Source organism: Lolium perenne, chromosome 1 (genome assembly GCF_019359855.2).
Source record: "Lolium perenne isolate Kyuss_39 chromosome 1, Kyuss_2.0, whole genome shotgun sequence".
NCBI lineage: Eukaryota > Viridiplantae > Streptophyta > Magnoliopsida > Poales > Poaceae > Lolium > Lolium perenne.
Genome location: NC_067244.2, coordinates 128058589 through 128130677, shown reverse-complemented (window position 1 = coordinate 128130677; position 72089 = coordinate 128058589). Strand labels below are relative to the sequence as shown.

General features: G+C 42.0%; 2 protein-coding genes across 2 annotated transcripts; both read left to right on the top strand.

Moving 5' to 3' along the window:
* Positions 1 to 44636: 44636 nt before the first annotated feature.
* On the top strand, positions 44637 to 66706 carry LOC127301645 (myosin-8). Its single transcript, XM_051331919.2, has 39 exons — positions 44637 to 44961; positions 46166 to 46294; positions 46692 to 46835; positions 47344 to 47489; positions 47576 to 47732; positions 47926 to 47984; positions 48106 to 48265; positions 48794 to 48943; positions 49026 to 49162; positions 49242 to 49388; positions 49478 to 49579; positions 51157 to 51214; positions 51313 to 51414; positions 51862 to 51899; positions 51983 to 52109; positions 52938 to 53105; positions 53188 to 53319; positions 57359 to 57468; positions 57553 to 57613; positions 58496 to 58673; positions 58768 to 58973; positions 59572 to 59691; positions 60196 to 60294; positions 60849 to 61058; positions 61773 to 61912; positions 61986 to 62094; positions 62257 to 62295; positions 62376 to 62456; positions 62555 to 62725; positions 62852 to 63001; positions 63673 to 63846; positions 64083 to 64232; positions 64310 to 64380; positions 64465 to 64564; positions 64720 to 64776; positions 65303 to 65359; positions 65479 to 65559; positions 65996 to 66081; positions 66192 to 66706. Exons 1-39 carry the CDS (start codon positions 44959 to 44961, stop codon positions 66304 to 66306), a joined length of 4524 nt encoding a protein of 1507 aa, XP_051187879.1. The 5' UTR covers positions 44637 to 44958; the 3' UTR covers positions 66307 to 66706.
* A 1601-nt stretch (positions 66707 to 68307) lies between these two features.
* LOC127301652 (putative ripening-related protein 5) lies at positions 68308 to 68880 on the top strand. The gene has a single exon (XM_051331930.2). It carries the CDS (start codon positions 68308 to 68310, stop codon positions 68878 to 68880), a length of 573 nt encoding a protein of 190 aa, XP_051187890.1.
* The last annotated feature ends 3209 nt before the right edge of the window (positions 68881 to 72089 follow it).

The window sequence follows — 72089 nt, the reverse complement described above, 5'->3', positions numbered from 1 at the left end:
TTGTATCCCTTATTTGACAGTCCCGAAAGGTTACTAAGAGCAGGCCAATCGTTGATGGTTACGAAAAGCAACGCTCGTAGGTCAAATTCCTCTTCTTTGTGCTCATCCCACACACGGACACCAGGTCTGCCCCACAGCTGTAAAAGTTCATCAACTAATGGCCTTAGGTACACATCGATGTCGTTGCCGGGTTGCTTCGGACCTTGGATGAGCACGGCATCATAATGAACTTCCGCTTCATGCACAACCAAGGAGGAAGGTTGTAGATGCATAGAGTCACGGGCCGTGTACTATGGCTGGAGCTCTGCTCGCCAAAAGGATTCATGCCATCCGTACTTAGACCAAATCTTATGTTCCTTGCGTCAGCTGCAAAATCTTTGAACTCTCTGTCGATCTTTCTCCATTGCGTTCCATCTGCGGGGTGTCTCAACTCCCCGTCCGACTTACGGTCCTCTTTGTGCCATCGCAACAACTTGGCATGCTCTTTGTTCCCGAACAGACGTTTCAACCGTGGTATTATAGGAGCATACCACATCACCTTGGCGGGAACCCTCTTCCTGGGTTTCGGCCCTCAACATCGTCACCAGGGTCATCGCCTCTGATCTTATAACGCAATGCGGTGCATACTTGGGCATTCATTCAAATTCTCGTATTCACCGCGGTAGAGGATGCGGTCGTTGATGCATGCATGTATCTTCAGAACCTCTAAACCTAGAGGGCGAGACAACCTTCTTTGCTTCGTACGTAGTGGCGGGCAACTCGTTATTCTTTGGAAACATATTCTTCAACATTTTCAGCAAGTTTTCAAATGCCGAGTCAGCTACACCTGCCTGTGCCTTCCATCTCTCAAAGCAAATCCGAGTGTGCAGCCCAGCTTTTTCGGACCATCATCGCATCCGGGGTACAGCGCCTTCCTGTGATCCTCTAACATGCGATCCAAATTCTCCCTCTCTTTTTCGGTTTCGCAGCGTCTCCGTGCATCGGCAATGGTCCGACCAAGATCATCAACGGGATCATCACGTGCCTCTTCTTCACCTTCCCCTTCACCTTCCCCTTCACCTTCAAAGATCCTCCATGAAAGTATCACCGAAATGAGCAAGATAGCTTTCATCGATGAAATCATCCCCTTCTTCATCTTCTTCCATTATAACCCCTCTTTCTCCATGCTTGGTCCAACAATTATAGCTTGGCATGAAACCGTGCCGAAGCAGGTGCATGTGAACATCTCTTGAGGAAGAGTAACCCTTTCGATTCTTACATTTAACACATGGACAGATAACAAAACCCTCCTGCTTGTTCGCATTAGCCACTACGAGGAAATCTTTCAAACCCGCACTGAACTCGCCGGAGAGTCGGTTACCGTACATCCATTGTCGATTCATCTGCATTATTATAATATAAAATATATAATTAACCATCATGCATTTGTTAAACTAACTAGCTACAAACAATATAAATTAAACAATGAACTACACACACATGCACATTTTATCAACGACACATCAAAGGTTCAAGTTGCTAACCGCGATCGAGGAGGAAAAAATAAATGAGAAAGCTCAAGTGTGGCTCCAACACTTCATATCATGTTTGTTTCATGCTCTTGGGGCATTTCATCAAACACCTTATGTGCATAAGAGGAACCAAAAGCAAACCTAACACCCACTTGTGAGCTTGTGAAGAGAATGGCACCAAATGGCTAAGTGTTGGCTGCTGGATGGGTATATATAGGGGAGGGGCTTTAGTCCCGGTTGGCCTGGCCAACCGCGACTAAAGGCCTTCGGGCACCTTTAGTCGCGGTTGGCCTGGCCAACCGCGACTAAAGACCCCCCACGTGCACCGGCTGGCCACCGAGCGCCCTGGGCCCAGGCCTTTGGTCGCGGTTCTCCTCCCGAACCGCGACTAAAGGTACCATTTGTCGCGGATCCTGCAGCATCGCGACTTATGGGGCTCACCCGAAGCCTGTTTTTCCACCAGTGTTTCCTCAGCCGGAGCCGCTTTTTTCTACCGCTTCGAGTAACCAGCTACCTCCCTCTGCAGTTTTTCAACCTACCTTAGAGGATCTCGTTTTTATTGATGATTATTAATAGATTGGAGGAATTTTCGTAAAAAAATGACAATATTATTACTTGGATTTTGTGGGATTTGATTGGATCTTATTTGGATCTTTTGTTGAATGATGCTGCATGATATCCTTCTCTACTACTTAAAAAGATTAAACTGGTTCCTTATTCTGCCAACCAAAATACGTTTCGTCGTCCTAGCTAATGCATTCAAACCCTTCGTCGTCAGCCTAATAACTCGTCCATCTTCCCGCACCCCTTCCTTCGCTGTCCCCGCCCGTAAATAAAGCAACAAATTTGCCCGTAAACCAGGAAACAAATTTCAACCGCTGGATAATCACTCGTCGCCGACGCCCCTCACCACCAGCACCTCGGCGGCTCGGCCCTGCCTCCGCCCCGCTCGCCGTCCGAGTTAGGCCGTGCCCGACGCCCCTCACCTCCAGCGCCTCCGCCCTGCCTCCGCCCCGCCCGCCGTCTGAGCTGGGCTGCCGCCGACGCCGCTCACAAGGGTGGGCCTCCACGCCGTCCGCCACCCGCTGGCCCCAGCTCGGACGTCGCCGACGCCCCTTCACCTCCAGTGCCGCCTCTGCCCCTCCCAAGCTCAGGTGCCTCCGCCCTATCTCCAAGAAGTTGTGTTCCAGGAAAGCCACCGCCCAGCACAGCCATCCCTCACCCAGATCGACAGCGTACTGCCCCTCACCCATATATTGCTTGCAATCGACATCATGAAAATGCATGATTTCTAGGGCGAACTCATAAACGTTAACTGGATCCGCCTATGCGTGAGTGAGATGTTCGACAAAATGCCATATAGGATTTTTCTCATGTTGCAAACGTTCATCAATGTGAGGCCACAACTTCGCATGTTCGTGCTGTGGTATGTCATCGAGGGTTTAATCATTACCCGGGTTCTCTTTTCTCATATTCTGAAATTCTGTGTTGCTAATCTGGTGTTATGTTTTTGGGATGAACTATTGAAGAACTCTGAAGAAGTAGAATATAGCATGTGCTGCTTCATTTACCTGGATTATGATCCTGGGCTCACTTAATTTTGATGCTTTCCTAATGAGAAATTACTTCACTTTGTATGTCTACATGATGCGTAGGAACAGAGCTTTAGTATCATCTTCTTGGAAGAGTCTGGAGCAATCAATTTAGAGGGTTTGAATGAAAAAAACAAGCATCAACCAATTGTTTACATTTTCAGAGGCTGCTCACTCAACGGTAAATGTTCTAACTTTTAGGTTAGGTTTGTGTATACACAATTCTATATCATTGTATATACATCTTATATTTTTTCTCTATGCTTCACAATTTACACACGAAAATCTAACATGATCTGTCCTCATGTGATGGAGGTAGATTAAATCCTGATAACCGAAAACCTATTATTTACGACTTTGAATGTATGTATAGCTTATAAGCATATTGCATATTTGTCCTTTTTATTCTTCCTACGCGACTTCTAGGATACCATATGGCAAACAGCCAATGGAAGCATGTTTTCAGGCACTATTGTTAGGTTCAAGTTTATTTTGTTTTCACCAAGAAAGATGGATGCTTTGGCTGATAATCCGATTGGTTAGATGTATTTAATCAATCATTATTTTTCAGGTAGTTTGGACTGTATTTGAGATGGCATGCTATACTCTCAGTTGTGCTCCACATGTATTGATGAGGTACTGATGCAAGATGAGCTTACCAAACTGTCCACGATGCTAGTACAAGGGGTTTGCAACATGCTTGCATCCATTAAGATATTCTAACTATCAGATTCCTGCTGCTTTACTTACTGTTTCTTGAGGGCCATCTGAGGACATTAATTATTATTTTTATCTCGAAGGATGCACATTGAGAGCCCTATTGTGAATTCATGCCAGCATTTGTGGTCAGTCTTGTTGATAAATTCCAACTGGATGAGGATCGTGGATTCATGGTTTGTGCCACTAGGAGTAAATGAACTGGAGAAATAAAAAAATTCATGCACAATTTGTAAATAACTCGATTTGTAATAAGAATCATAGTAATATTTTTTTGTGATAATTCGTTTTCTGTAAGACAAAGTACCATCGGCAAGCTAGGTAATAAATAGTTTTGTTACGAGAAATCATAGTTATAGATTTTTCTGATAGTTAGTATTTGGGTAAGAACATTTGATGAGTTGGAATAGGTTTTGGATAGCTTCAAACATGGAATTAGATTATCCCATAAGCTTGATTTGACATACTATTGCTGTAGCCCGATTCCTGTAATCTTTATTTTACAAGAAAATCAGTCCAAGAAGAAATTTTGTGGTGCAATTTTGTGTATCCTTCACTCTCAAAGTGTATCAGCTTAAGCACTCACTATTGTTTACTGAAAATCTGCTGAGATAAGTCTTAATTGTTATCTATGTCAGTGTCGTCCTGTGTCGAAAAAGCATCTGAAAAAGAACGACAGGGATAAGAAACAGCGGGTAATATTTAAAACGCATATCTCTGTTTTTCAATTCGATAGTACTTTATATATTTCATTTATTTTTTCTTGACTATCCCCTGCGCCTGTTTGATCTTAGTTTTGATTTATATTATTTTTGACACTTACCAACTTTTACTGTAGTTTATATCCTTCCAGACCATAGAGTGATTGTTGTAACCATCTCAGACTCTCAGTAACTCATTCTCAGGACAATAACTTTTACTTTAGTTTGATTATTTCCATAATGTCATGATATCAGGTTTCCCTATTTCAGAAGTAATCAGTCCAAAATATTCACTCAACATGGTAATTTTTTTATTTGTTTCAAAGGAGCATACAAATTACCTCTGCATATCTGTTTTAATAGGGTTGCCTCATTCGAAATTATTGTGCCATTTGAGTCTGAACTATCCATTTTGTACTTGATTGACGTTTATGTTCTATTACAGAATTCAAGATCTGGATGATGGGTCTCGCTCCAAATAATTTTTTTGTTTTACACTGTATTTTCCCGAATATCTCTTCCTGTGTGTTGATGATGAATCAAACGTTACAGGCACAGAGAAATAAAGTTCTTGGATGTGGTAAAGTATAATCATTATTGGAGTTAGGATTAAGATTCATTGATCATTACAGGTCTGTCCCTTTCAAGTTGAAGATTTTTTTTTCTTACATTGTTTACTATTTTACTTCCATCTCAAATCAAGAATAACTATAGTTGTATGATCAATAACGAGCTAAATAAAACCCCCTCCATGGATTAAAAGGAAAAAACTCATTATTGTGGACCAACAAGGAGGTGGAGACCAGCTGTTCCGAGGCCAAGGCGTTTGCTGCAGGTCCTCCTCTTCCTCCGTCGAATAACATGATGTTGAGTTCTTCCTCAAGTGAAAGAGCGAATCTTGCCCCCGCACCGGGAAGATCGACCCCGTCGCCGACATTATGAAGAGCGCGAGAAGGATATAGAGGACCACTGCCGCCTCCAGTTCGACTTCGTTGGTCGACAACCACCTCCCATCTCCATCCTTGCTCTTGCGTAAGTCCCTATCCACCTCCCACCTTGCCATTCCCCTGAACCAATTTCAAGGTTCAGAACCCTTAGTTCCTCTAATCCCCATTGTTTTACTATTCAGTGATGGATCGTCCCTCGTCTTTGACTATTTCAAGATGAGATAAATCCGAAATGAGAACAACTTTCGTGATTTTGTCTTTTCTTAATTTCTCTGTATGGCCTTCTTTTCAAAGGAGTATAACGAATGGGATCAGCAAGAGGATGTGTGAGTATGCACATGCTGGAGAGGGACGGTACTATGTCTTCCCTGCTCCACGTTTTTCTACTCAACGTCGTGATGATGTGTGCGATTCGAACTGGAGTGAAGTTTCAGCTAATGTCTCCGGGATGGTTGTGATGCGAGATACAGTGATCTCTAACTATGGGTATACTCACTTTTACTCAGAGATCTCTGATTTGGGCCATCGTCCTATTGCTCTTGCTGCTCAATGTTGATACATCCGCTTGTATACTCCCCATATGTGTTAACTGGTGGATCAGAGATCTGTAGCGCACTAGAAGAGGCTTCAGGATGTAGGAAAGACAAAAAAAAATGCTAGGAGATAATTAAATCAGGGTTTAGAAGTGACTATGTGCTTTGTTTCATGCACATACATCGCACATGGTATAGCTAGAAGAAATAGCCTACCCTGCTGCGATTTTGAGTCTTGTGCAACTCCATATGGTTTAACTGTTTTTAGGTTTAAGGAAATTGCTGCATTTGATGTCATGTTACACTATTTTTTCTGCCTTAGTTCCAAAGTACTACCAAAACAGAAACTTATGGGTTCCCTCTGATCTCTGTTCATCCGTGTACAATATAATCTGTCCTAGATGTACATTAAAGGTATTTTTGATTGTACCGATCCATTTGATTGTACTGCATAGGTCATCATATGTTCATAGAAGGTATTTTTGATTGTACATTATAATCTGTCCTAGATGCAACCGCATGAAATTGCAGGGAACTACTCCATGTCTCCATGTTTATCGCTCCAGTTTCTTCTGCCAAGGTATGACACAGCCACCGTTGTCTCTAACTAACACCGCCCAAATCCCGAATGTTACAGTGTGGTAATCCTTAATTAGCCTCCTTTGGTAATTCACTGTTGATTTTTTATGAGGGATGGCTGAAGATCTGTATAGGAACTTGTACTCAGTTTACTGTCTCTTGTTCATGGTTCGTCATATACTCAGATTTTTTGTTAGCAATTAAAATACTAATCTGCGTTTTATCTCGAGAAGCTGAATGAAGAAGCTAGCATTCAAATCAAACGGTTCAGAGTATCTAAACTAATTCTTTTAGGCTCCACAGTTTCATTTATTTGTCACTGCAATTTAAGGGGTGCTATCCTTCTGGTCTGTCACTTTCTAAATTACGATATGTGAGATGAGCTTGTTTCAGCTACTGATTGTTGTCTTTCTTATTTTAACGTCTCAGTTGTATCAATTAAAAAAGGAAAAGACTAAATTATAGTTAGACAGAAGTGCAATTACCTGTTTCTCACAAAAAATCATTTTAAGGCAACTTCAATCTGCACAGACCAGAAGCTTGGTTGAATAGATTCATATTATACTACAAAGAAATGCTCAGATTTCCATGACGCTTGGTTGAATAGATTCATATTTCCTTGGAACAGTGGCGTGTCGGAATACTTGGAAGGAGTAGACAGACCTCAGCGGACGGAAGAGGACAACCACTGCGCCGGCAATTCAGAGCATCCGGTGGCAGTTTGATAGTTATTTCACATTGTATAATTATTTCAAAACAAAATTTGGCTACTATTATTTCATCGGATTAAAATGGATGTTTTTACTAGGTGTCACTTGATCGCTGTTTTCCACATGCTTTCTATTAACCAACAGTATTGTCATTCCTTTAATGATCGCAGTGTGAGAGGTAACAACACAGTCGGAGTCAGGGGTGATTCGTGTCTCGGCTGAAAGATTTAAGTCTCAATGGCTACAATTCAGCCGAATTCTATTACAGGAAGTTCGTTTGTTTGACAGCATCTTTTTAAATTTTAGGATTTACAAAAATGCCAAAATAATTGTGTGGATCATACAAGGATCTTTTTTTTGCAAGTGTACTTATTTGAACTCCAAATCTGAGATTAATTCATAATCATGCTCGAATAAAATGCACCCAGTGATGATTTTTTATCATAATAATGCTTTATTAATTCAGTTGCAAATTTATATTAATAATACAACCCATTTCATTATCGTTGAATGCAAATTTATATTAATAATACAACAAATTTCATTATCGTTGAATGCTTTGGGACGAAGAGTTCAATCGTGCATCTGAAGTACTGATTCATAATTGTGTTGTGTAGACTCTGACATCTTTCTGAGGGTGTTCGCTGATGGTTGAAGTTTGTATTTTAACTATTTTTTTATTTGTTTTGTTACCCGTGGCAACGCACGGGCATTTTACTAGTCTCTATAAACCCAAGGAATATTTCTCGAACTCCCATTTGCCACTCTTGATTTCATTCATTAGGGTTTCTTGAAACCTTAATTAAAAACGTGGAATCTAAAACCCTAGCCTTGCACTTTCCAAAGCAACTGTTATTTTATTATGTTGGAAATATTCCCCAAAATTCCTGGAGACCATTATACACAAACATAACCCACTTATGCAACGGAAATATTGCGATGTCCGCTGCAATATTTCTAGAATAAAACAATTCATTCTATGCCCCATTTGGCTAATAAATTTCAATGCATATTTTATGTATTAAAAACCATGATTTTTTTGGATGTGATCTCTACCTTAATTTTTACCTTTCACAAATAATTTAGCTCTACTTTATTAGCTTAGCATCATTTTCATGCCTCAAAGATATTGGTAGAGAAGATGTTGACTAGACAGAAGATGATTAATTGCATCTTCAGAAAAAAATTCCATGATTTTGATGTGGCAAACAAAGCAAGTTTGATTGAAGTCAAGCCCTTTTTTCAGACTTAATTTTGTAAAGTTGAACATTGAATGTATTGTCTTCACTTCTGGTGGCCATAAATGTGAGAGGATAGGTTGTGCAAACTTTTCATGAATTTCAGTTTAGAAAAATTCCACAAATGATTTTACCACCTCCGCCATTTTCAAAAATTAGGAAATACAAATACATAAATACTCATAAAATATTTATTTTTGAATCGGGATAAGCTATAGTATAGTATCAACCTCATAAATGATTTCAAATAAATTATATTTTGGAAAACCGAATTATTTATCCTATAAAATCAAATTGCTGCCATTTTTAGGGGACGCCAAAATGTTTATTTAGTGCAACTAAAAAGTATCTCTAAACAAAAGTTATTCAAATAACTGATTCGATCACTAACAAAGTACTTCAGTTTGAAAAAATTAAATGACAAAAGGCCGTGATGATACTAAAACATACAAAAAGGTTTTCTGAAATACATTACCATCTATGACTTCAACTTTTGCATCTCGAGGTTCCACTTTGACAAGGGTAAAGAAATAAACCTTAGATGTTTTGGAGAGTATCTCTTAACATTAGAAACCAAGACCAATGGATGCCATGCGGTTGAAAACACGTCAATGAGAGAACTGAGGGCATCTCCAGCGGCGTGACGCTGAGCGACCGTTTGCGTCCGCCTTGATCGAAAATGCGTCTGACACCACCTCCAACGGCATGACGCAAAGTGACCGGGCCGTCCGCAGACGCAAACTTGGCGCATATTTGCGGAAGGTTTGAGTCTCTGCGGACGCTGCGCGGACGCGCAAACTATCCGCTCGCGTCTCCACCGGGCCCGCCTGGCAACGAGTCTGCATTGAGGGCATCGCTTCGGCGGTCAGCGCTTCCGCGTGTGCGACGCAACCTTCGCCATCAATGGCGTGGCTGCCTGTTCTGCGCGCGCACTGGTGGGCGGCGGCTGGGCTTCTGCGCCGCCTTCAATGTCATCGTATCTCGCGCGCGGCCGCCCTTAAAAGTCCACCGGCCGCGTTCCTCCTTCGCCCACACCTCCACTCGCACCACCACCGCTGCAGCGCCATGGGAAAGAAGAACGACTTCGAGGCCTCCGGCAGCGGCAGCAAGAAGGGGACGCAGAGGGTGCCGCTGCCCGTCACGCTGGGGAGGCTCATGCACGGCAAATGGATGCCGTGCGAGGCCTGGTCGGGCGTGCAACTGCCTGGCGGCTAGCGCCTCAGCTGCCGCCGGGTGCCCATCCCTCCCGTCCCTGCGCGCGAGCCTGATCGGACCGCGGAGATCCGGCGAAGCAGGCGGTACCTGCCGCCGGACCTCCGTGCCGATCCGGCGTACGCCATCGACTTGAAAGTTGGCGTGCCTATCTGTCGACCGAGACAGATAGGAGGAGGAGGGCGGGCTTCATGGGCGACAGTGATTTTCCCTTGTAGCGTCCACCGCCGACTCGTCCACAAAGCCAGCAGGCACCGACGCGTCGTCAGCAGGCGCCGACGCGCGTGCAGTACAACGACGACGACGACGACCACGACCACGACGCCTACGACGACGATGATGACTACATCGAGGCGCTCGTGTACCATAACGAGGAGGTCATGGACGACAGCGATGACTACATCGCGGCCGTCTTCCACGAATGGCAGTAGGCCATGGCGGAGGGCCGCAATTTTGAGTTCCCCGACAACATGACAGACGACGAGATGGCGAAGCTCGGCATCCTCATCTCCGAGAACGACCCGCCTGTGCAGCCACCGCTGCCCAGCTACGCCACCGGGCCTGTCGGAGGATGAAGCCCTTCGACAGGCGCTACAGGACTCGGTCGCGCCACAACCGCCGCCGTACAACCCCTGGGCTCCTCCTCCACAGCCACAGCCGCATCCCTGGGCGCCTCCACCGCTGCCACAGCCGCATCCCTGGGCGCCTCCACCGCCGCCACAGCCACAACCCTGGGCGCCTCCACCTCCATCACTGCCGGCGCGCCCGGCGTACGCTCCCCTGGATGACAACTGGCCGTGGGCGATACCGGAGCTCATCGTGCTCGACGGCGACAACGAGCAGCAGTAGGCGCACACGTTTAGGGTTTTTTTTCATGTGTTAAACTATGTAAATTATGTTTTCATGTTAAAAAAATGTTTCGGCCAAAAAATGCGTCGCGCCGCTGGAGCCACCCCCGACGCAAACGGACGCGCGGTCGATTTCGACCATTTCGGCCGACGCAAACGGACGCGCGCGGACATTTCCGGATGCTAAAATGCGTCGCACCGCTGGAGATGCCCTGAGGAAGATAGAAATGTTCCTGTTAGAGTACGTCGTGGGCCTGGGCCCGTTAGTCTTAGGGTTTGCTTAGGGGTCAAGTAAGCCTTGCTTGAGAGTCAAGTAAACCTCTCTATATATGGAGAGGAGATGTATCCGTCTAATAAAGCAAGAATTAAGAAGAAAATCCCTTCCCTCTTGCCACCGGCCGTGGGCAAGGCCCCCGGCCGGCCCTCGCGCGCCATCCCTCTAGCACCATAACAGTTCCACTTGCCCTAAAATGGCCACACTTATTACTCTAAACTTGTCCTTTGACCAACCCTCTCCACCAGGGCTCGATGGCCTTCTTTGTTGGGTTGGGCGTTTTGTTTTTGTTTTGTTTTTCAACTAGGTAAACCCGGAGAACCAACCAGTGGTTATGGTTAGGAGGGCAGTGGCACCCCTAGTCCACCAGAGTTTAAATTTGAGATTTGAAAATTTTGTCTCGTTAAAAGAGAATATTCTTTAGTGGGAGGCGATGTTCTTGTTAACAGCGAGGCAACCATGGTGATTTCGTCAATCTGAAGACCCATCGAATCAATTTCTTAGACTCGGTCTCTCGAAGGTGCTTATAGGGGGTAAGATGTGCGTGTGTGCGTTCATATGGATGAGTGTATGTATATACGTGTGAGCGTCTGTGTATATACTGGGTTTCGTGAAAAAAGAAATTAGGTGAACCCGCTTAACGGGCAGAAATACATGTTTAAAAGTTAATCATACCAAACCAAGATGGTCCATTTAATCGAACGTTTTAACTTAAAAAATTATCCAAATATATGCGATTAAGCCAATCTATATGAGATTTAAGCAACCACAAACACCTCACTAATTGCGAGTGTTAGCATGAATTCGCCCATGTCTCACCTCACACGGATTACCCAATAGTGTGTTCATGCACTTTTTGTCCATTCCTCGTTTGTCTTTCAATTTTCTACTTCTTATTTATTTTCTCATCATGCTTCATTTTTTTGGTTTTCTTTCCTTTTCTCTTTGTTTTTTCATCATTTTATTTTACCTTTTCGGTAAAACATCGATAGGTTTCTCAAGGAACATATCTTTCATTCGTTTTTAGTCATTTTTAATTATAAAAGTATTTTGAATGTTTTTTCATCACCTAAACATGATTTTTTCAAAACATGAACATACATTTCAAGGTTTACAGATTTGCACATACAACATGAATTTTGAAAATACACGAATTTTGCACATTACACACATTTATTTCATTGTATGAACATTTTTTAAGATACATATACATATTTAAAGTACAAACTTAACTTTTTATTTTGGAGCAACCGGCAGGAGCACTACCTTTTCATTAAGCAATAGGAAAAAAACCAAACCGCTATATAAAGAAAGCATGTTTAGTTTAAGGTGAAAAACATGCCAGAAACCACCCAGCTAAAACAACAACAAAAACTGCCTAGTCCGGCTTCGCTGGGTAGGTCACTCTAGCAGGCGCGAAAGCACGATGTCTTTGCACGATGCCTTCCTTTGCGATCGAAGCCACCTCAATGTAGGTAAGCCGATGACCTGTGAAGATGCACCTATTTCTTTCTTTCTAGGCGTTCCAAAGCACGTAAGGAGGCGTCCACTGAGACGACGCTTGTCAGGGACCGACTTGCCTTCAATAATGGCGTCCCACCAGGCAGAGGTGGACTCGGAGGTATATCCATGCAAGGCAGGGCCGTCGACGTCATCCTGATGAAGGAGGGTCCAGATGGCGGCAATAAAAGGGCAGTCCTTGCACAGATGAGCGGCCGTTTTGGGGGCAGAAAAGCATAAAGGACAGACTGGGTCCTGGGGCCACCCTCTGATAGCCAGCATGTCAGCAGTGGGAAGCTTAGAGTGTAGGGAAAGCCATGCAAAGATCTAGCATTTGGGCTCCGTGTGGGCAAGCTAGATCTTGGAGGCGTCAAACTTAGCGAAACTACCTAGGAATTGCAGGTGGTATGCCGAGCCAGCGGAGTAGCCCCCATGCGAGCTCATCGTCCAGGCAATGGTGTCAGGCGTCCCCGGGTCCAGCTGAATGGCCGCAACTGCATTCTAGACTTCCAGGATTTGTGCAAGCTGTACCGGCGTGGAGAGTGTAGCGATGGAGCGGATCCAATTGTCATCCAAGAGCTCTTTGGTGACCGTTCTCGTTTTCCTAGTGGCCATCTCGAAAAGTTCAGGAGCCCCCGATCAGACTAGGAGTCACTCCAGAAAGAAGTAGATTCCCCATTACCAATGGTGATCTTCGTCGCGGCTCTGAAGAGATCCATGCCCGCATCATCACAAGGGAGCTTGGAGCCCGCCCAGGAACGTTGCGGGTCAGTCCATTGAAGCCAAGGCCATCGCAGCCGAAGGGGCACGGCCGGTGCGTTCGAGATCAGGCATTCTAAGCCCCCCAAAGCTTTTGGTCTGCACACAGTTTTCCAGTTGACCAGCGCATGTCCGCCAGAGGCATTTTCAGCATCGTCCCCCACCCAGATGAAGTTTCTTGCAATTTTGTTGATCTTGTTGCGGGCCCATTTAGACAGAGGTATGGTTGTGGTGTGCTAGACAGTCGTGGCCATGAGCACCAATTTTGCTAGTGTGATCCTTCCTGGGCACGCCAGATTTTTGCCAAACCAACCTAGGAGCTTCCCGGCGATCTTATCGATAAGCGGTTGGATATCCACTTTGCGAAGCCGGCGTAAATGTAGTGGGAGCCCCAAGTACTTCCCCGGAAAGGGCATGATCTTTGCGGGGAAGCCAGCTAGGATGTCGCTGAGGTCAATATCGCCACAAGGCACCGCGAAGACCTCGTACTTGGTCAGATTTGTGACGAGGCCTCTTGCCTTGCCAAAACAGTCGATGATGGCGGAAATAGCGTGTATCTCATCCTTTATGGGGTTGACGAAAATGCTCGCGTCATCAGCATAAAGAGAGATTATGCAGTGGGTCGTGCACGACCTGATAGGGCTGAGAATGCCGCGAGTGGTAACCATCTGAAGAATGCGTTGCAGCGGGTCAATGGTGAGGATGAACAACATGGGGGGATAGGAGATCCCCCTGTCGAAGGCCCCTGGCTTGCGAGAAAGGCCTGCCCGACTCACCGTTTAGGAGGACATGTAATGTGGCCGAAGCAAGTGACAAGCAAACCCAATCTCTCTAGATTTGGCCAAAGCCAAACGCTCGATAACCTCGAGGAGATAAGCCCAACCAACAAAATCGAAGGCCTTGGAGATGTTGAGCTCTAGGAAGTGACAAGGGGTCTTAGAGGAGTGCAATTCCTTGATGAGGTTCTGGACATGCAGGAAGTTGTTTCGTGGGTGCTCCTCTTTTTTACGAAAGCACTTTGGCATATGGAGACGATGTCCGGGAGGACCGGTGATACGTCTCCAACGTATCTATAATTTCCGATGTTCCATGCTTGTTTTATGACAATACCTACATGTTTTGTTCACACTTTATGATGATTTTATGCGTTTTCCGGAACTAACCTATTGACGAGATGCCGAAGTGCCAGTTCTTGTTTTCTGCTGTTTTTGGTTTCAGAAATCCTAGTAAGGAAATATTCTCGGAATTGGACGAAATCAACGCCCAGCATCTTATAATTCCACGAAGCTTCCAGAACACCCGAGAGGCACCAGAGGAGGGCCACAGGGGGCCCACACATGTGGCTGGCGCGGCCCAGGAGGGGGGCGCGCCGCCCTGTTGTGTGGCGCCTCCGTAACCCCTCTGACTCCGCCTCTTCGCCTATAAGAAGCCCCCTGACCTAAATCTTCGAGACGGAAAAAGCCACTGTACGAGAAACCTTCCAGAGCCGCCGCCATCGCGAAGCCAAGATCTGGGGGACAGGAGTCTCTGTTCCGGCACGCCGCCGGGACGGGGAAGTGCCCCCGGAAGGCATCTCCATCGACACCACCGCCATCTTCATCACCACTGCTGTCTCCCATGAGGAGGGAGTAGTTCTCCCTCGAGGCTAAGGGCTGTACCGGTAGCTATGTGGTTAATCTCTCTCCCATGTACTTCAATACAATGATCTCATGAGCCGCCTTACATGATTGAGATTCATATGAGCTTTGTATCACTATTCATCTATGTGCTACTCTAGTAATGTTATTAAAATAGTCTATTCCTCCTCCATGATGTAATGTTGACAGTGTGTGCATCATGAAGTACTTGGTATATGCTATGATTGTGATCTCTTGTAGATTATGAAGTTAACTATTACTATGATGGTATTGATGTGATCTATTCCTCCTTTCATAGTGTGATGGTAACAGTGTGCATGCTATGTTAGTACTTAGTATAGTTGCGTTGGTCTATCATGCACTCTAAGGTTATTTAAATATGAATATCGAATGTTGTGGAGCTTGTTAACTCCGGCATTGAGGTGCTCTTGTAGCCCTACACAATTAGTGGTGTTTATCATCCAACAAGAGAGTGTAGAGTGGTTTTATCATGTGATCAATGTTGAGAGTGTCCACTAGTGAAAGTATGATCCCTAGACCTTGTTTCCAAATACTGCAATCACTGCTTGTTTGCTGTTTTACTGCATCTCTACTTCCTGCAATATTACTACTGCACGCCAGCAAGCTATTTTCTGTCGCCGTAGACAGTCAAGTATTTTCTGGCGCCGTTACTACTGCTCATATACATTCATACCACCTGTATTTCACTATCTCTTCGCCGAACTAGTGCAACTATACATCTGACAAGTGTATTAGGTGTGTTGGGGACACAAGAGACTTCTTGCATTGTGATCGCAGGGTTGCTTGAGAGGGATATCTTTGACCTCTTCCTCCCTGAGTTCGATAAACCTTGGGTGATCCACTTAAGGGAAAACTTGCTGCTGTTCTACAAACCTCTGCTCTTGGAGGCCCAACACTGTCTACAGGAATAGAAGCGTGAGTAGACATCAAACTATTTTCTGGCGCCGTTGCCGGGAACGAAGGAAAGCTACACCATTTCCTCCCTCGTCAACCACGCGCCAGTTGTGGACAGCAAGCTATTTTCTGGCGCCGTTGCCGGGGAGGAAAGGTAAAAGGTACTCACACTCCGGATCTCGGCTACTAAGCTATTTTCCGGTACCGTTGTAAGTGCTCAAAGCTATTTCCTTTATATCCTGCAATTGCATCTTAATGTTTCTTGTTTTACACTAGTTTGGCATAATGGAAAGCAACATGGAGCTTTTTAATCTTTTTCCTGAGTTAAGACATGGATGGTTTGATGCGAAAATTAAAAAACCCATGGAACATATTAGTATGAACACTTTGAACACCATTGTTGCTAATGATATGGAAAGTTCTAAGCTTGCGGAAGCTGGTTTTGATGAGCATGATATTTTTAGTCCCCCAAGCATTGAGGAGAAAATTTTCTTTGATGATACTTTGCCTCCTATTTATGGTGATTATAATGATAGTAGTATTTTGGTGCCGCCTGTTATGGAGGATAAATTTGATTATGATTACAATATGCCTCCTATATTTGATGATGAGAATAATAATGATAGCTACTTTGTTGAATTTTCTCCCACTACAATTAATAAAAATGACTATGCTTATGTGGAGAGTAATAATTTTATGCATATATCTCATGATAAGAATGTTTCATTTGATAGTTATATTGTTGAATTTGCTCATGATGCTACTGGATATTATTATGAGAGAGGAAAATATGGTTGTAGAAATTTTCATGTTACTAAAACACCTCTCTATGTGCTGAAATTTTTGAAGTTGTGCTTGTCTAGTCTTTCTATGCTTGTTGCATTATGCCTACATGACTTGTTTATTTACAAGATTCCTTTTCATAGGAAGCATGTTAGACTTAAATTTGTTTTGAATTTGCCTCTTGATGCTCTCTTTTGCTTCAACTCTTATCTCTTGGGAGTGCATCATTAAAACTGCTGAGCCCATCTTAATGGCTATAAAGAAAGCACTTCTTGAGAGATAACCCATGTTTTCGTTTTACTACAGTAATTTTGTTTTATATTTATGTCTTGGAAGTTGTTACTACTGTAGCAACCTCTCCTTATATTTATTTTATTGCATAGTTGTGCCAAGTAAAGTCTTTGATAGCAAGGTTGATACTAGATTTGGATTACTGCGCAGAAACAGATTTCTTGCTGTCACGAATTTGGGCAGGGTTCTCTGTAGGTAACTCAGAAAAATCTGCCAATTTACGTGAGTGATCCTCAGATATGTACGCAACTTTCATTCAATTTGAGAATTTTCATTTGAGCAAATCTGGTGCACCTAGAAAATTCGTCTTTACGGACTGTTCTGTTTTGACAGATTCTGCCTTTTATTTCGCATTGCCTCTTTTGCTTTGTTGGATGGATTTCTTTGTTCCATTAACTTTCAGTAGCTTTGGGAAATGTCCAGAAGTGTTAAGAATGAGTGTGTCACCTCTGAACATGTGAATTTTGATTATTCACTAACCCTCTAATGAGTTTGTTTTGAGTTTGGTGTGGAGGAAGTTTTCAAGGGTCAAGAGAGGAGGATGATACAATATGATCAAGAAGAGTGAAAAGTCTAAGCTTGGGGATGCCCCGGTGGTTCATCCCTGCATATTTCAAGAAGACTCAAGCATCTAAGCTTGGGGATGCCCAAGGCATCCCCTTCTTCATCGACAACATTATCAGGTTTCTTCTCTTGAAACTATAGTTTTATTCGGTCACATCTTATGTACTTTACTTCGAGCGTCTGTGTGCTTTTATTTTCGTTTTGTTATTTTCATTCTCTAAATAAATGCTTGTGTGGGAGAGAGACATGCTCCGCTGGTTCGTATGAACACATGTGGTCTTAGCTTTTAATGTTCATGGCGAAGGTTGAAACTGTTTCGTTAATTGTTATATGGTTGGAAACAGAAAATGCTACATGTGGTAATTGGTATGATGTCTTCAATAACTTGATACTTGGCAATTGTTGTGCTCATATAGATCATGTTTAAGCTCTTGCATCATATGCTTTGCACCTATTAGTGAAGAAATACATAGAGCTTGCTAAAATTTGGTTTGCATGGTTGGTCTCTCTAAGGTCTAGATATTTTCTGGTAAAGGTGTTTGAACAACAAGAAAGACAGTGTAGAGTTTTATAATGCTTGCAATATGTTTTTATGTGAGTTTTGCTGTACCGGTTCATACTTGTGTTTGCTTCAAACAACCTTGCTAGCCTAAGCCTTGTATTGAGAGGGATTACTTCTCATGCATCCAAAATTCTTGAGCCAAACACTATGCCATTTGTGTCCACCATACGTACCTACTACATGGTATTTCTCTGCCATTTCAAAGTAAATTGCTTGAGTGCTACCTTTAAAATTCTATTCTTTTTCTTTGCAATATATAGCTCATGGGACAAATAGCCTAAAAACTATTGTGGTATTGAATATGTACTTATGTATCTTATTTCTTATTAAGTTGCTTGTTGAGCAATAACCATGTTCCTGGGGACGCCATCGACTATCCTTTGTTGAATATCATGTGTGTTGCTATGCATGTTCGTCTTGTCTGAAGTAAGGGCGATTTATCATGAGTTGAATGGTTTGAGCATGCATATTGTTAGAGAAGAACATTGGGCCACTAACTAAAGCCATGATCCATGGTGGAAGTTTCAGTTTTGGACAACAATCCTCAATCTTTTATGAGAATATTATTCGTTGTTGAATGCTTATGCATTAAAGAGGAGTCCATTATCTGTTGTCTATGTTGTCCCGGTATGGATGTCTAAGTTGAGAATAATCAAAAGCGAGAAATCCAATGCGAGCTTTCTCCTTCGACCTTTGTACAGGCGGCATAGAGGTACCCCTTTGTGATACTTGGTTAAAACATATGTATTGCGATGATAATCCATGTAAATCCGAGCTAATTAGGACAAGGTGCGGGCACTATTGGTAATCTATGCATGAGGCTTGCAACTTGTAGGATATAATTTACATAATACATATGCTTTATTACTACCGTTGTCAAAATTGTTTCTTGTTTCAAAATAAAAGCCCTAGCACAAATATAGCAATCAATGCTTCCCTCTGCGAAGGGCCATTCTTCTACTTTTATGTTGAGTCAGTTTACCCATTTCCTTCTGTCTTAGAAGCAAACACTTGTGTTAACTGTGCATTGATTCCTACATACTTGCATATTTGCATTCATCATATTACTTTATATTGACAACTATCCATGAGATATGCATGTTGAAAGTTGAAAGCAAACGCTGAAACTTAATCTTCCTTTGTGTTGCTCCAATGCCTTTACTATGAATCTATTGCTTCATGAGTTAACTCTTATGCAAGACTTATTGATGCTTGTCTTGAAAGTACTATTCATGAAAAGTCTTTGCTATATGATTCAGTTGTTTAGTCATTGTCTTTATCATTGTTTTGAATCGCTGCATTCATCTCATATGCTTTACAATAGTATGATTAAGATCATGTTGGTAGCATATCACTTCAGAAATTATCTTTGTTATCGTTTACCTACTCGAGGACGAGTAGGAACTAAGCTTGGGGATGCTGATACGTCTCCAACGTATCTATAATTTCTGATGTTCCATGCTTGTTTTATGACAATACCTACATGTTTTGTTCACACTTTATGATGATTTTATGCGTTTTCCGGAACTAACCTATTGACGAGATGCCGAAGTGCCAGTTCCTGTTTTCTGCTGTTTTTGGTTTCAGAAATCATAGTAAGAAAAACACGATCGCCTGCCAGTGGAAGGCTTTCTGCGTTCAGTCAATCTACGCAGAGTGAATCGGTCCCTAAGGAACCCCCGAAAGGGCTGCCGTCCGATGGGTACACGAAAGTGATGGTCACTGCTGGCGTTTTCATGATAGCAAGGTGCTCCCCTTTATTTGAATACTCACCTACGGCTTTGATTGTTATTACTTTTGCAGGAGCTATGACGTCATTCCTTGCGGCAACCACTGGAAGCCCTTTTTTCGGTAATATCCCTGCTGGATAAATAAACAGTCCTGGTTTAAGAAAACTAGAGGAGCTGGAAATAGGATTTCTGATCTGGGAATTGCGGGTTTCTGAGGGAGGCATATGACTCTGACTGAGCAACTGTCCAATCTCGGGCAAGGAAGGGAGGGCTCAACGTGGGAAAATCAAAACCCACATTGAAGAAAGATATCATCGAGTCTCTTACCACAATCTAGGTGGTTCTCCCGTAGCGTCTCCGGTGGCTACTTAACAAGTTTCAACTTTGTCTGCCTATCCTAGGTGACCATCTTCGTATTAAGACTAAACACATGAACGGGCGCCCTGAATGAATAAGAAATAGCTGCTATAACAGAGAGTTGACTAGTTGATGCGAAGTGCTTTTTTTCTTAAGGAAAGAAATATATTGCTAATCTAATTCTAAAGGAAAGAAATATATTGCTAATCTAATCGGTTATGAGGCTCTTTTTTTTTCTTTATTCAATATCTATTCTGAGTTTCTTATATTCTGCTAATTGTTATCTTGAATGTATCTTTATGCTTAATAGATAACTGGTGATGCTAGAGCTGTCAAGAAGGCATTGTTTGCAGTATCCTTTTGAGCGCCCTGGACACGAAATCCAATTTGTGCTAGTGGTTCAATTCCACAACAGAACAAAGAATGACCACGCCTCTTGCTTCCCTACTAATGAACTTATCTTCTACTACTAACGAGCTGAACTGCTTCTGACTTGAGTTTAGGTTAGCTTACTTACTAAAGAAGAACGGAAACAACAGCCTATTCGAATCTAGAACTAGTTAGATTAAACAGGACTCGCCTCGGAATTGGACGAAATCAACTCCCAACATCTTATAATTCCACGAAGCTTCCAGAACACCCGAGAGGCACCAGAGGAGGGCCACAGGGGGCCCACACATGTGGCTGGCGCGGCCCAGGAGGGGGCGCGCCGCCCTGTTGTGTGGCGCCTCCGTAACCCCTCCGACTCCGCCTCTTCGCCTATAAGAAGCCCCCTGACCTAAATCTTCGAGACGGAAAAAGCCACGGTATGAGAAACCTTCCAGAGCCGCCGCCATCGCGAAGCCAAGATCTGGGGGACAGGAGTCTCTATTCCGGCACGCCGCCGGGACGGGGAAGTGCCCCCGGAAGGCATCTCCATCGACACCACCGCCATCTTCATTACCGCTGCCGTCTCCCATGAGGAGGGAGTAGTTCTCCCTCGAGGCTAAGGGCTGTACCGGTAGCTATGTGGTTAATCTCTCTCCCATGTACTTCAATACAATGATCTCATGAGCTGCCTTACATGATTGAGATTCATATGAGCTTTGTATCACTATTCATCTATGTGCTACTCTAGTGATGTTATTAAAGTAGTCTATTCCTCCTCCATGATGTAATGTTGACAGTGTGTGCATCATGAAGTACTTGGTATATGCTATGATTGTGATCTCTTGTAGATTATGAAGTTAACTATTACTATGATGGTATTGTGTGATCTATTCCTCCTTTCATAGTGTGATGGTAACAGTGTGCATGCTATGTTAGTACTTGGTATAGTTGCGTTGGTCTATTATGCACTCTAAGGTTATTTAAATATGAATATCGAATGTTGTGGAGCTTGTTAACTCTGGCATTGAGGTGCTCTTGTAGCCCTACACAATTAGTGGTGTTCATCATCCAACAAGAGAGTGTAGAGTGGTTTTATCATGTGATCAATGTTGAGAGTGTCCACTAGTGAAAGTATGATCCCTAGGCCTTGTTTCCAAATACTGCAATCACTGCTTGTTTACTGTTTTACTGCATCTCTACTTCCTGCAATATTACTACTGCACGCCAGCAATCTATTTTCTGTCGCCGTAGACAGTCAAGTATTTTCTGGCGCCGTTACTACTGCTCATATACATTCATACCACCTGTATTTCACTATCTTTTCGCCAAACTAGTGCACCTATACATCTGACAAGTGTATTAGGTGTGTTGGGGACACAAGAGACTTCTTGCATTGTGATCGCAGGGTTGCTTGAGAGGGATATCTTTGACCTCTTCCTCCCTGAGTTCGATAAACCTTGGGTGATCCACTTAAGGGAAAACTTGCTGCTGTTCTACAAACCTCTGCTCTTGGAGGCCCAACACTGTCTACAGGAAAAGAAGCGTGAGTAGACATCAAGCTATTTTCTGGCGCCGTTGCCGGGGAACGAAGGAAAGCTACACCATTTCCTCCCTCGTCAACCACGCGCCAGTTGTGGACAGCAACCGGCGCAAGAAGCATGGAGAAAATCTTGGAGAGGTGATACGTCTCAAACGTATCTATAATTTCTTATGTTCCATGCTACTTTTATGACAATACTGACATGTTTTACACACACTTTACATCATTTATATGCATTTTCTGGCACTAACCTATTGACGAGATGCCGAAGAGCCAGTTGCTGTTTTCTGGTGTTTTTGGTTTCAGAAATCCTACAAAGGAAATATTCTCGGAATTGGACGAAATCAACGCCCAGGGTCTTATTTTTCCACGGAGCTTCCAGAAGACCGAAGAGCATACGAGGTGGGGCGACGAGGCGCCAACACCACAGGGCCGCGCGGCCTGGGTGGGGCCCGCGCCGCCCTATGGTGTGGGGCCCTCATGCCTCGATCCACCGACGCTGCCCTTCCGCCTATTTATTCCCTCCGTCGCGAAAACCCTATTACCGAGAGCCACGATACGGAAATACTTCCAGAGACGCAGCCGCCGCCAATCCCATCTCAGGGGATTCAGGAGATCGCCTCCGGCACCCTGCCGGAGAGGGGAATCATCTCCCGGAGGACTCTTCATCACCATGATCGCCTCCGGACTGATGTGTGAGTAGTTCATCCTTGGACTATGGGTCCATAGCAGTAGCTAGATGGTTGTCTTCTACTAATTGTGCTATCATGTTAGATCTTGTGAGCTGCCTATCATGATCAAGATCATCTATTTGTAATGCTACATGTTGTGTTTGTTGGGATCCGATGAATATGGAATACTATGTCAAGTTGATTATCAATCTATCATATATGTGTTGTTTATGTTCTTGCATGCTCTCCGTTGCTAGTAGAGGCTCTGGCCAAGTTGATACTTGTAACTCCAAGAGGGAGTATTTATGCTCGATAGTGCGTTCATGCCTCCATTGAATCTAGGACAGTGAAAGAAAGTTCTAAGGTTGTGGATGTGCTGTTGCCACTAGGGATAAAACATCAATGCTTTGTCTAAGGATATTTGTGTTGATTACATTACGCACCATACTTAATACAATTGTCTGTTGTACGTTTGCAACTTAATACTGGAAGGGGTGCGGATGCTAACCCGAAGGTGGACTTTTTAGGCATAGATGCATGCTGGATAGCGGTCTATGTACTTTGTTGTAATGCCCTGATTAAATCTCATGGTAGTCATCATGATATGTATGTGCATTGTTATGCCCTCTCTATTTGTCAATTGCCCAACTGTAATTTGTTCATCCAACATGCTATTTCTTATTGGAGAGACACCACTAGTGAACTGTGGACTGATACGTCTCCGTCGTATCGATAATTTCTTATGTTCCATGCCACATTATTGATGATATCTACATGTTTTATGCACACTTTATGTCATATTCGTGCATTTTCTGGAACTAACCTATTAACAAGATGCCGAAGTGCCGATTCTTTTTCTGCTGTTTATGGTTTCAGAAATCCTAGTAAGGAAATATTCTCGGAATTGGACGAAATCAACGCCCAGGGTCCTATTTTGCCACGAAGCTTCCAGAAGACCGAAGAGTCAACGAAGTGGGGCCACGAGGTGGCCAGGAGGGTGGCCGGCGCGGCCCCACCCTTGGCCGCGCCGACCTGTCTCCTGGGCCCCTCGCGACGCCCCCTGACCTACCCTTCCGCCTACAAACAGCCTTCGTCGCGAAACCCCCAGTACCGAGAGCCACGATACGGAAAACCTTCCAGAGACGCCGCCGCCGCCAATCCCATCTCGGGGGATTCAGGAGATCGCCTCCGGCACCCTGCCGGAGAGGGGAATCATCTCCCGGAGGACTCTACGCCGCCATGGTCGCCTCCGGAGTGATGTGTGAGTAGTCTACCCCTGGACTATGGGTCCATAGCAGTAGCTAGATGGTTGTCTTCTCCTCATTGTGCTTAATTGTCGGGTCTTGTGAGCTGCCGAACATGATCAAAATCATCTATCTGTAATTCTATATGTTGTGTTTGTTGGGATCCGATGAATAGAGAATACCATGTTATGTTGATTATCAATTTATATCTATGTGTTGTTTATGATCTTGCATGCTCTCCGTTGTTAGTAGATGCTCTGGCCAAGTTGATGCTTGTAACTCCAAGAGGGAGTATTTATGCTCGATAGTGGGTTCATGTCTCCGTGAATCTGGGGGAGTGAGAGAAACCTCTAAGATTATGGATGTGCTGTTGCCACTAGGGATAAAACATTGATGCTATGTCCGAGGATGTAGTTATTGATTACATTACGCGCAATACTTAATGCAATTGTCTGTTGTTAGCAACTTAATACTGGAAGGGGTTCGGATGATAACCTAAAGGTGGACTTTTTAGGCATAGATGCATGCTGGATAGCGGTCTATGTACTTTGTCGTAATGCCCAATTAAATCTCACTATACTCATCATAATATGTATGTGCATGGTCATGCCCTCTCTATTTGTCAATTGCCCAACTGTAATTTGTTCACCCAACATGCTGTTATCTTATGGGAGAGACACCTCTAGTGAACTGTGGACCCCGGTCCAATTCTCTATACTGAAATACAATCTACTGCAATTGTTCTACTGTTTTCTGCAAACAATCATCATCCACACTATACATCTAATCCTTTGTTACAACAAGCCGGTGAGATTGACAACCTCACTGTTTCGTTGGGGCAAAGTACTTGGTTTGTGTTGTGCAGGTTCCACGTTGGCGCCGGAATCCCTGGTGTTGCGCCGCACTACATCTCGCCACCATCAACCTTCAACGTGCTTCTTGGCTCCTACTAGTTCGATAAACCTTGGTTTCATACTGAGGGAAAACTTGCCGTTGTACGCATCACACCTTCCTCTTGGGGTTCCCAACGGACGCGTGTTGTACGCGTATCAAGCTCTTTTTCTGGCGCCGTTGCCAGGGAGATCAAGACACGCTGCAAGGGGAGTCTCCACATCCCAATCTCTTTACTTTGTTTTTGTCTTGCTTAGTTTTATTTACTACTTTGTTTGCTGCACTAAATCAAAATACAAAAAAATTAGTTGCTAGTTTTACTTTATTTACTATCTTGTTTGCTGTATCAAAAACACAAAAAAATTAGTTACCTGCATTTACTTTATCTAGTTTGTTTTATTTACTATTGCTAAAATGGGTACTCCTGAAAATACTAAGTTGTGTGACTTCACAACCTCAAATAATAATGATTTCTTATGCACACCTATTGCTCCACCTGCTACTACAGCAGAATTCTTTGAAATTAAACCTGCTTTACTGAATCTTGTTATGCGAGAGCAATTTTCTGGTGTTAGTTCTGATGATGCTGCTGCCCATCTCAATAATTTTGTTGAACTATGTGAAATGCAAAAATATAAAGATGTAGATGGTGAAATTATAAAATTAAAATTGTTCTCTTTCTCATGAAGAGGAAGAGCTAAAGATTGGTTGCTATCTCTGCCTAAGAATAGTATTGATTCATGGACTAAATGCAAGGATGCTTTTATTGGTAGATATTATCCCCCTGCTAAAATTATATCTTTGAGGAGTAGCATAATGAATTTTAAACAATTGGATACTGAGCATGTTGCACAAACATGGGAAAGAATGAAATCTCTGGTTAAAAATTGCCCAACCCATGGACTGACTACTTAGATGATCATCCAAACCTTTTATGCAGGACTGAATTTTTCTTCGCGGAACCTATTGGATTCAGCTGCTGGAGGTACCTTTATGTCCATCACTCTTGGTGAAGCAACAAAGCTTCTTGATAATATGATGATCAATTACTCTGAATGGCACACGGAAAGAGCTCCACAAGGTAAGAAGGTAAATTCTGTCGAAGAAACCTCTTCCTTGAGTGATAAGATTGATGCTATTTTGTCTATGCTTGTGAATGGTAGGCCTAATGTTGATCCTAATAATGTTCCGTTAGCGTCATGGGGTGCTCAAAAAGAATATGTTGATGTGAATTTCATTAAAAATAACAATTATAATAATTCTAGGCCATATCCTGCTAATGGTAACTCTTATGGTAGATACGCTTCACCTAATGGGGAAAAGATGTTAGAAATTGAAAGATCCACCAAGAACTTTATGCAATCACAATATGAGCAAAATAAATTGTTTACTAAAACTATGAATGAGCAATCTACCTTGTTGAAGAATATAGGAAATCAACTTGAAAATTTGAATATGGAGATCTCTGGGTTACAAACTAAACTTGCAAATGCTGAAAACCGAATCTCATACATGTCTGCGTCACAATCTTCTTTAATTAATAAAATGGCTGCTAAACCTGAGGATATAGATAATAAAATTACTACTACAGCAAATGCCATCCAAGTTAGAATTAATGAGAATATAAGATTGATGGCCGAATTGCGTGCTAGGTGGGAAAGAGAAGAAAATGAAAAAGAAGATAATATAGCTAAAGTTTGGACTATTACCACCACTAGTAATGATAATGCTCCACAAGTTTCTGCACCTCCTACTATTACTAATAAAAGAATTGGTGTTAGCAATGTTTCCACTTCTAATGCAAAGCGCGAGAAACTGCCCGAAACTGCTAAAACTGCTGAAACTGCCTGTGATAAAACTGCTGAAATTTTTTCCAACATTGGGGATAATGATCCCATTACTTTAGATTATAATGGTTTAAATTTTGATGATTGCACATCTCTGAAGTTATAAAGTTCTTACAAAAACTTGCTAAAAGTCCTAATGCTAGTGCTATAAACTTGGCTTTCACAAAACATATTACAAATGCTCTCATAAAAGCTAGAGAAGAGAAATTAGAGCGCGAAGCTTCTATTCCTAGGAAGCTAGAGGATGGTTGGGAGCCCATCATTAAGATGAAGGTCAATGACTTTGATTGTAATGCTTTATGTGATCTTGGTGCAAGTATTTCTGTTATGCCTAAGAAAATTTATAATATGCTTGACTTGCCACCATTGAAAAATTGTTATTTGGATGTTAATCTTGCTGATCATTCTACAAAGCAACCTTTGGGGAAAGTTGATAATGTTCGCATTACCGTTAACAATAACCTTGTCTCCGTTGATTTTGTTGTCTTGGATATTGAATGCAATGCATCTTGTCCCATTATATTCGGAAGACCTTTTCTTCGAACTGTTGGTGCTATCATTGATATGAAGGAAGGTAATATTAAATATCAATTTCCTCTCAAGAAAGGTATGTAACACTTCCCTAGAAAGAGAATGAAGTTACCTTTTGATTCTATTATTAGAACAAATTATGATGTTGACACTTCGTCTCTTGATAATACTTGATACACACTTTCTGCGCCTAGCTGAAAGGCGTTAAAGAAAAGCGCTTATGGGAGACAACCCATGTTTTTACTACAGTACTTTGTTTTTATTTTGAGTCTTGGAAGTTGTTTACTACTGTAGCAACCTCTCCTTATCTTAGTTTAGTGTTTTGTTGTGCCAAGTAAAGTCGTTGATAGTAAGGTTCATACTAGATTTGGATTACTGCGCAGAAACAGATTTCTTTGCTGTCACGAATCTAGGCCAAATTCTCTGTAGGTAACTCAGAAAATTATGCCAATTGACGTGAGTGATCCTCAGATATGTACGCAACTTTCATTCAATTTGAGCATTTTCATTTGAGCAAGTCTGGTGCCTCAATAAAATTCGTCTTTACGAACTGTTCTGTTTTGACAGATTCTGCCTTTTATTTCGCATTGCCTGTTTTGTTATGCTCGATGGATATTTCGATTCCATTGACTTTCAGTAGCTTTGTGCAATGCCTAGAAGTGTTAAGAATGATTATGTCACCTCTGAACATGTATATTTTGATTGTGCACTAACTCTCTAATGAGTTGTTTTGAGTTTGGTGTGGAGGAAGTTTTCAAGGATCAAGAGAGGGAGATGATACAACATGATTAAGGAGAGTGAAAGCTCTAAGCTTGGGGATGCCCCGGTGGTTCACCCCTGCATATATCAAGAAGACTCAAGCGTCTAAGCTTGGGGATGCCCAAGGCATCCCCTTCTTCATCGACAACATTATCAGGTTCCTCCCCTGAAACTATATTTTTATTCCGTCACATCTTATGTGCTTTGCTTGGAGCGTCGGTTTGTTTTTGTTTTTGTTTTGTTTGAATAAAATGGATCCTAGCATTCTTTGTGTGGGAGAGAGACACGCTCCGCTGTAGCGCATGGACAAGTATGTCCTTAGGCTCTACTCATAATATTCATGGCGAAGTTTCTTCTTCGTTAAATTGTTATATGGTTGGAATTGGAAAATGATACATGTAGTAATTGCTATAATGTCTTGGATAATGTGATACTTGGCAATTGTTGTGCTCATGTTTAAGCTCTTGCATCATATACTTTGCACCCATTAATGAAGAAATACATAGAGCATGCTAAAATTTGGTTTGCATATTTGGTCTCTCTAAAGTCTAGATAATTTCTAGTATTGAGTTTGAACAACAAGGAAGATGGTGTAGAGTCTTATAATGTTTACAATATGTCTTTTATGTGAGTTTTGCTGCACCGCTTCATCCTTGTGTTTGTTTCAAATAGCCTTGCTAGCCTAAACCTTGTATCGAGAGGGAATACTTCTCATGCATCCAAAATACTTGAGCCAACCACTATGCCATTTGTGTCCACCATACCTACCTACTACATGGTATTTCTCCGCCATTCCAAAGTAAATTGCTTGAGTGCTACCTTTAAATTTCTATCCTCCACCTTTACAATATATAGCTCATGGGACAAATAGCCTAAAAACTATTGTGGTATTGAATATGTACTTATGCACTTTATCTCTTATTAAGTTGCTTGTTGTGCGATAACCATGTTCCTGGGGAAGCCATCAACTACTCTTTGTTGAATATCATGTGAGTTGCTATGCATGTTCGTCTTGTCTGAAGTAAGGGAGATTTACCACCTAATGGTTAGAGCATGCATGTTGTTAGAGAAGAACATTGGGCCGCTAACTAAAGCCATGATCCATGGTGGAAGTTTCAGTTTTGGACATATATCCTCAATCTCATATGAGAAAATTAATTGTTGCTACATGCTTATGCATTAAAGAGGAGTCCATTATCTGTTGTCTATGTTGTCCCGGTATGGATGTCTAAGTTGAGAATAATCAATAGCGAGAAATCCAATGCGAGCTTTCTCCTTAGACCTTTGTACAGGCGGCATAGAGGTACCCCTTTGTAACACTTGGTTAAAACATGTGCATTGCGATAATCCCGGTAATCCAAGCTAATTAGGACAAGGTGCGGGCACTATTAGTATACTATGCATGAGGCTTGCAACTTGTAAGATATAATTTACATAACACATATGCTTTATTACTACCGTTGACAAAATTGTTTCTTGTTTTCAAAATCAAAGCTCTAGCACAAATATAGCAATCGATGCTTTCCTCTTTGAAGGACCTTTCTTTTACTTTTATTGTTGAGTCAGTTCACCTATTTCTCTCCACCTCAAGAAGCAAACACTTGTGTGAACTGTGCATTGATTCCTACATACTTGCATATTGCACTTATTATATTACTCTATATTGACAATATCCATGAGATATACATGTTATAAGTTGAAAGCAACCGCTGAAACTTCATCTTCCTTTGTGTTGCTTCAATGCCTTTACTTTGAATTATTGCTTTATGAGTTAACTCTTATGCAAGACTTATTGATGCTTGTCTTGAAGTGCTATTCATGAAAAGTCTTTGCTTTATGATTCAGTTGTTTACTCATGTCATATACATTGTTTTGATCGCTGCATTCATTACATATGCTTACAATAGTATGATCAAGGTTATGATGGCATGTCACTCCGTAAATTATCTTTGTTTATCGTTTACCTGCTCGGGACGAGCGTAACTAAGCTTGGGGATGCTGATACGTCTCCGACGTATCGATAATTTCTTATGTTCCATGCCACATTATTGATGATATCTACATGTTTTATGCACACTTTATGTCATATTCGTGCATTTTCCGGAACTAACCTATTAACAAGATGCCGAAGTGCCGATTGCTGTTTTTCTGCTGTTTTTGGTTTCAGAAATCCTAGTAAGGAAATATTCTCGGAATTGGACGAAATCAACGCCCAGGGTCCTATTTTGCCACGAAGCTTCCAGAAGACCGAAGAGTCAACGAAGTGGGGCCACGAGGTGGCCAGGAGGGTGGCCGGCGCGGCCCCACCCTTGGCCGCGCCGACCTGTCTCTTGGGCCCCTCGCGACGCCCCCTGACCTACCCTTCCGCCTACAAATAGCCTTCGTCGCGAAACCCCCGATGCGAGAGCCACGATACGGAAAACCTTCCGGAGACGCCGCCGCCGCCAATCCCATCTCGGGATTCGAGGAGATCGCCTTCGGCACCACGCCGGAGAGGGGAATCATCTCCCGGAGGACTCTACGCCGCCATGGTCGCCTCCGGAGTGATGTGTGAGTAGTCTACCCCTGGACTATGGGTCCATAGCAGTAGCTAGATGGTTGTCTTCTCCTCATTGTGCTTAATTGTCGGGTCTTGTGAGCTGCCGAACATGATCAAGATCATCTATCTGTAATTCTATATGTTGTGTTTGTTGGGATCCGATGAATAGAGAATACCATGTTATGTTGATTATCAATTTATATCTATGTGTTGTTTATGATCTTGCATGCTCTCCGTTATTAGTAGATGCTCTGGCCAAGTTGATGCTTGTAACTCCAAGAGGGAGTATTTATGCTCGATAGTGGGTTCATGTCTCCGTGAATCTGGGGGAGTGAGAGAAACCTCTAAGATTATGGATGTGTTGTTGCCACTAGGGATAAAACATTGATGCTATGTCCGAGGATGTAGTTATTGATTACATTACGCGCAATACTTAATGCAATTGTCTGTTGTTAGCAACTTAATACTGGAAGGGGTTCGGATGATAACCTGAAGGTGGACTTTTTAGGCATAGATGCATGCTGGATAGCGGTCTATGTACTTTGTCGTAATGCCCAATTAAATCTCACTATACTCATCATAATATGTATGTGCATGGTCATGCCCTCTCTATTTGTCAATTGCCCAACTGTAATTTGTTCACCCAACATGCTGTTATCTTATGGGAGAGACACCTCTAGTGAACTGTGGACCCCGGTCCAATTCTCTATACTGAAATACAATCTACTGCAATTGTTCTACTATTTTCTGCAAACAATCATCATCCGCACTATACATCTAATCCTTTGTTACAACAAGCCGGTGAGATTGACAACCTCACTGTTTCGTTGGGGCAAAGTACTTGGTTTGTGTTGTGCAGGTTCCACGTTGGCGCCGGAATCCCTGGTGTTGCGCCGCACTACATCTCGCCACCATCAACCTTCAACGTGCTTCTTGGCTCCTACTGGTTCGATAAACCTTGGTTTCGTACTGAGGGAAAACTTGCCGTTGTACGCATCACACCTTCCTCTTGGGGTTCCCAACGGACGCGTGCTGTACGCGTATCAAGCTCTTTTAAAGCGCCGTTGCCAGGGAGATCAAGACACGCTGCAAGGGGAGTCTCCACATCCCAATCTCTTTACTTTGTTTTTGTCTTGCTTAGTTTTATTTACTACTTTGTTTGCTGCACTAAATCAAAATACAAAAAAATTAGTTGCTAGTTTTACTTTATTTACTATCTTGTTTGCTGTATCAAAAACACAAAAAAATTAGTTACCTGCATTTACTTTATCTAGTTTGTTTTATTTACTATTGCTAAAATGGGTACTCCTGAAAATACTAAGTTGTGTGACTTCACAACCTCAAATAATAATGATTTCTTATGCACACCTATTGCTCCACCTGCTACTACAGCAGAATTCTTTGAAATTAAACCTGCTTTACTGAATCTTGTTATGCGAGAGCAATTTTCTGGTGTTAGTTCTGATGATGCTGCTGCCCATCTCAATAATTTTGTTGAACTATGTGAAATGCAAAAATATAAAGATGTAGATGGTGAAATTATAAAATTAAAATTGTTCTCTTTCTCATTAAGAGGAAGAGCTAAAGATTGGTTGCTATCTCTGCCTAAGAATAGTATTGATTCATGGACTAAATGCAAGGATGCTTTTATTGGTAGATATTATCCCCCTACTAAAATTATATCTTTGAGGAGTAGCATAATGAATTTTAAACAATTGGATACTGAGCATGTTGCACAAGCATGGGAAAGAATGAAATCTCTGGTTAAAAATTGCCCAACCCATGGAGTGACTACTTGGATGATCATCCAAACCTTTTATGCATGACTGAATTTTTCTTCGCGGAACCTATTGGATTCAGCTGCTGGAGGTACCTTTATGTCCATCACTCTTGGTGAAGCAACAAAGCTTCTTGATAATATGATGATCAATTACTCTGAATGGCACACGGAAAGAGCTCCACAAGGTAAGAAGGTAAATTCTGTCGAAGAAACCTCTTCCTTGAGTGATAAGATTGATGCTATTTTGTCTATGCTTGTGAATGGTAGGCCTAATGTTGATCCTAATAATGTTCCGTTAGCGTCATGGGGTGCTCAAAAAGAATATGTTGATGTGAATTTCATTAAAAATAACAATTATAATAATTCTAGGCCATATCCTGCTAATGGTAACTCTTATGGTAGATACGCTTCACCTAATAGGGAAAAGATGTTAGAAATTGAAAGATCCACCAAGAACTTTATGCAATCACAATATGAGCAAAATAAATTGTTTACTAAAACTATGAATGAGCAATCTACCTTGTTGAAGAATATAGGAAATCAACTTGAAAATTTGAATATGGAGATCTCTGGGTTACAAACTAAACTTGCAAATGCTGAAAACAGAATCTCATACATGTCTGCGTCACAATCTTCTTTAATTAATAAAATGGCTGCTAAACCTGAGGATATAGATAATAAAATTTCTACTACAGCAAATGCCATCCAAGTTAGAATTAATGAGAATATAAGATTGATGGCCGAATTGCGTGCTAGGTGGGAAAGAGAAGAAAATGAAAAAGAAGATAATATAGCTAAAGTTTGGACTATTACCACCAATAGTAATGATAATGCTCCACAAGTTTCTGCACCTCCTACTATTACTAATAAAAGAATTGGTGTTAGCAATGTTTCCACTTCTAATGCAAAGCGCGAGAAACTGCCCGAAACTGCTAAAACTGCTGAAACTGCCTGTGATAAAACTGCTGAATTTTTTTCCAACATTGGGGATGATGATCCCATTACTTTAGATTATAATGGTTTAAATTTTGATGATTGCACATCTCTGAAGTTATAAAGTTCTTACAAAAACTTGCTAAAAGTCCTAATGCTAGTGCTATAAACTTGGCTTTCACAAAACATATTACAAATGCTCTCATAAAAGCTAGAGAAGAGAAATTAGAGCGCGAAGCTTCTATTCCTAGGAAGCTAGAGGATGGTTGGGAGCCCATCATTAAGATGAAGGTCAATGACTTTGATTGTAATGCTTTATGTGATCTTGGTGCAAGTATTTCTGTTATGCCTAAGAAAATTTATAATATGCTTGACTTGCCACCATTGAAAAATTGTTATTTGGATGTTAATCTTGCTGATCATTCTACAAAGAAACCTTTGGGGAAAGTTGATAATGTTCGCATTACCGTTAACAATAACCTTGTCCCCGTTGATTTTGTTGTCTTGGATATTGAATGCAATGCATCTTGTCCCATTATATTCGGAAGACCTTTTCTTCGAACTGTTGGTGCTATCATTGATATGAAGGAAGGTAATATTAAATATCAATTTCCTCTCAAGAAAGGTATGTAACACTTCCCTAGAAAGAGAATGAAGTTACCTTTTGATTCTATTATTAGAACAAATTATGATGTTGACACTTCGTCTCTTGATAATACTTGATACACACTTTCTGCGCCTAGCTGAAAGGCGTTAAAGAAAAGCGCTTATGGGAGACAACCCATGTTTTTACTACAGTACTTTGTTTTTATTTTGAGTCTTGGAAGTTGTTTACTACTGTAGCAACCTCTCCTTATCTTAGTTTAGTGTTTTGTTGTGCCAAGTAAAGTCGTTGATAGTAAGGTTCATACTAGATTTGGATTACTGCGCAGAAACAGATTTCTTTGCTGTCACGAATCTAGGCCAAATTCTCTGTAGGTAACTCAGAAAATTATGCCAATTGACGTGAGTGATCCTCAGATATGTACGCAACTTTCATTCAATTTGAGCATTTTCATTTGAGCAAGTCTGGTGCCTCAATAAAATTCGTCTTTACGAACTGTTCTGTTTTGACAGATTCTGCCTTTTATTTCGCATTGCCTGTTTTGTTATGCTCGATGGATATTTCGATTCCATTGACTTTCAGTAGCTTTGTGCAATGCCCAGAAGTGTTAAGAATGATTATGTCACCTCTGAACATGTATATTTTGATTGTGCACTAACTCTCTAATGAGTTGTTTTGAGTTTGGTGTGGAGGAAGTTTTCAAGGATCAAGAGAGGGAGATGATACAACATGATCAAGGAGAGTGAAAGCTCTAAGCTTGGGGATGCCCCGGTGGTTCACCCCTGCATATATCAAGAAGACTCAAGCGTCTAAGCTTGGGGATGCCCAAGGCATCCCCTTCTTCATCGACAACATTATCAGGTTCCTCCCCTGAAACTATATTTTTATTCCGTCACATCTTATGTGCTTTGCTTGGAGCGTCGGTTTGTTTTTGTTTTTGTTTTGTTTGAATAAAATGGATCCTAGCATTCTTTGTGTGGGAGAGAGACACGCTCCGCTGTAGCGTATGGACAAGTATGTCCTTAGGCTCTACTCATAATATTCATGGCGAAGTTTCTTCTTCGTTAAATTGTTATATGGTTGGAATTGGAAAATGATACATGTAGTAATTGCTATAATGTCTTGGATAATGTGATACTTGGCAATTGTTGTGCTCATGTTTAAGCTCTTGCATCATATACTTTGCACCCATTAATGAAGAAATACATAGAGCATGCTAAAATTTGGTTTGCATATTTGGTCTCTCTAAAGTCTAGATAATTTCTAGTATTGAGTTTGAACAACAAGGAAGACGGTGTAGAGTCTTATAATGTTTACAATATGTCTTTTATGTGAGTTTTGCTGCACCGCTTCATCCTTGTGTTTGTTTCAAATAGCCTTGCTAGCCTAAACCTTGTATCGAGAGGGAATACTTCTCATGCATCCAAAATACTTGAGCCAACCACTATGCCATTTGTGTCCACCATACCTACCTACTACATGGTATTTCTCCGCCATTCCAAAGTAAATTGCTTGAGTGCTACCTTTAAATTTCTATCCTCCACCTTTACAATATATAGCTCATGGGACAAATAGCCTAAAAACTATTGTGGTATTGAATATGTACTTATGCACTTTATCTCTTATTAAGTTGCTTGTTGTGCGATAACCATGTTCCTGGGGAAGCCATCAACTACTCTTTGTTGAATATCATGTGAGTTGCTATGCATGTTCGTCTTGTCTGAAGTAAGGGAGATTTACCACCTAATGGTTAGAGCATGCATGTTGTTAGAGAAGAACATTGGGCCGCTAACTAAAGCCATGATCCATGGTGGAAGTTTCAGTTTTGGACATATATCCTCAATCTCATATGAGAAAATTAATTGTTGCTACATGCTTATGCATTAAAGAGGAGTCCATTATCTGTTGTCTATGTTGTCCCGGTATGGATGTCTAAGTTGAGAATAATCAATAGCGAGAAATCCAATGCGAGCTTTCTCCTTAGACCTTTGTACAGGCGGCATAGAGGTACCCCTTTGTGACACTTGGTTAAAACATGTGCATTGCGATAATCCCGGTAATCCAAGCTAATTAGGACAAGGTGCGGGCACTATTAGTATACTATGCATGAGGCTTGCAACTTGTAAGATATAATTTACATAACACATATGCTTTATTACTACCGTTGACAAAATTGTTTCTTGTTTTCAAAATCAAAGCTCTAGCACAAATATAGCAATCGATGCTTTCCTCTTTGAAGGACCTTTCTTTTACTTTTATTGTTGAGTCAGTTCACCTATTTCTCTCCACCTCAAGAAGCAAACACTTGTGTGAACTGTGCATTGATTCCTACATACTTGCATATTGCACTTATTATATTACTCTATATTGACAATATCCATGAGATATACATGTTATAAGTTGAAAGCAACCGCTGAAACTTCATCTTCCTTTGTGTTGCTTCAATGCCTTTACTTTGAATTATTGCTTTATGAGTTAACTCTTATGCAAGACTTATTGATGCTTGTCTTGAAGTGCTATTCATGAAAAGTCTTTGCTTTATGATTCAGTTGTTTACTCATGTCATATACATTGTTTTGATCGCTGCATTCATTACATATGCTTACAATAGTATGATCAAGGTTATGATGGCATGTCACTCCAGAAATTATCTTTGTTTATCGTTTACCTGCTCGGGACGAGCAGAAACTAAGCTTGGGGATGCTGATACGTCTCCGACGTATCGATAATTTCTTATGTTCCATGCCACATTGTTGATGATATCTACATGTTTTATGCACACTTTATGTCATATTCGTGCATTTTCTGGAACTAACCTATTAACAAGATGCCGAAGTGCCGATTCTTCATTTTCTGCTGTTTTTGGTTTCAGAAATCCTAGTAAGGAAATATTCTCGGAATTGGACGAAATCAACGCCCAGGGTCCTATTTTGCCACGAAGCTTCCAGAAGACCGAAGAGTCAACGAAGTGGGGCCACGAGGTGGCCAGGAGGGTGGCCGGCGCGGCCCCACCCTTGGCCGCGCCGACCTGTCTCTTGGGCCCCTCGCGACGCCCCCTGACCTACCCTTCCGCATACAAATAGCCTTCGTCGCGAAACCCCCAGTACCGAGAGCCACGATACGGAAAACCTTCCAGAGACGCCGCCGCCGCCAATCCCATCTCGGGGGATTCAGGAGATCGCCTTCGGCACCCTGCCGGAGAGGGGAATCATCTCCCGGAGGACTCTACGCCGCCATGGTCGCCTCCGGAGTGATGTGTGAGTAGTCTACCCCTGGACTATGGGTCCATAGCAGTAGCTAGATGGTTGTCTTCTCCTCATTGTGCTTAATTGTCGGGTCTTGTGAGCTGCCGAACATGATCAAGATCATCTATCTGTAATTCTATATGTTGTGTTTGTTGGGATCCGATGAATAGAGAATACCATGTTATGTTGATTATCAATTTATATCTATGTGTTGTTTATGATCTTGCATGCTCTCCGTTATTAGTAGATGCTCTGGCCAAGTTGATGCTTGTAACTCCAAGAGGGAGTATTTATGCTCGATAGTGGGTTCATGTCTCCGTGAATCTGGGGGAGTGAGAGAAACCTCTAAGATTATGGATGTGTTGTTGCCACTAGGGATAAAACATTGATGCTATGTCCGAGGATGTAGTTATTGATTACATTACGCGCAATACTTAATGCAATTGTCTGTTGTTAGCAACTTAATACTGGAAGGGGTTCGGATGATAACCTGAAGGTGGACTTTTTAGGCATAGATGCATGCTGGATAGCGGTCTATGTACTTTGTCGTAATGCCCAATTAAATCTCACTATACTCATCATAATATGTATGTGCATGGTCATGCCCTCTCTATTTGTCAATTGCCCAACTGTAATTTGTTCACCCAACATGCTGTTATCTTATGGGAGAGACACCTCTAGTGAACTGTGGACCCCGGTCCAATTCTCTATACTGAAATACAATCTACTGCAATTGTTCTACTGTTTTCTGCAAACAATCATCATCCACACTATACATCTAATCCTTTGTTACAGCAAGCCGGTGAGATTGACAACCTCACTGTTTCGTTGGGGCAAAGTACTTGGTTTGTGTTGTGCAGGTTCCACGTTGGCGCCGGAATCCCTGGTGTTGCGCCGCACTACATCTCGCCGCCATCAACCTTCAACGTGCTTCTTGGCTCCTACTGGTTCGATAAACCTTGGTTTCATACTGAGGGAAAACTTGCCGCTGTACGCATCACACCTTCCTCTTGGGGTTCCCAACGGACGCGTGCTGTACGCGTATCATGGACCCCGGTCCATTCTTTTACATCTGAAATACAATCTACTGCAATACTTGTTCTTTACTGTTCTTCGCAAACAAACATCATCTTCCACACTATACATTTAATCCTTTGTTTACAGCAAGCCGGTGAGATTGACAACCTCACTGTTACGTTGGGGCAAAGTACTTTGATTGTGTTGTGCAGGTTCTACGTTGGCGCCGGAATCCCTGGTGTTGCGCCGCACTACACTCCGTCACCAACGACCTTCACGTGATCCTTGACTCCTACTGGTTCGATAAACCTTTGTTTCTTACTGAGGAAAAACTTGCTGCTATACGCATCACACATTCCTCTCGGGGTTCCCAACGGACGTGTGCTTCACGCGTATCAAGAGGCTATGAATAATAATGATTGGCCTGTAATCCGTGACACCGGCCACATCGGGCTTCTTCGGAATGAGGATAATGTTAGCCGAGTTGACGAGGTTTGTGCAACCCCCACGGAGGTTCTCCATGTGAAAGATAGCCGCCGTAGTGTCAGCCTTTATGATGTCCCAGTAAGACTTGAAGAAGGCACCAATGAAACCGTCGGGGCTAGGCATTTTGACAGAGGGGAGCGAAAAAACAACACGTCCTTTATTTCGTTGACGTGAAAAGGGGCGTGCAAATCTGACAAATCATCAGCAGGGTACTTCAGACCCCTCCAGACAAGGCTAAGTTGTCTAGGAGCTTTGCTGCCCAGGATGCCCTTGAAGTGTTGGAGAAGCACGTACTTCTCCAACACTTGGCCGTCTTCGCCGGGCCATGGCCGTGCTTCCCACTGCGTCTTGGCCACCGTCGTCTCGCCATGGGCGTGTCCGCTGCTACGCCTGGCCGCCCCTCCTCCCAGGCCCTTCTCGCTGCCGAGTCATGGCCGTCCCCCTCCCCAGCCCCATCGGGGAGCTCTGCCACAACACCAAGAGCATGGGGGAGAGGGGGTCATCGGCGAACACGGGCAGCGCGGCGGCAACGCATGGCCGTGGAGCAAGGGGTCGCGACCCCGATGGCGCGGACGTGGTGCTCGGCTCCTAGAAGGGGGCGCAAGGCACTCTGCGGTGGCGAGCACGGGCTGAGCGGCGGCGGCGCATGGCCATGGAGCAAGGGGTCGTGACCCCGATGGCGCGGACGTGGTGGCGGGCTCTAGGCGAGTTTCGTGCCGACGGCGGCCGTCTCGGAGGAAGAACTCGCCTGTGCGCGGCCTGACCTCACATGTGGGACTCGGTTCATCACTTTCTAAGATTTTTTTTTGTTATCCTGACATGTGGGACCCCATCCACCTCACCAAATTATGCCACCTCAGCCCTGATTAGTGGCCTCTACATGTCAGATTCCCTATCAATTCGCGTTCAATTCGCGTTTAGTGTTTTTTTTTTGTCAAAAGCTGGGTAAAATGTGGTGGTTTTTTATTAGGCAAACGTAAAGTGGTGATACACGGTAAATTTCACCATCAAAGTGGTGGTTTTTCCTCCACCGAGAGCGACCTAGTCTCTTCAGCCTAATCGAGGCGCCAGATGATCTCTTTGGCCATAGAGATTTGAGTACGCAAATCGCTCACACATTCCTGTTGCCATTTCTTCAAAGCTTTAGCAGCCTGTGAGAGCTTAAATGTGGACGCGACGAATGGGGTCCGAGGCCTTTATGACTTTGTTCGAAGCCGAAATTCCTCAAACTTGAAGGAAGGCTTCCTGGCACACGCAACAGAGACCTTAATGAAGAGGGGGGCGTGGTCCGAGCAAGCAGAGGTGATGGCATGTAGATAAGCGTCCGGGCATGTCTGCAAGTGACAAACTTATATTTTGATACACGTGAAACATTTTCCATTTGACACAACAATATTTCTTTTCCCATATAAAATATTGTTAAAATAAATTAGCATAATTTATGAAATACATATATATGTTATATAGAAAAACATTGGTTTTGCGACAATGAACACTTTTGTTGTTAATAAATAGATGATAGATGACTGAGAGTGGACGAATAGAACCTGGCGACATATGAACCTGCGTCAAGTCGTTATGTGATTGGTGCAGAAATATGTGTGGGGTCTACAACTAAAGGTAGGTATTCTGTGTACCATGAAAGTAATCAGAGCTGAATACATGAGTGTGGGCCCTGTTTGTGGGCAGAGAGTGTGTAAAAAAATGGGCAACAACCTGGTCCCCGCACGAGAAATTCAATGGTGACACCCGTACGTCCCCTTCCCACCTCTCTCTCTCCTCGAGCTCTCGTCTTTCTCCACAGCCGTAACAGTAACAGCTACATCAGGCTACTGCTCGCCGCCCTGAGCTTCGAAAGCAGCAGAAGCAAGATCAGCCTGTCGATGCTCCAGTGATGTACCGATTGATCTTGCAAACCAGAGCTGGTGGTTGGCACAGCCGATTCGTGCCGCCCGTCGCAGGTCGCCTCCTCTGCGTCGCATCGGGTCAGGTCACGCCGCCTCTCCTCCCGCGCGTCCGCGCACAACTGCTCCTCCAACGTGCCGGCGCCCCGCTCGCTGAAGAGGCTGTCGAGGGATTCGTAGGCGCCATCGTCGAAGAAGAAGGGGAACTGCTCAGAGAAGAGGAGAACGTCGAACAACACGTCGGTGTCATGTGGCTCCGTGCCTTCGTCCTTGGCCGCTTCGTGGCGCTGCCACCTGCTCAGCTTCGAATTTTGGGACGGGGATGGTGGGGTGCGCCGCGACCTCGTCGAAGGCGGACATGCCCTGCCACGAGAAATCTGGCGGGCGTCGCTAGACTCGGGAGCGTGGCTTGATTCGACAACGTGCTTGACGACGGACGACGCATGCGCCGCGGCGACCTCTTCCTCCTCGTCGAGGATGACGACGACCGGTGTTGTTGCCGCCTTTGCGGCGGACCCGCTCGGCGACGGGAGGCGGCGTCGTTGAAGACGGAGGGTCGTCGACACCCTGGTCCGCGGCGACGGGAGAGTCGGCGTGGCGCGCGGCGTGCGCGCGAGCAGGTCGGCGCGGCCGCGGCAGAGCACCACGGCCTCCCTGCTCGCACCGGTGACGGCAGCGCCTGTCGCGCGCTCGGCGAGGAGGCGTGTGTGGTCCACGCCTCCATTCGCACGGTCCAGCGCCTCCGCGGTGCCGTCGCCGCCGCTTTGTACATACTCCGACCGATCTTGGGGCTCGAACGCCATCTCCGACACCGATGGCCGCGGGTTGGACGTCACTGGCGAGGGAGAGTGCCTTAGCTGGTACGGGAAAACTAGTCCCCCCCACCCGTCTCTCTCCTCTGTGATGGGTCCCATCTATGTGTATTCATGTCTGTATTGTTGACTTCATCGTAAAAATTCCAACCTGCTGTGGCAGGCCCATCTTTGTGCTAGCCAATGGTAGACCGAGTTCTGGCCGGAGCATATGCCAGCCGGTTCATCCGAGGATTTTCCATAGATGACTATTATAATTAGTGAAGTAAATAGATTTTCAAAACATTACAAGAAGAAGAAAACTGTACCCGTTAAAATAAGTCGTATCAACCGGCCCATGGCTGGTCTGCTGAATGTAGTGCGAACTCTCGAGGCCAGCATGCTGCGTTCAGGGGCTAGCCCATCGAGCGATTCTGTGCTACTACTTGCTACAGATGACGTAAGAGGCATGGAACTATTTTTTTTTAACTTCACCGGCTAAAGAAAAACGGTCGGTGTCCGTGAGAGCAAGCAGTGGCTATCTTCCTGGCTGCCGCGACTGCCGATCGTCATCTGGTCAGAAGGTGCGCTGCCGCGGTCGAGGCCCATCGCGGTCAGTAGCATTGTGGCGAACCAGCGGTCAGTTGTGGAGATGAGAAAACTCCTCGCACCTTGCCTCTTCGAGTGTTGCCATTAATGTAAAATATTTTAGAATATTCTTTCAGAAAAAATATATGCACACTTAAAATGTTGTTTTTCTTCTAATATATTTGGTCTCATATTCATCGCCATTTTTAGAAAAAGAAGAAGCATACCTACATGTCTACGTGTTTATAATAGTTATCCTTACGTCAACAATAATTCAAGGCAATGCAACATGTAAATATTATAAAAAATCTACCTACAAATGCTAACAAAACTGCTCCCTCCAACCCTAAATACTTACCACATATTTAGGCAAAATATAACTAAAATATGTCTAGATTTATTTGACCCGCGACAAATATTTAGGGCCGAAGGGAGCATATATTTTTCCGCGGTTATGTTAGTACAACATGCTTTGCAGTGCACCGTTTAATAGCGAAAACTAATTATAACTAAAAGCTAGAAGCCACTTTCAATATGGGATACCAGCACTCTTGGTGCCAAATATTTTTATTTTCAAAAAGAAAGATCACTAAAAAAAATCACATATGTAGTAATCTACATGTCTGTTTGGGATATATATACTTTCATATCTATTTAGCTGACAAGTTAGCATAAAATAATTTTAAAAATTGTGGCCTATGGAAACAATAAGATGTCCGCATGTGTTTCTTCTACATTTTCAATTTGCTTTCTTGACGCCTGCGTTATTTGTGTACAACATGCAAATATGAATATTAATTTTGAAATCTTTCCAGGTGGTAATAAACATTCAAATTGCATGCATGATTTTTTTTTGTTATCACTACTTTTTGAAAATATATTCTTGAGCGAATAGAGAATTATAGATGCGCGTGTACGTACAGTGGCGGAGCTCCTAGTAGGCCAAGGTAGGACGACCGCCCTACTTTAACCTCTGGCAAAACATTTCAGATGGACATGCTATTTTGAATGAATTGGGTGCAGCGGTCTATGTCAAAAACAAACTCAGTATGAAAAAGTTATGCTCGTTTTATTGAACATGTGCAAAACCGAATTTGAACCAGAAACAAGGATTAGGTCTAGTCTAGTAGAAAGCCAACTATTTATTTTTTCAATATCTAATTCTTAATCTGACAAAACTCGGCTCTCAGGAATGCACCATTTAAGAGCATCTCCACCGGCAGCCCCCAAATAGTCACCGGCAGGGGTGCCGGCACTGCCGTATAGGGGGCATCGGCACTGCATCCTCTATTTAGGGAGGTTGTTCCCACACCGGCGCTCCCCATACGGTGACCGGTTAGCAAATTTTGAGCACAAATTTGGTGCCGGCGCTCCCAATCGAAGCTCTCAACATAGGGATCCTTTCGGGAGTGCCGGCGCTTTTATTGGGCTCCAAAATATGCGCTTTCTCTCACTAGAATCAAAATAGAGCTATTGGAAGCTCTATTGGGAGCGCCGGTGGAGATGCTCTAAGGAGGACTTGAGGATATTTTCACCAGCTTATAGGGTGTGACCGAAGTCAACTCCAGGCATGTGGTGAACTATGTTGTATTTTCACCACCTTCTATTTTTCTATACTCTATTGCCACCGACTTTTACTATTGCTTTAATACGATATCTTTGGAGTAGCTTTGGAATTTCTACTGTCCAAACTCAAGATACTCATTTTTTAGGTTCAATGTAAATAATTGCTCGTGTTACAAATATTTATCATGTGATCTTATTATGAGCATGAACATATACAAGATAACCTTGAGCTATTCATTATTGATGCATGGAGAATCGAAGACTTCAGAGATTGACTTGGAATTCTTAAAAGTCGTGATCAATAAATATTAGGGAAGATTTTTATAAAAATGGTGTAGCTTTTTTCATATATTGCATTTTTTTTTGTAACTTGATCTTTTGGTTTTCAATCATTTATTTGACTTCGTCCTATCTCAATTTTTTCCTTTCGCCGCTGCGTATGTGCTATAACTCGTACGATGTGTTTTTTTAAAACGAGGCAAGCAAAATAAAGAACACACTTTATGTCTTGAGATTACGGAAAAACCCGCCTCCCAGCCTCCTCCCGTGTTGCCCCTGCGAGGTGATGGGGAGGTATCCTATTCCGCGCAGCCACATGCCTGCTTCCCTCCGCCCCCTTCTTCCTCGCCGTGCCAGAGGGCGCGAACGGGCGAAGTCATCTTGGCACCAGCGACGGCGAGGCCTCATCGTCCTCTCACATGGGGGCGTGGACGCGGGTCCGCCACTCAGGCCGGAGCTTGGTTCTTCGGTCGGGAGGCATGTACACTTTGGTGCCAACAACGGCAATGTGTGCGGGTATTGTAACCCTCCGGGGGCGTTGTTGTGGTTACCTTCACCGCACAAGGACTCCAGGGGAAAACCCTTAACCGTGGTCTCGACGACGGCGACACAACACACTGTTATTCTCTTGGGAGTGTTGTCGTGGAGCTTCGGTATCCCTCGGTCATGCTCCATTGCTTTTGGTGGCAAGATTGACAATTCTTATTCTTTCTTATTTCATCTGTAATATGTTTTGGAAAAAAATCTTCTCATCATCTTATATCGGGTTTACCTGTGTATAACTTTATTTATCATAGTACGTAGTAGCAGGATGTTCAACAATTTCACCGCAAACACGAGTTACATGCCTTATTATCGCTGAACAAGCAGAGACGATCACACGTGCGAAAGACCGGCCGGGCGGGGTGCACGCACGCACGACGGCCGGCGGCGCTGAGCTCGTACCTAGATTGCTCGGTCGCCGCCAGGCACGTGCTCCATCCCCGAGCTGAGGCGAAACGAAGAAGAGGTCGAGACATGGGCCGAAAAGCTCCATTCCGATTGGCTACATTTTCACTTGTCGGTACGTTACACGCTACCCGTACACCAGACAAGAAAAAAAAAACGATCCTGTAATAACGGGCTCAGTCGTCGTCTCCTCCTCTCTACACCCAGCCCCGCCGCCTCCCACCGTGCTCCGTCCACCCGCGCGCGCCACCGCCCCCTGCTCCCGCGCCGCTTCCCCATTCCCCGGCGCGCCGCCTCCCTCGCTGCTGATCCCTCCCAACCCCACCGCCCGCCCGCACATCTCCCGCCGCTCCGCCCGCCGTCAACGGCGACGTCATTGGCGGCAGGACGGTGATCCAGCGGCGGCGGTGACGACGACGACCCGCATGGTCGAACGGAGATATTGACCAAGACTTCGACTTCACCCATGGTACGTACCTTCTGTTCTGTGCGAGCGGCGATCAGCGGATCAGGGGAGCCAATTCGAGCCCCGATCTGGATCACTCGATCAGGATACGGGGTCATGCTTCGACAATGGACTCAGACTCAGAACAATCCTCTAACCACGCTTCTACTATGTTTTAAGAGGGAGAAGGAACTAATACTAGCACATTTTGCTAGTATATGCATACGTTGGTCAGTCTACGGTCGTCTGACTCTGACCATGACAGTAGCTCTTTGGTCTGGTACGGATTTTCTTGGGCGTAGGCTGCAATATCCCGCAAACGGAGCTACTGGGTTCGGTGTAGAACCTAAAAATGCTTGAATCCAATACCGAAATTGCAGTGATGCTCTTGTCTGTTCTTCCTTTAGTTTGATCAGACGAGTTACTGAGTACTGACGGCTAAGCTTTGCCCCTGTTGGTGCTGCAAACTCTGCAAACACCTATTTAACGATCGGGATGCGTCTTCTTCTCCTCACGGTATCGAAGATTTGACGTATCACAGCCTGTGTCAGCTCGAACATCTCCAACATTTTCAAGCATTTTTAGCTCAGTGATGCCCATACATGCATCTCAATTGGCCTCCCAACTGCTCCAACTTAAACCATGAGTGCCAAAAAGAGAACCGTTTTTTCGTCAACCTCAACAACTGATGAATCCCAATAGCTAGTTTCTGCTCCACTTTTGGACAGTTGACTAGTTAAGCCTTACTGTTACTTAGAACTCTACGTGGGGAAGTTGAGCCTAACGACACCGATGCAGGGCCTACATGATATTAGTGAGCTAGCGTCACTGGAGAAAACAAGGATTTTTATACTCTCTTTTATATTCCACATCTTGAATTAATTTGCACATACATAATCGGATGATGTATAATTATGCTTTCTGAAAAAAATGTTTCATTTCCAATTATGTTTTATTCTTTCATGAATGAACTTATGTTCTGCATTTGTAATTACTACCTTTTTTATGTTGGTTTTTACTAGTTAGTTGTAAAACTAACACAATGGAACTGTAAAACTTGATATTCCAGAATTGCTCAACTATCGGTTTATAAGTGATCCAGCTTCAGGGGTTGTGATTACTAAATGAGATTTTGACATATCGTCAATTTATTGTTTTTTTCCAGTTCTTTTCGTCTCAATCAGTTAATAATACCACATCTTCATGTGTTATGAATATTTAATTGCAGGCATCCACTGGCCGATTTACAGTGGGTTCTCATGTTTGGGTCGAGGATGCTGATGTGGCTTGGATCGATGGACTGGTGGAGGAGGTCCATGGGGACGAATTAATTATAAACTGCAGTTCTGGAAAGAAGGTAAATAAAATTTTCCTAGAACATATATTGGATTATTTCTACTCATGCCAATAGGGCTACTACGTCATTTTTTCTTATGAGATATTTTATAAATCTCAGTTAATCATTATTTAGCTTCCAACTGTGAATTTTTTAGTGACAGAATCATATGCCTGTAGGTATAGATTGTAAGCTATTGCAGTGAAAAAAATTATGTTCCGTCCGTTCACTAATGTAAGACCTCTTAGCTTTTTTCGTAAATGCATGTGCCTAGACGCGTTTTAGTGTGTAGGTTCACTCATTTTAGTTTGTATCTAGTCTGCTTTAAAATATATAAAAGGTCTTGCATTAGTGAATAGAGCAAGTAACTTAAATTAAAAATTGTATGTTTAATTTCAAGTTTATTATCTTATTACAGGTTACTGCCAATGCGTCAAGTGTATATCCAAGGGACGTAGAAGTGGCACGCTGTGGTGTTGAGGATATGACAAGGCTAGCTTATCTACACGAACCAGGAGTTCTCAGAAACTTGAAGTCAAGATATGGAATGAATGAAATATATGTGAGTTGAGTACTGCAGCATATTAGCTCTTCTTATGCTATGTCATTGATGCATTGTTTGAGCCACATCCATCCACAGTTGAAGTTTAGATAGGCCCTAGACAATAAAATTTTATTAAAAGATCAATATGTACAACATAAACAAATGACACGAGAAAGAATGTACACAAGATGGTATGAGAAAACTAAGTCACTGGCTGATAGATAAGCTGATTGAGCAAAGTTCTAAGAAAAAGCTGCAAGCTCCATTGACATTTGCACAATTCACACATGTTCTCTATGCTGATAGTTGATTTTTTCATTAATTTAGTCCTCTGTACAGTTGTCAATTTTTATGTCTCGTAGCCTACAATATTTCACTTGTGTTTTCCTTTTATTGTTTGTAGTTTCTACATTTCAGGAATTTGGAATTTATCAGCACTAATTAAGTTTTATGTGTTTCTCTAATGTATTAGTTGTTAATTTGGTAACATTCTGTCGTAACTTACCTGATTAACTTTTTCTTCCAGACTTATACCGGGAACATATTAATAGCTGTAAATCCGTTTCAAAGACTTCCTCATCTTTATAATGATCATATGATGGGAATCTACAAGGGAGCTGAATTTGGTGAGCTGAGTCCCCATCCTTTTGCCATGGCTGACCGTGCATATAGGTGTGTTTTCAGCAAAGAAAAATCTTTTGAGTTTTTTGTGCTCGAATTTGTATTTATATATCTTAAATTAAATACCAATGGTGCAGGCTTATGATGAATTATGGTATCAGCCAAGCCATATTGGTGAGTGGCGAAAGTGGAGCTGGTAAGACAGAAAGCACTAAAATGCTTATGCAGTATCTTGCTTTCATGGGTGGCAAAATTGAATCTGGTGGAAGGTCAGTGCAACAACAAGTGCTGGAGGTGAGTCCCTCATTAGCACTTTCCGTTAACACTTTCGGCGCTCTATATCTCTTAAATAACCTTGAAATAGTGGATATGTGGATTATGCGATATTATTTATTATTATTTTGTAATCAAGCCCTTTCTCTCAGTAATTAAAAATAATGTTAAATCACTGGCTTATGTTTTCCACTTTATCTGTTTGATTGCACAGTCCAATCCTGTTCTTGAGGCATTTGGAAATGCAAAAACAGTCAGGAATAATAATTCAAGGTAATGAATTTCGATAGAACCATGATTATATTGCTTTACCTTGTTTTTTTCTCATTCAGTAGAGGTTTACATTTTCTTCTCGCAATATGGCTTGATATATTTCTTTTACCTCATAATGCAGTCGTTTCGGCAAATTTGTTGAACTTCAGTTTGATCAGAATGGGAAGATCTCAGGAGCTGCCATAAGGACTTACCTTTTGGAAAGATCTCGTGTCTGTCAAATATCTGATCCAGAAAGAAACTATCACTGCTTTTACATGCTATGTGCTGCACCACTAGAGGTAACATGCAATCATGATTGAATTCCTGAATATGATATTGTAGCTATATTTTGTCACATTGCCATCTTTTCTAACTCTCCACATTCCATCAAAAGGTGTGTTCTGAATCGATCAGTTTAAGGTTTATGACGCAGATTAAGATAAAACTGCTTCAAAATAAAAACAGCACATTTCTGAGTAACCTATCTGAACAAAAACTGCAAACTGGGCATAAACATAGCATTTGTTCATGTAATCTGTGGACTGAGAGATACCTCGTTATATTGCTGGGACCGCTTGGTCAGTCGAGAATGCCACATTGTTAAATTAATTTCTCTGTAGGATATTTTTTGCTACCATTACATTCTTGCGGTGTTGAAGGGCAAGCATAAAACATGTAATACCCTGTTGGTATTGCTTCTTATTTGCATTATTGTTTCAATTCAATTAGGTTGCCATTGTAATTTGTGCCCCTAGTTACCACTTATCTTTTTTTTGCGAACGACATTAACTCAACTTCTTATCTGTACTCCAATAATGGTGTTTCAGGACCGTGAGAGGTATAAAGTGGGAGATGCAGCATCATTTCACTATCTCAACCAGTCCAATTGCATTAATCTTGATGCAATGGATGATTCTTCAGAATATGTAGCAACCAGACGAGCAATGGATATTGTAGGCATTAGTTCTGATGAGCAGGTAAGCCCAAGGTTATGTTTGAAACTAGTTTACTTCATCAGAAGACCATCTTTGCTTAATATTTCTATTACATACCTTTCAGGATGCCATATTCAGAGTTGTTGCTGCTATTCTTCATTTGGGCAATGTGGAATTTTCCGAAGGGAACGAAGCAGATTCTTCTGTACCCAAAGATGACAAATCCAAGTTCCATCTTAGGACAGCTGCAGAGCTTTTCATGTAACCCTACTGTCCAGGTTCTATCCTCAGTATTTTCCGGTCATCTTTGACATGACATGAATTTGGCAACAATCTGCAGGTGTGACGAAAAGTCCCTCGAGGAATCTTTATGTAAGCGTGTTATGGTAACACGTGGTGAGAGTATTGTAAGAAACTTGGATTTACGAGCAGCAGCTCTTAGTAGAGATGCATTGGCCAGAATCGTTTACTCCCGCTTATTTGATTGGTAAGTTTAAAGTAAGTGTCATGTTCTCTATCGTGTCACTGGTATTGCACAAAAAATAACTGATGACTGTTGTGTCTTCTGTTCTTTAGGATCGTGAATAAGATCAATACTACAATAGGACAAGATCCTGATTCAAAGCTTTTGATTGGTGTGCTGGACATTTACGGATTTGAAAGTTTCAAAACAAACAGGTACTTGCATGGAATGCTTTTGCATTTGGTCTTGTGTTAGGCTCAGTTTGCGGTTGCTGAACTTTGCTGTACTGAACTTGTTTTAATAATTTTCTGTCGAAAAATAGCCACAAAAATAGATAAAATTTTGTTAGCGAACATAAAATAGGCAAAAGCTGGTTAGACAAACAGGATTATCGCAACCCACTACAGTGCCAAATGCAGCCTTAATCTTAAATTCCTGTCCACCTGATATGGCCAAGCTCTGGGCCTTGGCCATGGCTATGGCAGTTGTTTTGTTTTGTTTCTCTTTTAGTTAGTTACCAGAATTTTTTTGAAGTTTTTGTTAGGTATTGTTGGGTCGTGGCTACCTTGTGTGTTGTATACTTACGCCTTTTTTTTTGGGTATTTTCTGCTAATACAAAAAGACACGTGCTTTTGGCCGTAATCTAGAAAAAAAATCCTTGATGTACTTATAGGACACAGGGCACACATTCTACTGTTTTGACTAGAAATATATCAGCATAGCACCGAGTAACATTTTGTAAAAATCTTTGTTTCGTTGGTCCTTTTGGCTAGGTACTTCTATTTGAAATTGAACTTCGATTTCCTTTTTGACGGGCTAGTAGGAAAAGATGAATATGTTGTAAAAATGTAAACTAAAGTACCGCCGGAAAATAAAATGTATTAAGTTTACTAGTTGAGCTCCTTTCAGCTAGCAGGAATTTGATTGTAAGAATATCTCATTAACTTCCCTGCATAGGTCGCACCTCTGCACAGCCGAAAAACTTGTCTTATTTCACCAAATAAGATATAGCCATTTACATATCCCAACCATGTAGAATCGGACGCCATACATTGAAAATACGTAATTGGCATTGTTGAGAAGAAATATAATTAAGATTCTTGGGGAGATTTTTACTCCTAAAAATTACCCCCAAGAAGAAAAGCTTGATGGAGCAAGCACCCTGTAGCTGACAATCTGACATTAATAGGGACATTGTGTGCATGAAATTAGGTTGGAAATCATATGCATTCATTTTTCACATTTACGAAGATGGTGTTTGTATTTCTACAAAGATCTCATCATAATTGTAGCAATAACATAATTGCATGCAGTTGCTAGCTCCTATACAGTCAACTGCTCGATTGCACAAACAACACATACTGCTGCTACGAAGGATTGAGTGTAACTTTGCGATTATGCACTGGCTTGTTAGTATTAGGAAACTAAATTATTTACCTTCAGTTGGTTAGATTTATTGATGGCGTTTGTTGGGCAAGAGAGAGAGAGAGAGAGAGCTCTCATTTGATGTCTGCAAAAAGTAAAAGATGACTTGCATTTAGTGACAGAGGGAATACAGATAGTGTAAGCTTACTGCTTAGTGCATGTGTCTCAGGCGAAACTTGTAAAAGCACGTGAACATGGATGTAAATATGTTTTTTAGGCATGAAACAATCACTACAATAGTGTAGAACTGAACAGTGGATTCTAATATTTTCAGCTCGATGCTTTTATAAATAAAATCGGAACACTATCTTCTTATGATACGGGTGATGTGATAGCTTTCGTGTGTTGATATTTTGCTATGCTGCAGTTTTGAGCAGTTCTGTATCAACTTAACCAATGAGAAGCTCCAGCAACACTTTAATCAGGTTAGAGGATTGACTTCTAACTGACACAATGTTCTACTTTTTATGTTATATTATGGTCAATTAAGGTTTACACTAATTCTACAAATTTCCATGAGCAGCATGTTTTTAAGATGGAGCAAGAAGAATATACAAAGGAAGAAATTGATTGGAGTTACATCCAATTTGTGGACAACCAAGAGATTCTTGATCTCATTGAGAAGGTGAACTGTTAACTTGCTGTGCAGTTTCTCTTGTATATGGTGTTACTTGCTTTTTCTTTTCATATTCTTGTACATGTTTATATCCTGGCCTTTGGCCCAATAGCAATCAAATGTCCAATTGCTACAACATTTGGCGTTTGCTGCAATACCCCTTATTACCCAGACAGCTCTTTTCTATATCGATACAGTCTGTTCTAGGCACACACTAACCTGAAGTCCTCAACATTTTCGTTCAAGTAATTATTACCTTTTTTTTTTTGCTTTTATAGACTCAAGGTAAAACACAGAACCGCTTGGGAAATTATCCTTTAGTCAGAATTAGCGAACAGGCTGGACGTTTGAGTTCCATGCATATCTTGTTACTAAATTGAATCCACTGATCAATTCCAATGAGGTTGAGCCATGCTATGGAATCTCATATCTGATTTCTGATTTTGTGCGATGCAGAAACCAGGGGGGATAATTTCTCTACTGGATGAGACTTGGTATGTACAAGCAATAGCGTTGGTTCCTTTTGTGTTTGATTATTATTCTGATCCTTACTAACATACCTTATCTTATACTTCAGCATGTTGCGAAACTCAACCCATGAAATATTCGCTGAAAAGCTCTATCAAAAATATAAGGACAATCCGCACTTCAGTAGGCCAAAATTTTCACGATCTGATTTCACTATTCATCACTATGCGGGAAATGTAAGTGACATACTTCTTAAGTCTGTCTGACTGAATAAATAATTTTGTGTAGAACACATGTTGGCTTTATGCTTTGCTGAATGAAATGCAGCTCTAAATCATTGAAGTTCTGAATAGATGAGAAACAACAACAAAATAAACATACCTTTGTTCTACAATGGGATTATGTATTTGAAACATTGATTAAATGTGATGTACCAAATTGAACTCAAAAAAGCTTAATGGCTGCTAAAGAAATTTTAGTGTTTTTTCCATTGAAAACATAGAGTTTGGTACAAGCCTCCTAGGAGGTACAGTTCACTAAACTATATATAAAAGCGTTGACCAAAGAGGGACAGATCCCTCCCTTGGCTGTCCGTTGTTAGGTAGAAGATGAGACCTCTCCAGCAGCGGATTTATACGCTCTAGATAGCACTCAGTTTAATTCGGCCGCACCTGCGACTCGAACCCGGGTGGGCGAGCTTACCACGTGAGCTCAAGCCACCAAGCTAGCGCTTGGTTCTCATTAAACTATATATTAAACTACCACTATTGGATTATAAAGCATGGTGAATGGCATGCTAAGCGTATACAGAAAAATCAACACCATGTGTGTTGACCACTTCTTCCAGTAATATGCCACCCCTATTTTTGCTTGGACCTCAACTTGAATATAATCAATACTGTTAAAAAATGAACTTTCCGAAACAGTCCTACAGTATACAATCTGTACATCTACACAGGAAGGATTAATCAGTTGAGCAAGCTAGTGCCACCACATCTGGCTCTCTACAACTGACTCGACTGAGACTGACACAGTTATGTAATAAAAACTTTCTTCTTTTGTAGGTTACATATCAGACGGATTTATTCTTAGATAAAAACATAGATGCTGCTGTAAACGAGCATCAGGATTTGTTACATGCTTCTAGATGTCCATTTGTCTCAAGTCTTTTTCCCCCTTCTGAAGAATCAACTAAATCCACAAAGTTCACTTCGATAGGTTCGAGCTTCAAGGTAAAAGAAACTTGTTGCTTTGCTTTTCAGCCTGTTCTAGCTTTGTTAACAATTTATATCTTTTTTCCCTGTAATATAACAGCAACAATTACAAGGTCTATTGGAAACTCTCAGCGCAACAGAACCACATTACATGCGCTGCATAAAGCCTAATAATGTTCTCAAGGCAGCAATTTTTGAGAACAGTAATGTTCTCCAGCAACTTCGGTGTGGGGTAAGAAATTGTACCATTCTTATTTTGCTGGAAGTACATACTTGGATTCTTTGTAAGGCAAAGTACGCACTAGGACTAGTACAAGAGAAAATCGAGATATCTGTTTGTGTGTGCAAGGAATCCTTACCATCGGTGGACCTAGAAATGTCTCCACTCCACATTGGCACCCCGATCTATCCACTTGAGATATTAGGAAAAGCATTATAGAAAATGCAATATATTATGGATAAATGATAAATCAGACTGACAAATGGTTTGAGTAGTCAGTATATATTTTTTGAAACACACCAACAAGTTCTTGTTCCTTTTGTGTCTCTTGTCCTAGCTCCCAAGTGTGCTCACTTTAGGATACGGGGTGCTTTGGACTGAGCTACAACTGTTTCTTTTATTTCTTTATTTTAGACATTTCAACCACTTCATCATTGGAAAATAAAAAACGCACAAGCATACGTTGGTCACAGCCTTACACTTGATTTTATCACCAAAAACTTCTTCCTCTGTAAGTCACCATGTAGCGGGTACCATCCATCGTAAGTCCTCTATCTGGTGTGAAAGTATACATAAGGTGTAGCTGTTCAGCTGACAAACATAAATACAACATCTACTGGATAACATTTTTTTCGAGAAAACGCAAAGGACTCTTTGCATTTCATTTCATTGGAAAGATAGAATTTTTACAATCTACTGGATAACATGAGGAAAGGATGGGGATGAGAAGAGGCATAGGCACCGACGCTGGAAGGTTGAAGGAAGGTGCACCTAACTGCCACGCTGAGTGGGGAATGAGAATCGAGGTGTGATGTATCGGGAATGAGAAGAAATAGTACGCTCACTTGTGAGGGTGCTTCCTGTGGGCCTGCGGGGTTCTGGGTGCTTGGGCTTCACAAAAATGAGCCAACTATGGCAAAATTGCTCTCTACCCCTATTGGGCCAACTATAACAAACTTCGGGATTTATGCATCTAAGAACTAGCCTTGTGAAGCAGCACAAGGTTGTGGAGGAACAACTCCACCGTGTTGCTACAACGTGGACAGCACAATTGTTGAAGGAACCGCTTCAACGTGCTGCGCTAGATGTCGCTCTAGGGGCGTAGGCTAGATATCGCTCTAGGGGCGGGGCTGTCAAGAGTTCAATCCAAAACTCTCAACACACAAGATCTAGTCCAAGATCTTAAGACAGAACACAAGGTTCCATTTATTTGATAAATATGGGTACATAGTCCGATTTCATAGGTAGAGGTTGGACCTCTATTTATAGGCTGCATGAGCCTTCACTACTTAGCTCTACTCACAACTAGAGTGTTCTAGAGAACACTACATAAGCTAGGGAAAGAACTACAAATATCCTAGTTACAACTTCTACTAGAATACTCTGGAAACCACTACAACACACATAACTAGAGGACCATATTACCTAGAATATAGTAGAAGTGTGTAGAAGCTAGTACTGGATCTTACTTATGTTTTATTTTTATTTTATTTTATATACCGTCCCTCATCATTCTCCCCTGGTTGTTTAGAACTCGACCTCGAGTTATCTTCATAGAGTGCTTGTTCTGGATGATAAAGAGCCAAGTCTGCCACATTGAATATGTTAGATATTCCCATCTCAGCTGGAAGATCTATCATGTAGGCATTATCATTTATCTTCCTTAGAACAGGGAAGGGCCCGTATTTCCACCATCTAAGTTTCTCTTTGATGTCTAATGGTGGTCCTTCTTTCCGGAGGTATACCATCACCTTATCACCAACCTGGAATGATTTTAGCCTCCGTTTGTGGTCACTTTTCTCCTTCTCATGGGAGCTATTACGATTTGATTGATTTGGTAGAATGATGATCTTCCGCTTGTTCCAAGTGAAAGAGTAAGAATTTTCCTTCCCTTTGTGTGTTGTATTCACATCATATTGCCAAGGTCTCCCAAGAAGAACATGGCTGGCATCCATATCAACAACATCACACAACACATTTGCGTGATAGTGCTTGCCCAAAGAGAGTGGCAGGTTGCATTGTTTGGTGGCCCTCATATTCACCCCTTTCTTGATCCACCCAATAGTGTAGGGGTTTGGATGATCATGTGTCTCAAGTTTTAAATGATTCACCAAATTCTGAGAGATAAGGTTTTCACAGCTGCAACCATCAATCACTAATTTGCATACCTTGCCATTCACCGTGCATTTGCTCTCAAATATTTTCTTTTGTTGTGTGTTGTCGGGCTGCGGTGTTGAGCACACGGGGCGCTGAATCACGCATACCACCTCTTCTCCCTCTTCTTCACAAATATCTTGTCCTTCTACATCTTCAGATTCATATTCTTTGCCATCTTTGCCATCATGGATTGTTGTGTTTACAAATTTCCTCAATGGGCAATTGCTAGATACATGTCCCTCTTCACCACATTTATAACATTTTATCACAGGCTTTGCCCTACTCTTACCTCCGGCTTGCTTTGGGACAGTTTGTTTTGCATCAGGTTGAGCGGTCTGTTCTTCCGTTCCATGGGAGTGACTCCTAGATGAGTCTTTCATATGAGAATATGGAGCCTTACTTGTCTTTCTTGCCTTTACCAATCTCTCTGCATTTAATGCTAGAGCTTGTGCTTGATCAAGGGACCAAATTTGCTGCATCATCAAACGATCCTGGATAGCATCATTGAGACCATTGATGTACCTTGCAACTTGTTGATCTTCAATTTCACCAAGGTGGCACCTCACTTGTAGTCTTAGGAACTCCTCTGTGTATTCTGAAATGGTCCTATTTCCTTGTGCACAATTCTGAAACTGAATAAATAGGATCTGATCGTAATCTGCAGGCAAAAATCTCCCTTTCAAAAGATTCTTCATCTGCCGCCAAGATCTCACACGAGGCTTTCCTCTGAGTCTGCGGTCTTCTTGAAGACGATGCCACCATGCACCAGCGCCTCCTTTCAGCTTGTATGCGACCAAAGAGACTCTACGGTCTTCTGGAATATTCATGACCTCAAAGAAAGTCTCCACCTCGTACAACCAATCGAGGCACCCTTCAATATCAACATTTCCATTGAAAGTAGGGATCTCAGCTTTCACCTTGTATGTATCCCTCGCATACGTAGTGTTGGGTACTCTTGGAAGTGCATAGAGGTCAGGTTCTTCAAGGTCCTCATCATTTTCTTCATCTTCAGAAATTTCATCATAAGTTGGCCTTCTTGAGGTACGCTGAACAACATGTGGTTGAGGTGTTTTTGCTCCAAGATAACCTCCCTTTCTTCTCCGCTGAGCATCTTCACCATCCTTTGATGATTCTTCATCATTGGCAGTAGGAGGAACACCCTTTATGATCATCTCAACTAGCTGATCAAATCTCCGGTTAAGATCTTCACGCAACGCTTGGATTTGTTGTTCTGCAGCATCCATTCTCTTTCCCAACTCCTCCATTGCTTGCTGCAGCTTGCTCTCAATGAGGGAACCACAACTTGAACGGATCAGCAGGGCTCTGATACCACCTGAAGCAGCACAAGGTTGTGGAGGAACAACTCCACCGTGTTGCTACAACGTGGACAACACAATTGTTGAAGGAACCGCTTCAACGTGCTGCGCTAGATGTCGCTCTAGGGGCGTAGGCTAGATATCGCTCTAGGGGCGGGGCTGTCAAGAGTTCAATCCAAAACTCTCAACACACAAGATCTAGTTCAAGATCTTAAGACAGAACACAAGGTTCCATTTATTTGATAAATATGGGTACATAGTCCGATTTCATAGGTAGAGGTTGGACCTCTATTTATAGGCTGCATGAGCCTTCACTACTTAGCTCTACTCACAACTAGAGTGTTCTAGAGAACACTACATAAGCTAGGGAAAGAACTACAAATATCCTAGTTACAACTTCTACTAGAATACTCTGGAAACCACTACAACACACATAACTAGAAGACCATATTACCTAGAATATAGTAGAAGTGTGTAGAAGCTAGTACTGGATCTTACTTATGTTTTATTTTTATTTTATTTTATATACCGTCCCTCATCACCTTGTAGATAGTGACACTGATATGTTGTTTGTACAGGGGGTGCTAGAGGCGATAAGAATAAGCTGTCTTGGATACCCAACAAGGCGGACATTTGAAGAATTTGTTGACCGCTTTGGTGTTTTACTACCAGAAGTTCTCGGCGAAGGGTAATACTAGGGCATTTTGATTCAAGTTCTTGAAATTTTTCTTTGTGTTTAAAGAGGGAGTCTAAACAAAGCATTCATTGGCAGTTATGATGAAGTTAATTCCACAAACCTGCTCCTTGAGAAAGTAAATCTCACAGGTTATCAGGTAACTACTAAGTACTGAAATGAGTGGCCGTGATGTGCTTACTTCAATCCATGTTATGTTCCAGCTTTTCAAGATTGGTCTTTCTTTGGCTTCTCAAATGTTTTCCTCTAATGTCAAGATGTGTAATTAATTTCCTATTTTCTTTATTGTAAACATGCCAGTCTGATGAGCAGTTTAAGTTGCATGGTCTGTCCAGCGAGATATCCCAAAAGCATAAAACAATAGATAATGGTATATCTTGTAGTCATATTATTTCATCACATAGTTACTCTTTTGAAGTACTGTTATCCTTAGAGCACCCACAGTGCGGGTGCTTATATGCCGATGCCAGGGTAGAATTCCCAGCCGATCGGCAGTTGAGCGATTAATTCCCTGGATCAGGTGTAGCGTTGACGCAAAAAGTTGCATTGGGCGCTTGGTCATGTTTTCCCGCACAACCAAACTAATCGCCTTTCTCTTTCTTTTTTAGTGCCCCAAACTAGCGTTTTGAGTTGCTGTTCGGGACTCTTATCTATATAATTAACCATATACTTTTTTAGACTATTCAAGCACCTACATAATAGTCCACCGTTGTGGATGCTCTTACTTTCTTAGTTTCGATGGAGAACCAGACTTGGCCAAAGCCAACATGGACGCAGGACCTTATCTGGTGTGGTACTATGAGAAAAATATTACCAATGTTTTCCAAAAAACCTGAATCACTGAACAGTCTCATCCATATTTTGTCAATAGATCCAAAAGATATATTTTATTTGGAGGAATAGTAAGTTTAATGCGGTATCTCCATCCCTATCTGCACAAGTTATTTCTTCTATAGTTCTAACGCTAATATTGGTTTTCATTCCTTTTGGTTTCTCCTGCGGTCTGATGTCCAATATACAGATAGGGAAAACAAAAGTGTTTCTGCGTGCTGGTCAGATGGCTGAACTAGATGCTCGGAGGACTGAGGTCTTGAGCTGTTCTGCTAGTAAAATCCAGAGAAAAGTTCGGTCGTTTCTGGCTCGTAGAAACTTTATTCAGCTGCGAATGTCTTCTGTTCAGCTTCAGGCAATGTGCAGAGGTACATTTTCCCTGTTTTGTATTCGAAAAAGTATCATATTTCAGTCTCTGATTTTTATGTGGAGATAATGACTTCTGAGCTGTGATAACTGAAGGACAAATTGCGAGACATTATTATGAAGATCTCCGTAGGAAAGCTGCTTCATTGAAAATTCAGACCTGCTATCGTATGCACTTTGCAAGGAAACACTACAAAGATCTCTGTTCTGCATCGACTACAGTCCAATCAGGTCTACGTGGTATGGCTGCTCGCAGCGAACTCTATTCCCGTCAGCAAACAAAAGCGGCAGTGATTATTCAGGTGGGTTTTCAGGTCTCATTTTTTGTTTCCATAAAATGCGGGGTGACAAGATTTGCAGAATAGAATGGTCAAAATTTCAACTTTGCTGTTCAAACTCATGTGATACTCCTTTTGCTAGTAAAGTTTTCGGATGATAATGCTAATACAGCAAAAATACTATGGTGTTGGTTCTAGTATTACCTAAAGTTTTATCTGTGGCACTTGTACTCCCAACAAAACTTGCATATTTCGTTAGTATATGTTAAATGCCATGTTGTATAAACTATAAGTTTGGAAAAATGAAAATATTTTACACATATTATGATGCAACCACATCTTATTGATGTAAGAATTCAATGTAGTCAGATGAAATAACTGTTAGCTAGTAAAATACATGAATCATTGTTTTTTTTTAAATTTATGTTAAGAAAATCTTGGTGCCATTTGTCATAACTGCCACAACATTGTTCCATTTCCAGCATCTCTACTTCAAGTGTGTAAAAAGTGGGTGTTGCACACCCAAGCCTATGCATGTCTATTTCCGTTTCATTACCATTCACTCTTAACCTCATAGATGTTATATTATCTTAACCAAAATCTCAATTGTTTCGGCCCACAGAGTTTCTGCCGTAGTGATTTAGCAAGCTCACGGTACATGGGTTTAAAGAAGGCAGCAATCACAACCCAATGTGCTTGGAGAGGAAGGGTGGCTAGAAGAGAACTTAGAAAACTTAAAATGGTAAGAATTGGTGAAAATGTCCTGACCATCTTTTCTCTCTTTGCCCTGTTGTTACAGTATTATTTGATTCACTCTGCCATAAGAGATCAATTATCAACCATGTAATGCAGTTTTAAGTTAACTCTGGCCTTGATTTATGCCTAGCGGCATGCTGTGCTGTCACTGGTCATTACAAATTGGTGTTGGTCTTAGGAATTCAGACTTGGTCAACTCATAATGTAACAATGCTATTTGAAAGTCTGAAAACCATAACAGTGCCACTGCAACCTATGGCTTCGTTAACCAATGTTGATATCGTTGTTAATCTCCTAAAGATGAAAAAAAATATGACCATGCTAGCTTCAAAATTGTTCCTAAACTCTGTTACTTGCAAGCTCACTTAATGGCCATAGGTTCACAGCTGTCACATTTCTGGTACTCTGGAAGTCTGGATCATCAGTAAGCATATAGATAAGATCTTAATAACTTTCGTCTATTGACATCCCGCCTTCTTTACTACTGTAGGCTGCAAAAGAAAGTGGTGCTCTGCAGGCTGCCAAGAATAAGCTAGAGAAGCAAGTTGAGGAACTCACTTGGCGTTTGCAACTGGAAAAACGCATGAGGGTAAACTACTGGGTTACTGTACTTTACAGTCTTACCATTTATGTTGACATGCATATGTGTGATGTAGCATACCCTATTATTTTACATACTAGATCTGTATTCTTTCTAATAAGTTATATCAACGTTTCATCTCCACAGGAAACAAAGGAATGCATTTAAATGAGTGTTTTTTGCATTCCGATCATTCTCATTTTTCTGTTCTGTGAATTGCTAGAGGAATGTAATTCCTTTCCTGCCCATTCTGGAGTCAGCTGCAGTTATTCTGTGTACTGACTGTGGTCACTGTTTGCACCTGATGTGGCAATCATGGTGACTGTTAGATTTGATCTTACTTTCGAGCTCATAGTCATACTATGTCTATCGACTAGTCTATGATAGAAATTATAGTACTACAATATAGCGGAAAACTAAAATTCACACTTTGTCCTGTAAACCTAATAAACACTGGAAATAGATTAACTTGTAACTATGCAAATAGGACATTACTGTTGGCACAACTTATTTTCCCTTTAAAATCTTTATGCAAGTGCCTTATGCATTTTTCTGGTCTGCAGACTGACATGGAAGAAGCCAAGTCACAGGAAAATAAGAAGTTGCAACAACAGTTGCAGGAACTGCAATTCCAGTCCAAGGAGACGAACGATTTACTAAGAAGGGAACAGGAAAATGCAAAAGCAGCATTGGACAAAGCTGTCTCTGTACCAGAGATCCATGTCGATACAACTCTTGTTGATGAGCTTACTGCTGAAAATGCCAAGCTTAAGGTGAACATGATAGAATCATTTTTTGTCTGCACTGCAATAGATTCATCGCGTTAGTCAGTCTGTCCACTCTTATGGAGTTGGTAAATTGCAAAACCTTCTAGCTGATAATGGTGCTGCTACCTTGACCAGCGTAGAAACATCATCCCAGAATGGTAATAGTTTCACTTGCTAGGTCCTAACGACATGGGCAAAACTATACTGTTGGAGCTAACACTTTTATCGTTTTTGGGATAAATCACATTGTATTAGGCTTCAATGTCAATGATGTAAATTAACTTGGTCGCTTCAGTAGTGAAACGAAAAACTGAGAATAAATGCACTGTCTAATTTATTTTTGATCCTTTAAAAGTGGTAAACTTGGATTCATTCAAAAAATAGCCAATCTAACCAATCTGCTTGGTGCTTTATGTGAATGAGCATTTCTTCTCCAGGTATCTTTTCTGCCACAGCATGGCTTCATGCCTATATTTTATTTTGACTAACTCAACGCCTGCCAAACTGTTGTAATTTCATCAATGATAAGAAAAGGGCCATGATTAAATACTCATCCTTTTCCTGCACCATCTGCCTGAAGAAAAGCTAACTCAACAAGCGAGTCATGCTGATCAAATGTCTTTTCAACTTTCTTGTACCTTTTAGTGAACCTAGTGGCATTATCAGTTCATTTATCCTATTCATATCTATGGACTGAGCAATTTCCTCAAATATTTATAGACACTGGTGGTTTCTCTCGAGATAAAAATTGATGAGACAGAACAGAAGTTCGAAGAAATGAAGAAAGCCAGAGAAGAGTTGCTGAAGAAAGCCACAGATGCAGAGTCAAAGATAAATGGACTGACCAACTCAATGCTAAGGTTACCTTGATGTTGATAATTTTTGTAAGTGTGTTCATTTGCTAATTACCTTACATATTTTTATGACTGGCAGTTTTCAAGAAAAGCTTACAAATATGGAAGCTGAAAATCAACTTCTCCGGCAGCAGGGGCTGTTGCACTCACCTATGAGAACAATATCCGAGAGCACATCTCCCAAATCTGTACGTGGTCTCTATATGTCCCGTGCCTCTGTCCACCCTAGCAGTTGTTATTGTTTGCATGCAAGTTTTGAACACAAACCTAGGTCTCCATTTTTTTTCTTCATCTGTAGGTGTTTCACCTTTTTGTTACTTACAAACTTCTTGGGCCCTTCATCTTTGCAGAATTTGGCTAATGGCAGCCCACGCATCGAGGAACAGATGGTCAGAAGCATTATGCAATATGTTAAATCACTTAACTGTTTGTTTTTATGTTTGAATCTAAAGTGGTCATTTCTACCCAGACGCCTCATGGCACTCCTCGAGCACCCAAGGATTATGGGAGCTTCGCACAGCCTAGGGCATCCTTTTCTGAGAGGCAGCATGTACATTGAATTTATATATTTGAATGTTTAAACAATTTAGCAAAGTTTATAAAAAATGTTCCTTATGATGGTTGGTTTTGCCCTTATTATTTCCGCAGGAGAGTGTTGATGCACTTATAAGCTGTGTTACTGATAATATTGGCTTTAGCGAAGGAAAGCCAATTGCTGCAATAACCATATACAAATGTCTTGTCCATTGGAAGATATTTGAAACAGAAAAAACATCTGTTTTTGATAGGCTTATTCAAATATTTGGTTCTGCAATGCAGGTATTCTCTGCTGCCATTGATCCTATTTTTCTACATTGACTTATTTTACATGAATTTTGTTGCTCGTGCATCTATGTCAGTTTAATCAATATATTCTTAAAAGGAATGGCATCGTGTGTATTTCAGTATCATGATAGCAATGAAGATCTTGCATACTGGCTATCAAACTCATCAACTTTATTGATCATACTACAAAAGAGTCTCAGAGCTGTTGGCTCAACCGGAACGACTCCACAGAAAAGACCACAGACTCAGTCATCGTTCCTTGGGAGGATGGTATGTTCCATTGCTTACTCTAGGAGCTGCAGATCTATCATCTGGGACTAGAAGTCCTTGGAATTTGAAGTAATCTGTGTTCTAAATGATCAATACTAATTCTTTTCACTTTTAAGACATTACTTTTCAGAGACGGTTCTGATCACTTATGTACCTGAATGGTCTCCGGGTAAAATAATATTAGTACATTTGTTGAGACCACCTTCACAATATTATGTTTGGTGATTTCGTCAACATTATTATTGAAGACAATTATTGAGAGCAGGGTACAGTTAAATTGTGGTGAAAGGTCCTGTGTGTGATCTTGGCAACAAATAGTTAGACTGCATCTGTGCTTCAGTGAGCAATGTTTTAGATACATGTAGTCAATTTTTTTCAAATTTGACCTCTGAATCTCGTCATATAAAAAATAGCTTGATTTTTGTATGGACAAAGTATCTAAGTTTACCAAATGGATATTGTCATTGGTTCGCTGTTAAAGATATTACTGTAGAATTATCTTTGCGACGGTTTTGGGCATAGTAATACACTTGCCAATTAATAATTATATATATATTGTTTTCAGTATAGATGAGTTAGACATGTTGTGCCTGGACTGCTTCTACTTCCCGTGATCAGATCATTGGTCAGTATTTGATCACAGTTCTGTTCTGTTGGTGTTATGTGGTCAGGTCTTCCGTTCTTCGACCATCACTGTTGATATGGATCTCGTGCGTCAAATTGAGGCCAAGTATCCTGCATTTCTTTTCAAACAGCAACTTACAGCATTTGTGGAAGGCTTATATGCGATGATCCGTGACAATGTGAAGAAAGAACTATCCTCATTGCTCTTGCATGCTATTCAGGTATGTTGTCATGTGATATTTGGTCGGTTAATCTCATATACGAATCAAACCACCAGTGAGAAGATTGGTATAGGGCATTCATGATGCACATGTTTGTTTATTAAGTCTTTATTATTTGCTGACTTGGCTGTCCTTTATTGCATTTAAAGTTTAACTGTTTTGATCCCTTCGCCTGTAAGTCCTTGTTTTGCTGTTTGCCTTTTAGGGTTAATTTTTGGATTATGTTGGAACCGCAGGTCCCAAGAATTATGAAAGCCAGTATGGTAAGAGCGCGTTCATTTGGGGCGTCAAGTTTGAGGGGGCGTTCATTTTCAAATCAAGGTAGCTATTGGCAGGCAATAGTTGACAATTTGACTGAACTCTTGAATATCTTGCGAGACAATTGTGTAAGTGCTTACTACTTACTATGCATACTTTCCTTGCAACTAGTGGATTTTGGTCTTAACATCTGTTTAAATTTTAGGTCCCTGCTATTTTTATTCGGAAGATATTTACACAGATTTTCTCATTTATCAACGCTCAACTTTTCAATAGGTAATTGTGTGCTGATTCTAGCATTAGCTTTGCCATTTTCTTTTTAAAGCTAAATTAGTTGTTCTGTTATGCACTGCTCTCCAGCCTTCTTGTGCGTCATGAGTGCTGCTCTTTTAGCAACGGAGAATATGTAAAACAAGGGTTGGCACAACTAGAGATGTGGTGCGGGGAAGTGAAGCCAGAGGTAATCATATGTGACTGCAGCATATATCTGAGATTCTAGTAAGGTGCCTTATTGGCATTAATCCAGTAGTGTTATTGGTTACAATCATGGAAACATAAGATGTATTGTCCATTTTTCTTCTCTCTTGCTCCCACCTAACTGTCAAATGCTAACAGTATGCAGGATCTGCATTGGATGAACTCATGCACATACGGCAAGCTGTCGGTTTCTTGGTATGTTACATAGATACACGCATTTTAGATCCACTCATTATTTACTTGGCCACTTCCTATCTTTTTGTATAAAACGCAAAAAGCTTTGCATTTCGATGCATTCATAGAAAAGAGAGTTATACAAAGTGTGTACAAGCTCAGACCGAGCCAACACCCCACCAAACAACTCAACCCACTAGAACTAGGTAGCAGCAGGGATCAAGGCCCCTAGACCTATCCTCAACTTGTGTATGGTGTTTTCCGTAAGCTGATTTAAAGTTTCCCAAGTAAATATACGTTTTTCAAATCCGTAAAAAACCCGTATTGCCACTTAAGCAATGTTTGAAGCTTGTGCAAACCAAACTCAGAATTCTATACTTGGCGGGTCACCGTAGCCAGCAAACCTAATTGACCATACTATTAGTTTATTTTTATGGATTTCTTAATAAACCTTACATGTCAGCAAATAGTTGCATTTTTTTCATGTTCTTGGAGTTTGCGACATGGATACTAAGTAGTCAATGCACATATTTTCGTTGTTATGCAGGTCATATTCAAAAAGTTCAGGATTTCATATGATGAGATAGTCAATGATCTCTGCCCAGTAAGTTATTTTATTTCCCTCTGCATTTCTGTTTTTTAAAAAAAAACAGAAATGCACAACACGGGGGTGTTGTGCATGAACAAATAATTGAACATCACATCTACTCTGGTGTTATGCAGGGGCTAAGTGTCCAGCAGCTCTACAAAATAAGCACGCAGTACTGGGATGACAAATATAACACTGAGAGTGTATCTGAAGAGGTAAGTGGAGAAAGTTTGATACCTTCACATTCAAAAGATAATGACGAAAGCTGGCCTTCTTTGTCTACTAAATGTGTTATGGTTATTTATATGACAAAAAATAGTTCCACTGTTCCTATGTTTATCCAGTTTCTTTTAATCCAATCCTTTACTTTCCAAAACACCCCAAATTGCTAAAATTTCCACTCTGCTACTTAAAATTACATACCGAACTCAGCACAACCTGCACATGCGTTTTTGCTTTGCATGTAGAATTCCATCCAGCTCAAAGTTGCACTTCGCCATGAGCAGCACAGCCCTAGAAACACATTTTATTATCACTCCAAATGCACTTACACATTTTCTTCTTGTTTTCCTGGTTATTTTTTAATTGACCTTTCATATCTGTAAAACATAGGGTAGCAACTAAGACTGGGGGCTCATTGGTTTTCTGTAGGTTCTTGATGAGATGAGAACGTTGATGACAGAGGAATCAGCCAATAGTACTTCAGAGGGCGCCTTTTTATTGGATGAGGAAATAAGGTACACGCTATTTTACTATGTCCGGCATACTTTTTTTTGACCAATATGCCCGGCATCCTTCAAAGTATATGCTAAACACTGCTTTTTGGCTATCTTTTTTTGTATTACAGTATGCCGATATCACTTGAGGAGATAGCAGATTCCATGGATGTTAAGGAATTTCAGAAGGTGGCCCCACCATCGGAACTCATCGCAATACCTGCGTTCCAGTTCTTGAAGAGCTGATCGAATCATCCAAGATGCGGCCTGTTCCTTGTGTTAGCATATTCTGAGATCTCTGTATTCTTCCACATCAACGTTGTAAATTCAACCTAGGTTTTCCCTTGTGCTCTCTATCCTTGCAGCCCTGTTGTGCCATGTAAATTATCATTCTTTCCTAGATAGGTTGGTCTTCTCTCCCAATTTTTTGTTGGCTGGGTTGGGAACAATTTCTTTGCCCTCCCAAATGCACGTGATGAGAGAATGAAATTGTTCATTCTTTGTAGGGTGGTATAGGATTGAAGCAGTATGCTGGGACACACATGAACGAGATAACAATGAGCAACACCAACACCATGTATATCTCATATGATGTGAATAACTGTATAGTGAAATATAATTTTTGAAGGCATTGTTGTGTTGTGAATTTGTCTCCGATATACTTTTGTTTAATTGTGGGACTCGGGTTACTTTACTTTTACCCGGGCAGTTTTATTACGTGAACCAACTTGTTTGTTTAACATACATGCACAGTTTAGACTATTGGCCACCACAGATAATACAATTGTAAGGAGGGACCCGTTGTCTCTGTTCATGTCAACATCCGCCGCAACTTTTCTCGCCTTCAGGCAAGCAATGGCCTCAGTGTGAAGGTCTTATGGCAGGTGTTGGAGATGACCCATACATGCGCCAACAACATCACTGTTTTCATGTCTGATGCAGAAACCCTGCCCCCTCTGAAAGAACCGTGTGTTCACTTTCAGAGAGGGGTGGTGGCTTTGCCCATCTTTCAGTTGATGTTGTGTTTGGCCGAGTGGACCTGTAGAGATTGTTCGTGAATTCTGATGCACGCTGGGAGGGAAATTGAGGAGGCGACAACGCTACGAGTGCGACAACCATCTCCAGTGTTGACTCGCGCATTCCACAGAAGGGTGATGCAGCGCAGAGAAGAACCATTCTCCAGCTTCAGAAGAGCTTCAGTAAGGTGCTAATTTAAGGCATCCAAAATATTTCACTCGATTGCACCTTGAAAATACACCATATTTTCCCTATATTCCAATGTGTGTCTGTTGGTGGTGGGCGTTTGCTGTAATCGGGATAGCTGAGAAACAATTCCGTCAATATTTGTATTATATCACCTCTTTCGGCCGATCGGTGAAAGACCCCAAATGTTCTTTTATTTTACGCAAAAGAAAAATAAATTGGCTATTGTGATCTGTGAAATTAGCCCTGCGATGCGAGGAGGGGCATGACCCATGAGCCGACAAGTGGTTGAAGAAAAAGAAGATTCTCTAATACGCGGGTACACACGATAGATAAACTCCTCGGGTGAGAAGATTTTCCAAGCCCGTACCAGCCCACTTGTCAGGATAGCTACCCTGAAAATTATGACACAACTCTATTTTGTAAGAAAATCTTAAGGTTCACTAGTTTCAAAATAACTACTTGTAATTTTTAGTGTTTTTCTTTTCTCCTTTGGCTGTCGTACTACTCCAGTAATATAATCAGACTCATAACTGAACAAATCCCCAGTGCTATTCTCCTTTGGCTATCGTACTACTCCAGTAATATAATCAGACTCATAACTGAACAAATCCCCAGTGCTGACTGAAACCAGATATAAACATTAGCACCTGTATATACCGGTTTGCGGTGTACCCCAGAATACCAGCTGATCGAAGTACACGTTGGGCGTTGCTCTCCAATACAGCTCCACATTGTTAAGTTGACAAGATAATTGACCACTTGGAAGCACATTTGAGACGGCACGTCAATATATCAACTCCATCTGAACATAGCAACAAATTTCCGTATGAAACAATCTTCAGTCCAAGTGCATGCCGTACGCTTTCTTTAAAGGGCTTAGTTTAATCAGTAGTGGTGTTCCGAACTAGTACCAACACAGCTACTTAAGCGGATGCACGCACAGCAATCCCCGAAGCAGGCAAGCAACAAAGCTAACCAGTCAACCACATCATCACGAACTAAGCAGAAGAGAGGGAGAAAATAGAACCTAGGATACCTAAGATGGTCACCATCAGAGGTCTAGCCACCATAGCGGTATTCCTCCTGGTCGCACTATCCACGTCCCACATTGCCTCCTCCCTTCGCCCCGGCACCCTCGGTGTCTGCCGTGCCAGTGGCTATCTTCCGGGCAAGGCAGGCCACTGCGAGAAGAGCAATGATCCAGAGTGCTGCGAGGACGGTAAGAGGTACCCACAGTACCACTGCTCGCCACCAGTCACCGCGACTATAAAGGCTGTGCTAACACTTAACAGCTTCGAGAAAGGTAAGGATGGTGGAGGTCCATCGGAGTGTGATAACTCCTACCACAGCGACAAGGAACTAGTCGTCGCGCTATCCACCGGTTGGTTCGAGAACATGGCACGGTGCGGCCACCGCATCAAGATCACCGCTAACGGCAAGTCTGTGTATGCTAAGGTGGTGGACGAGTGTGACTCCGTGTACGGCTGTGACGATGAGCACAACTATGAGCCACCATGTGCCAACAACATCGTCGACGCGTCGCCAGCGGTGTGGAATGCCCTCGGGCTCGATCAGAATGTCGGTATGGAGGATATCACCTGGTCACAAGCGTAATATTGTTTGGCATAAAATAATAGTGCGGAGATATATAGCACGTACATATTTTACACTTTGTAACCAACGTTCTTGTTGGTATCCAGTTGTCCTTGTCATTTATCAATTGATGTCGCCTTGCATTTGTATAATTTGTACAAAAATAAATTAGAGCTACTTCTTCAGGCACGCGCAGGGATTGGTATCGTCTTTGGCTAGGAAGCTTAACTGAAAGTATTAGGCCCATCCAAGGGTCAAATTCTTCCTATGTAGCATGCCAGGATCGCCGTTGAACGGTGGATATACTTGCCCACCGTGGTTTGCAGCATCCCCTACGGTGCATCCTCTGCGGATCCTTCGCGGATAGAACACATCCTTGTCAGTTGTCCCTATTCATTAAACACTTGGCACGAGGTCCTCTCCTGCATTTGCTCCCCCGTGAGCACTCTTGCCATTGGGGTCAAATTTGCAGATTGGTGGGACGCAATCACCTATGCTTCCCCAACGGCGGCCCACAAGGGAATTTCCTTGGTGATCATGCTCACAAACCGGTGGTTATGAAAGAGGTAGTTGATACGTCTCCAACGTATCGATAATTTCTTATGTTCCATGCCACTTTATTGATGATACCTACATGTTTTATGCATACTTTATGTCATATTTATGCATTTTCCGGCACTAACCTATTAACGAGATGCCGAAGAGCCAGTTGTTGTTTTCTGCTGTTTTTGGTTTCAGAAATCCTAGTAAGGAAATATTCTCGGAATTGGACGAAATCAACGCCCAGGATCTTATTTTTCCACGAAGCTTCCAGAAGTCCGGAGAGGAAACGAAGTGGGGCGATGAGGCGGCGACACGCCAGGGCGGCGCGGCCCAAGCCCTGGCCACGCCGGCCTGTTGTGTGGGCCCCTCGCTTCGCCCCTAAACCTACCTCCTCCGCCTATTTAAGTCTTCGTCGATAATAACTCCAGTACCGAGAGCCACGATACGGAAAGCCTTCCAGAGACGCCGCCGCCGCCAATCCCATCTCGGGGGATTCAGGAGATCGCCTCCGGCACCCTGCCGGAGAGGGAAATCATCTCCCGGAGGACTCTTCACCGCCATGGTCGCCTCCGGATTGATGAGTGAGTAGTTCACCCCTGGACTATGGGTCCATAGCAGTAGCTAGATGGTCGTCTTCTCCTAATTGTGCTATCATTGTTGGATCTTGTGAGCTGCCTAACATGATCAAGATCATCTATCTGTAATGCTACATGTTGTGTTTGTTGGGATCTGATGAATAAGTGAATGCTATGTTATGTTGATTATCAATATCATCTATGTGTTGTTTATGATCTTGCATGCTCTCCGTTGCTAGTAGAGGCTCTGGCCAAGTTGATACTTGTAACTCCAAGATGGAGTATTTATGCTCGATAGTGGGTTCATGTCTCCATTAAATCTGGGGGAGTGACAGAAACCTCTAAGGTTGTGGATGTGTTGTTGCCACTAGGGATAAAATATCGATGCTATGTCCAAGAATATATTCGTTGATTACATTACGCACCATACTTAATGCAATTGTCTGTTGTTTACAACTTAATACTGGAAGGGGTTCGGATGATAACCTGAAGGTGGACTTTTTAGGCATAGATGCATGCTGGATAACAGTCTATGTACTTTGTCATAATGCCCAATTAAATCTCACAATACTCATCATAACATGTATGTGCATGGTCATGCCCTCTTTAATTGTCAATTGCCCAACTGTAATTTGTTCACCCAACATGCTTATTCTTATGGGAGAGACGCCTCTAGTGAACTGTGGACCCCGGTCCATTCTTAACATCGAATACAATCTACTGCAATACTCGTTCTACTGTTCTCTGCAAACAATCATCATCCACACTATGCATCTAATCCTTTGTTACAGCAAGCCGGTGAGATTGACAACCTCACTGTTACGTTGGGACAAAGTACTTTGGTTGTGTTGTGCAGGTTCCACGTTGGCGCTGGAATCTCTGGTGTTGCGCCGCACTACACTCCGCCGCCATCAACCTTCAACGTGCTTCTTGACTCCTACTGGTTCGATAAACCTTGGTTTCTTACTGAGGGAAACTTACTGCTGTACGCATCACACCTTCCACTTGAGGTTCCCAACGATCGCGTGCTGTACGCGTGTCAAGCTAAATTTCTGGCGCCGTTGCCGGGGACGTGAAGGAAATTACACCACAGAGATTCCTAACTCCCACATCAACTGCACGCCATCAAGATAAATTTCTGGCGCCGTTGCCGGGGAGATCAAGACACGCTGCAAGGGGAGTCTCCACCTCCAATCTCTTTACTTTGTTTTTGTCTTGCTTTATTTTATTTACTACTTTGTTTGCTGCATTATATCAAAATACAAAAAAATTAGTTGCTAGTTTTACTTTACTTGCTATCTTGTTTGCTATATTAAAAACACACAAAAATTAGTTACTTGCATTTACCTTACTTATTTCATCATGTTTCCTCCTAATTTTACTTTAAAAGATATACCGGTAGGACAAGGGTCTATAATTGGAAGAGATAATATAGAAGAATTTTTCACCCATGTTAGTATGCATGAAGATCTTGAAGATATACCCCTGGCAAAAACTGTCCCTACCTATGAAGATGCCTCGGTCTGTTTGGTACGCATGATGGAAACTAGATTTATTAGTCTCAACCCCATGATACAACACATGTTTCTTACACTTTCTGATATGGAGAGGGGAGAAAAGAGAGATTTTGTTTTAAAAGTCCTTGTGCGAGAATTTGAGGATATAGCCAAAGAAGCTAGAAAAGTTTTTATTAAGCATAAGAGACTTGGTATGTTCACCGATTTTAAAAGAACACTTGAAAAGATGGATATGGATAGAATTAAGTACACTAATAATGTTAATGATGGTGGGGAGATTAAAGCACCAATACCTTGTAAGCTCCTAGGAATGCATGAAGCTCTAGATGATAATTATGCTTGGCTTCTTCCTGAAAATTTGTTTGATGAGAGTAGCAAGCCCAAGACTAATGAAAAGGGAGCCTCTGAAACTTATGTATACAAAATACAATGCATGGTTGAGAAAACTCCAAACCCCGCTGTAGATGCATCATCTCTTGATAATACTTGATACACACTTTCTGCGCCTAACTGAAAGGCGTTAAAGAAAAGCGCTTATGGGAGACAACCCATGATTTTACTACTGCACTTTTGTTTTATATTTGAGTCTTGGAAG

What these genes read in the sequence shown, in the direction of transcription:
- LOC127301652 (XM_051331930.2), top strand. Translation starts at nt 68,308, where the DNA reads ATGGTCACCATCAGAGGTCTAGCCACCATAGCGGTATTCCTCCTGGTC.
- LOC127301645 (XM_051331919.2), top strand. An exon ending in CGATAGGTTCGAGCTTCAAG is followed by an intron (nt 53,106 to 53,187) that starts GTAAAAGAAACT and finishes GTAATATAACAG; the next exon opens with CAACAATTACAAGGTCTATT. An exon ending in TCCAGCAACTTCGGTGTGGG is followed by an intron (nt 53,320 to 57,358) that starts GTAAGAAATTGT and finishes TTGTTTGTACAG; the next exon opens with GGGGTGCTAGAGGCGATAAG.